Raw genomic sequence first — 72,089 nt, 5'->3', positions numbered from 1 at the left:
AGGAGTTAAGGGAAGATAGTTGTTCTTGAGCCACAGGAGTTTATTGACATTGGACTGAGACATGCTTAAGTCTCACTGTGGGGTTGAACTAGCCCATTACCAACAATAACCCCAAGATACTTGACAGCGGATTGTGCCAAGTGACTTTTTTTGGTTTCGCGGTGAGCCCGGCTTTTTTCAAGGCTTTGGTAACTACCAGAGTATGCCAGACTTGGAGTTCCTGTATGACGATTGGAAGAGGGAGCAGTACCCCGATTCCTTTCTTACTGACTTTATTTTCAGAGGTGCCTATGGTGGTGCCCAATGACAACATTTCCCGGATGGTTCTTGCTGTTTTCGTGTTCATCTTGGGCGCTTATCCTGCGCTGTTGGGGAGAACTACTGACATTCATCTTTTCCTGCAAGATCCTAAGAGTGGTCCAATTGTGAGGAGATTGCTTGCAGCATTCATCAAACAGATCCTTCAGCTTCCTGAGTTCAGTGGGGGAAACACAAATGCCCCTGTCACCGGATAATGCACATAGACAGGTCAGTTTGGTATTCTACCACTTGATTGAAGAATGTCAACATCTTGTTGGAAGATAAACTGATGTCAGAACTTTCCTGAGAGACCCAAGAAACAACGCAGCGCTCAATCAAATATTGAGAGATATTATATTTCAAGTGAATGGGTACTTCGAGAGAACGCTGAGAAGAGGATGAGACTTTCTAGGGAGAAGATCAAAAAGTCTATTGACTGAGGAACATTTGTTGCATGCTGAAAGAAAATCATCATGTCATCTGGTGAGAGGCTAATTCGTGGCATCCATTGGGAATTTGTGTTCATCATCGAATAAATCAGCCAGCTAAAGCTGATCGAGGAACTTTTTGAGTCAATTCAGCAGATTCCAGAAATAGTGCATGACGTTGCCCCATTAAAGATTATTTTTTCCTTCCTTAAAAGAAAACATGGGCAGCATCAGCAACAACTTCATCATGGCAGATCATGAGAGACGTCCACGATGTGCAAAAAGCATTTGCAGCAAGTGGTCGTATATCTGCGTCATCTACACTTGCATTGTGTTCATAGTGTTATTGCTCTCATTTACAATATGCACTGCTTATTATGTGGAGACACATGAAGTAAAGATTCCTCGTTATCCTCCTATACAAGAGAAGGGTACAGACGTGGCAACTACTTGGCAGCTGAGACCTTATGTAATTGTCCATACTCTAGAAATACACATGAGACCACCTATTCCTATGATAAATGAACCGAGGTTACCTTTTGGAGGGAGGTCACACATGGAGGTTAAAGTAGATTCTCTATGGCCATCATTTGCTGCTGCTAGAAAAAGACAGTTGGATATGATGAAACGTCTAGAACTTTCTCGAACGGATAAAGGCAATTATATAAGGCATCAATAAGGTATCAAAGATAGAAAACATTTTGGGATCAAGATGAAGAAGCTTCTGCTATAAAATAGATGAAGATATTAAGCTGTTTTACACGTATACAGATGCAAAGAAACGCAAGCAGACGAAGTACTAATGAGGCTAGCTTTATAGTGAATAGATTGTGGCATGCGCCAACATGTATAAATTGATATATTGGAGTCAGTAAAGAATGGATGTTTCCACTACGTACAATAGCAGAGTTGAGCAAAAGAAGAAGGGCCTCTTTTCCAGTATGTCGCAGTTAGAAAACAAGTGAATTACAGGCAAATATCAGAAAGGCAGGGCTGGATGAGCCAAGAAGCCAAGGCTGTATCAGGCTGGGGTGAGCTAATATTGGATACACATTGTGTGAAAGAAGGAAGCACCTGTTCAGGAGGCATGGACAAAAACAAGAAGATGTCAGAGGTTTATTAGAAAATAGTATTTTAATACATTAGAAGCTCGATTTTGTGTTCTTCAGTGACGTGGGGAGAAGAAGTTGGACAAGCATGTTGGTCACACCTACTGCGCACGAGGGCAGAATGTGCCTTCACTCCTCTAAATTCTCCAGAGCAAGGAACATTTCCAAGGCCAAGTTCAAAGTCCTAATTGACAGTAGACCACTGAGGTGATGATGGATGGATATGTTAATTGGTGGGAAGCTATGGTTAAAACGAGCTCACCAGCACCTGGACGCCCAGCCTGCGTGCTGCTATACGTAGATGGGAAGGTACTGATGAAGGTTACGAAGGTTAGAAGCCAACCAATGATAGGGGACTACATGATTAAGGGTCCTATAGCTGTGTAGCCAATGCAACGTTGTGTATTTAGTGACGTGCATAGTGACATGTTTAAGGGAAGGGCTTAGTTGCCCACCTGATGTTAAGAAGCCTATTACATTAGTCCACTTCCCTAGACAAGTATGGATTCTATACTTAGATGTTAGACCCTATCGTACTTGCCACTAGGTATTTGTAGTTTGCCATGTAGGATGACGTTAGTAGTACGTGCGTTAACGTCATCTATGACGATTTTCTGTTATATAAGCAAGCTTTTTTATGAAATGCATTGAATGACAAGATCGAGCGGATTTCCGATGACATCCGTTGTACTCCCTGTTTTAGATCATTGATATTAAAACAGTTATCATTTTTCCAACTACCTGAGTCATTTCAATTATTGATGTTTGAATAACTTCTGCATCACCCATCCATCTCTAGGGTATTGCTACCTCATGTTAAAGGGCTGGGAACTCCATTTGTTAATGGTCAACTGTTGCCTCAAAGCAGAGAGAGCAACATTGCTTTGATCACATCCCGCATTATTGTTTAATCCCATCCCACTTATAATCAGTACTCAAACAGGAAGTAACCTCTGCTCTTAAACTGTACCAGAGACGTAAAGTGCTCCACCATCCCCCCAAAAAATCCACAACTGCTGTCACCACTTGATTGCACATTTGTTTATACTGCAACTGTAAATACTATCATTACTGAATCTGTACTTAATGGCAGCGGTATGCTGGCCCCATTTACTGTTTTCAAAACCTTCTTCTGTGTGATCCGGTTTAATATGTTACCATCTACATTACAATCTGAATAGCCAAAGCACCCAGACATCCATACACCCTTTTGTACAGTGCTTCTTAGACAAGCAATTTCCATGTTTAATAAACATTAAAAAATACAAATGCCAGTTTTGAGTAGCTCATGCCGTGCTGGGTTTTTCTTTACATTCTGGGACTTAGAGTCCCTCCTTCATATCTAAAAGGCAAAACTAGAAGTATCAAAAACACCATGAGAAAATCGGGCCTAGAAGGACAACTCATGCCTGACATGATGCAACTTGAGCTTTCAGAGACCAACATATTGTGCAATTTCTCGTTGAAAATCAGGGGCAGCTTGTCCATAATGGGCTACCACCCATTCTGGACAAGCCTTCCTGAGCCAGGCCTCTGAAAACATGGAGGGAGCTCTCCTGGGCTGGCTATCATTGTCAAAGGGAAACACTGGTTCTCTCTGTAAGTTTCTGTTCTCCAGTGCGCATGTCCAATGGAGCATGCAAGGACGGTGACATTTTGCTTCGGTATTGCCCCAGGGGTTGCTGGGGTGTCCCCCGCACAGTTGTTCATTACAGTGGTACTGGGGGTTGCGGCGGCGTGCCCTGCTTTCTGTACAACAAAGTTGTGAGAAAAAAAAGAGGACCCTGCGACGCCGGTTCCCATCCACGTAAGTGAAGGGAACCAACGTTGCAGGCAGATGGGGAGTTGGTGGCACACAACGAGGTGTGCCACCAATAGGTAAGTACGGGACGGGTAGGGGATCGGGTTAGGGGATGCGCCAGAAATCATGCATTATTTCACTGCAGCACGCATTTTCAGTCTGGGGAACTGCACTTCTGAATGTGCATAAGGGCGCTTCTGTACCTCTCCGGACATAGGTCTGGCCTTGGCCATTGTGGACAGTGCACTTGAGCTCCTCCATGCATGTGCAGAAACGAGGAAGTGCTCTGTGCTTCCTGGTTCATGTTCTTGCGCATGGGATGCAGAGGGCCTTCGTCATGGGATGCAGCAGGGATGAGAATTACAGACAGGGGTTGAAGGTAAGAACAGAACATTTTGTGTATGAATGTATGTTGTTATGTATGATGTATTCTTGTGTGAATGAGCCAGTGTATGATATATGGGTGGCTATGTGTGCACGTGAATGAGCAAGTCAATGCATTTGTGAAGAAGTGAAAGTGTGTGTTCTTGTCTTTGTGCCGAGTCAGGGGCACTGATTTGGAGGTGGGGGGAGAGTGGGTGTGAGGTGGATAGATATTAATATGACAAGGCATTTTGACCTGAGCATCTACGATAAAGCAAGCAAGGCAAGTGTTATTACGTGGCGAAACTGGCATGTTCTGGTGCAGCCAGACTAGGTATAATGTCTTACAGTCGCATGGCCTTTTTGCAGTGCATCTATGATGAACATGATAACTGTTATTATGTGTCCAGACTGGCCTACATTTGTGCAGCCAGTTTGGACATGTTTTCGTGTTGTGGCATTGCATTTTTAATGGAAAAAAACAACAGAAGTATGTTTTTACGTGGGGATTCTGGCATATATTGGTAGAGCTATCTAGGACAAGTTCTCTTATAATATCATTACTGGAATTATGTGCAAAGCAAATATGGCATATATGGGTGCAGCCAGCATGGAAATGTATGTGCACAGCCAGCTTGAAAATATGTTTTATGCTGGCATATATTGTGGGGAAAGGCGCATCATGAAAATGCCTTGGGAAATGCTCCTGTGCACTGTTGTTGACTTACAACTATTGGATTTTTTCATGGGGTGCCCTACTAAACCGATTGCAAACTGTCCGTTGTTTTGCACAGAAGGTGTGCTGGATAATGCTGCAGTTTATCTAATTAATCAAACAAAGTAATCCTTGGTTCGTTCAGGCTCTCTCGCTACACTCAGTTGCTCTCGTATATATTTGTGGGAAATATGTACACACATCCAATAAAAAAAATGTGCTAGGCTCCACTCAGGATATTGTTCGTTTCTATTGAATTGCTCTAAGCTTATCGGTCGACACGTGCTTATTGAAACACCCCTTAGGGTAGGCCTGTGCATCGTGCCTGGTAAGCTTCCAGGGAGGTGGGCTAACAAAGGCCTTTTGTGCTGAACTGTGAGTTGCCAAACCACAGCTATGTGCCCGCCTACTCACTTCTCCAGTGATAGGGTCTAAACCCAGCACTACCTTGCAGATCAAACAGTGCCCCTACAGTCTGAAACGTGTTTGTTTACACAACAGGAAAACTTGCCAGCTTGATCACCACTCATGACTGCAAAGTTACTGTGCGGTCAGACTACATGTTCATGGGAGAAAAGCTGGTTAAGCTTTCTTTGCCAGTTTTGGCTTATCAAACAAACCGTGTACTTGCTCCTCGACAATCTCTCCCATCTGCACGGTGACCCAAAGCGCCAGCCGTTTCTTTGGGAGGCATGGCACTCAATGATGCTCTGACACTCATTTTAGGTTTTGGCAAAAGACACTTTATGTCAAGGAAGGTCTGTTTTGCATACATCAATTCCTTGCCATATTGCTTTACAGCTTACGAAGTCCCTGTCCAATTCTGCCACAATTATATTCTCATTCCTTCCTCCCCCCTATACAAACCATCCCCCAAATACATTGCCTCCTCCTGTTTCCCTGAACGTCTCTCCAGCCTTGGCCTTTCTTTAGTCATTGGCTCTTCCTTCCCTAGGCCAATCTTTCTTCCCTTTCCTCCGCTCCTTCTACAGCATAGATACCCCTACTTCCCCCCATTGTTGCCCTAACTTAACAATCCCCAAACTTTACTTAACATTTTTATCCACAACTATGTTCTTGAGTTTTCCTTTTGGCACTTGCTACGACCCTCCCCAGGTGGCGTCTTGCTGCTCATCCACAGCTACCATTTCTTCATGAACTCAGACACCATACCACATCCATTAAGTGAATTCTTCCTATCCAGGAATTACAAATGGACGCCAATCTCCCATCTCCCCCCCCAAAGTGTATAAACACGGTGTCTGCACACTTCCTCTTGCCGCCAAGTTCGAAAATCTCTGGCAACAACTTCCCCCATCTCATTCCTCCAATCACAGATAACCACCCCCCTCCCCTTCTGCCGCTCTATAGAAACACCCCAAAGTCTCCCATAAATCCTTGTTTGCCATCTGGATTTCAGACGATTTCACAATCAAGTGTCCACATATCCAGATCTGCTTCCGGTAGTCCTGACAACCAACACAATTACAATTAACACCCCATAGACCTTTATTTACATGCCACCTGTCTCACATACCCCGGTACCTGGCAGACCGCCACATGCCCAGTGCTTTCAACTCTCCACCGTTCATGCCCAATATAGCACCTTCAGAGACCACCCCAATGCGAAACCAGTGTGTCCTGGCCACTGTTGCCAGACACTTTCACAAAACTGCCAACACTTGTCTCCACATCACATCGGATCCATCTTCAGGGAGGAAAAACTGCCCAGCACCTCTTTTCCCAATTCCCCCCAAAAAACGACAATGATGTTACTTAGTAAATTCGGGTCCCACCTGACACCCCCCCACCCCGCCCCGTCCCCTCTTTACCGCAGCAGAATTAGTGCTTTCAGTAAATGTACAAAAATACCAACAGAGTCCTATTGACCTCAATTGTAATCCTGCAGTAAATATCCAGGAACAAGTGGCAGAAATGGTAAACTCGTAATGAGGTCCTTTGCCTTTTCACACATGTCCTTTACTTTAAGCAATGCTTTAGTAAATCATGCTTAGGAAGGCACCTCAATCATGACTAATAGAGGGTGGGAGTGGCCCTATTCTCTGACCTTGTAGTGTATTATTTATTTATTTATTTAGACTGCGCCGAAAGCCCGGAGGCATCTGGGCGCACATATACACAAAAGGACAACAAGCAGCACATGAAAAAAAGGAGGTTAGGACAGAATGTTAAAGGTAGTTAGTTAAAAAGTACAGTCTTTAAGTTCTTACTGAAGCTCAGGAGATTCTTTTCCAGTCTCAGCTTCTCCATAAGGGAGTTCCACGGCTCGGACGCCCGGACTGGGAATGATGTACGTATGACTCTTGTCCATTTAAAACCGGGACAGGAAGGTAGGGCCATTGAGCATGGGCATCTTCCTGGGCACAGTGGGTTATTGCTGATTTCATATAGAAGGGGGCATTAAGTGCTAATGACTGGAATTCAGCACTGACATCGAGACATATGCATTTCAAAGCCCCAGATTGTCTTTAAAATCTGTTTCCGCAAGCAAAATTGAATCACAAAGTAAATATCTTTTTGAAACTTTGGAATCCTGTCCAGACAATGATAACAAGCAAGTCACTATCACACAGGCTCTTCTGGGGTGGGTCTTTGTATCTTAAAAGTAGAATAAAGCATAGGGTAGTTGACAGCAATCTCAAGTTATCCCATTTCAGGTGTGAAATAGTCACTATTGTCATTTTTAAAAAAAACCTAAAAACTTTGAGTACTGAATAAAAATACAAACGGCCATATGCTTAAAGTAGCAAAGCCTGCTGAATGAGCCATGTTAACTTTTCTGCAAGGTGTTTCATCACCATCTGCTTCCCTCTAGTGATGTTAAGTGAGAAAAGTGGGTAGCGGTTTATTTGAATTGTGCTGTGTCAAAATTGAATAATTAAGTTGGCCCCATCAAATATGGTAGTGAAAGAGAGTACTTAATCAAAACAGTATGCTGATGTTTGTGAACACGCCTACGGTGTAATCACTCAGGTCAATCACACAGACAACTTGTCCTGTTTGCCCCCCTAAAATTGGGGGCTCGCGATGCACCTGTCAGCAATCAAGACAATACAAGAGCATGCCAGCTTCAGAAGAATTGTTTGGAAGGCAATATCTGCCATGCCTCTGAGATATGGTTGTTCATCCACCAAAATGGGTTGTTCTAACAAGAGCAGATAAAGAGGCACACATTCATTCAAGTAGCTGCCAACAGATGTTTGGATATGCAGCACAGTCACGGGGGATTTCGCCTTTACAGAGCTTGATGCAGATGTCCTATATTGTAACTTTGACAGGTAGTGCAATGCACAGCCATTTTAGTTACATTTTCCTGTATGTTGGGGACAAACCAGTGCTCCTGTATGTCTGCTGTAATGTGCTGTTTGGAAACGTATGCTGGATGGTGTAACTGGTTGAATGCGACCACTAGTAGCTCATGTGGCATAACTGCTTTCCCAGATATCTCTTGCCTCCACAACAAGTTGGTTGGGGACTGTTTACATCCCCTTTTCACCCAAAGCTGCTTTTCTTCTTGTGGTGCTCGTCCTTATAACTCAATTAGCTGTGCAATTGGTAATGCATTGTACGGCGTTGCCAATTGTTTGATGTTTTGTGTGAACACTGGACCTGTGGCACTGGGAGATATGCTGCTGTTTTTGCTGCCGCATCCATGGCAGCGTTACCGAGTGAGATCTTGTCTGTGTTGTTAGTATGGGGGGAGCATTTCATGACTGCCACTACAGATGGTTGGGATAGTGTGTAAATAAGTTTGTCTAATAATGCGGCATGTTGAACCGGAGACCCATCAGCTCTCCTGAATCTTCTCCTCTTCCACCTTGCAAGGCCTGCATGCACTGTGGTAGTAACATAGGCTAAGTCTGAATAAATGGTCATGTGGCACCCCTGGGACGCTTGAAGCGATTCAATAAGTGCTATGGGTTTGGCTGCTTGAACTGAAAAATGCATTGGTAAGGTCTTCTGTACTAGTGTCCCATACCCCACCAGCCGAAACACTGCTGCACCAGTGTGCCGTAAACCAGTGTTCCAATCAATCATGGCTAACCTGGCACCGAAGAGGACCCCCCCCAAAGTGATTTATAATAGGCCTTTGGAATGTCATCTTCCTCTTCCTTAAAAGTCACACAGCGATTGTTGGCCAAGTCTTCGTCAGAGCCATTTCTTTAAAAAATGTGGCAGGGTTGACGGTTTTGCATTGCACCGTGTGGATGTTTGCGCTAACCTTGTACGCAGATGCTTGCTGCGTGGTCAGTGTGGACATAAAACACTGTAAAATGGCAAACACTGCATTCTCGACGTACAACGTTACAGAGCATCCCAAAACAATACTAGAGCTTTTCTCAATGGCAAACGCTGCAGCAGCATGTTCTTCTTCACATCCAAACTGGCCCTGCATTCCTGCAGCTAGCATACCACTGTAATAGGCCAATGGCTTGTGGCCCATAGTGCTCTTTTGTGTCAACACCACAGTCATCAGTTGCACTGGTGAGGTGGATATGTCCTCATTGAGGTCATTGAAATTGGTGGGCATGTCCTCTGTCCATACTATTTTGTTGTTATCTTTCTCTGCTGCCTTGAGGCCCTGTAAGAGAGGCCTGCTGCATGCTGCATAGTCAAGTATCCATGCCCTACAGTAATTGCATAGCCCCAAGGACTTTTGCATTTCCTTCATTGTTTTGGGCTGACCGGTGGCACGCTTAGAGGCGGCTTGATCAGGAATATTCTTTTGCCATTTACAGAGATCAATTGATCCAAAAAGAGTCACTTCTGGGGGCAGTACTGTAATTTAGCCTTGTCAACCTTGTATCCTTGTGGTCCAAGAGCCTTAGGAGCATTATATAGTCCTTCCTGCATTGGTGTTCGCTGACACTGCATACCAGCAAATCATCAACATATTGAATAATAGAACCAAGGTTTCTGCTACACAATCACCGTTCAGCAGAGTACCAAGAGCCCAATGAACCCTCCCCCAGTAAATAACAGAGAACTCAGCCACGGGAAAGTTAGAACTGTCCTTTATTTTCCAGAACAGACAGGGATCATACAGGAAACAATTCTCCAGCAATCGCACCTCCTAAACCCATGTCAGGAGTTTTTGTTAGCAAATGTAGTCATGGCCAAGAGCTCTTCCCCAAAAACCTAAGAGCTCACACTATTGGGTGGCTGGGGTGGTGGTGCCTATAGACAGCACCTACAGAGGTTAGCTGACTAGTACTTGCATGTCACCTGAGACGTCCTCAAAATCTTCTATTACATTGTTGCAGGGTTGCAAGACTACCATTGGCCCTTGCCCTTTACCATCCACCCCTGTATTTGTTTTGCCTGATAAGGTGGAGCAGGTCTCCTCAGGCCTGGGATCCAGCTCTGTTCTCAGGGCTCTGTGTACCTTCACAAGGTGAGGAGAAAGACTATGGGCCTCAATAGGAGTTTGCCGGTCTGGAAACAAGGGTGCCGGTAAGCTCACCAGCATCCTTGTTTCTGGATTGGCAAACTCTGAGTCTGCCTGTCATGGCCGCTGTGCCCGAAAGGCCTGACCTTGCCGGGCGCAGCAACCACAGTAGGCAGACCAGTGACAGAAGCACCGGCACCAACTTCAATGTGTTCACTCCCATATGGGAATGGGGAGTTGCAATTTACCAGGGCCTGACATCCGGGGCCGCCAGAGTTGTAATCTCTCGGGGTTCGAGGAAATCAAGGGCCGGTAATATATTACGGGTCTGGCAGCAACCCGCCGGTAGCACAGGTAGGGTTACCGCCGGACCCGTAATGAAGCCCTATGTGTCCCCATTGTTGCCACTAGTATATCCACCTAGCCTGAGAGAGTGCCTTCAGGTTGCAACGTTGTTAGACAACACATGTATCAATCTTGTCTTCTTTGCTGGGAACTGCTCCTCTTCCCACCATGGGTAACTGGTTATTGTTTGGCTTGGCCGGATCACATAGGAGAAGATCTCAAAATTGAGCTCTTCGGCCTGCTTTTAGTGAGGATTTATTCTGCTATTTTGCAGGTGTCTCCCTGTCCCTGGAGCTAGGAATGTTATGCCCGCCTCTGACCTTGGCTGCGAGCACCAGTTCTGAGCAGCATGCTGTCAAATCTGCTTTCCTTGATACCTTAGTTTGAGGCCTGTGGCCTGTGGCTACTTCAGTTATGCTATGATTGCTATATGTCTATATTGTACTATTTTCCTTATGGGTTAGTGGTAATTGTCTCTTGCAGGTTCCTTTTTCGATCCTGTAGTTGTTACGCTCACCTGGATTCCACAGGGGCGCCGAACGAAGCTGGACTGCAACGGTCTCCACCAGCGTGACTCGTAGTGAAGTGATGAGCGACTGCACCTGCCCACTTAGTTTCGTCTGTCTGGCACGTAGGAAGATTTTCCTAGAGTGGCGAAAATGGCAAATTAGCTGACTGATAGGAGAAGGTTTAACATCTGCTTCCGTAACCACCTTGTGTTCTCTTTACTGTGTCTCACCTTATTGTTAAGAAGGATGGACTCTCCATCCTGCATCTGAATGCAGGGGCGCGTTGAGACTTGGGTATCCAGTTAACTTCACTGATCCCGTAATCTTATGGCAGAGTTCCAGACAGCAATGACTCGGAGGTAAGTCTTATGCCAATCCGAAGTAGCATGCAAGGCTTTAGAGTTCTAGTTGTCTTATAGTCCACTCTTGTACCATTTCTTTAAAGTTTTGTTTTCCTTGCCAGAATTGCCGAAGACAGATGTCTCTTCTTCGAGAGAAACAAAGTAAATGCCAAGGTAAGATTCAGTATTTGCACCAAGCGAAGAAAAAAGGTCTTAGCATGCAGTATTGTTAATTCGTGTGATTAATCAATTGTCCTCTCTTTATTCTGCAGGTGCAGCTTTTCCCTGGAGCAAAGTACATGTGATGGTGATTCGTGAGACCACGAGTGAATATTGCCTCGGATAAGTATCTTGCAGCGTGAGATTGAATGTCTTTAAGCGAGGCGCAGCTCACCTGTTATCTTTTCTTGTCTTTTGCAGATGCGGCTGTTTCGGGCGGCGATCACGTTAAAATGCCTCGCTGGATCGCATGGATGGACAGAGCATCGGTGAGTATCATGCGGCGCTTATGCTATCTTGTACAGGGTGGGTAACTGGTGTTCCTTTTCTTGCAGGTGTGGCGACTCCCCGATGATAGCGATGGAGAATGGTAAGGCTCTTGTTCTAATCTGGTTGTCCTTTCCTTCCTCTGGAGGTTCGGATCAAGAAGAACAGGACGGGCGTGGCTGAAGATTGGACTGGAGCTGCAGGCACGGTGAGCGTTACGCTGCAGGAGTGCAGAATAACGCGAAGCGTGTTCTGTTCTCCGGGTGTGGTTTAAATAGCCTCCCAGAAGTAGTTCCCAGGTAAAGTAGTCCCTGTACCACACCCAATGAAATAGTCCCTTAAATAAAGTAATCCCTCCAAACAGCCCCAAGGTGGCCTGTGCATGGTTTCACCACTTGATGACTTGATTTGCCTGAAGAGGCAATATGAGCATGGCACCAACGGGGCCAGGACTGAGTCCAGATAGCATTTAGGCAATCCTTTGGGGCCTTACAGGTGTAACGCTCACCTGATTCCCGCAGAGGCGCCGGTCTTGACTGGGTGAATGCCGTATCTTCAAAGGTGATGTGTAACACACGGTTGGCTCTTTGGGCTGGACCTCTGTGCACTGTATGTCTGACTCGAAGAGTAAGATGTCTGCAGATAGAAAATATGGGATTAATGAACTGGGGTTATTGGGTGCCTCTCTCCTCTTCCCTTTCTCTTCTCCTGTAGAACCCCAAAGGTTAACGCCCTTACCTTAGGTAAGTGAACGCCGAGCTCTCCATCTGCCTCGGGGCGGGGTGCCGTAACCAGTTTCTTCACTGGATAAGGGTGCAGGCCTCTTGACCTCAGAGGACTGCTGTCCGTCGTTAACTGCACGAACGGTAAGTTCTGGGCACTTCAAATGTCTTAAAAGTCTTTTGTAATGATATCTCTTGTTTTGCAGGGTTCCGGCGATGGCGGATGGCGGGCTGATGAGAGTTGAGGATCGAACCCGCGTGAGGAATAGAAGCGCCTGGAAGCACGTAAGTAAGCGCTTGTAGCCTGCTTCACGATGCGCACTAACTGTCCCTTTTATCTTGCAGGTACAAGTTCGGAGCTTTAGAGAAGCTGAAGGGTGCTGGAATAACCACTGGATTCGGCGTGGGAAGGAGTAATGGCACGTGAGTAATACAGTTGCCCAATGTCTTTAAACGCACCTTCTTTTGTCTTTCAGATGCGGGATGCAGCGCCGAAGGCCTCCGGAGCGTGCGAAGAGCTGGTAAGCTTTTGTCTTTCAGATGCCGGAATGCAGTGCGAAGACCTCCGGAGCATGCGAAGAGTAGATAAGCCTTTGTCTTTCAGATGCCGGAATGCAGCGCGAGGCGTTGGTGACAGCCGATGGACCAGGTAAGAGATGCGCTGCCACTGAAGACCGTAGTGCTAACCTGTTCTTTCTTTGTCTTTACAGGTGCTGCTGAAGACTGGATTCCAGGATGGTAAGCCTTTGTTCCCTTAGGCCCAGGATCAGAAGCAGAAGACACGATGAGCGTTCTGCTGCAGAGAATGCAGAATAACGCAAAGCAAGATTCATCCATCGGGTGTGGTTTAAATAGCCTCCTGTAGTGCTTAGGTGTCTCCTTCCACAGCCACGCCTAGGTAAGAAAAGAGTTCCTGCTTTCCAGAAGAGTTCCAGTGTTCTGAACCTAGGGAGTGGCTCCTGCCCCACCCAACAGGAAAAGTAGTCCCAAACAGAAGAGGATCAGGGGTTCAACTGGCAGGTAAGTAAGCAGCATGGTCTGCTGCAGGTAAGTCCACCCAAGCATTAAGAGCCCGGCGCTTCCAGCGCTGGGACTGGGCATCTTTATGAGCCTGGTGCCACTGGCGCCAGGACAGGGTCCAAAAGGTCCCAATTGGGACTGGCTGGCACTCGGAACCGGGGTTATGGGTCTGCTTCCAAGGGAGTCGGGCAAGTCCTGATCTTTTGGAAGCAGAGATCATGACAACAGGTCCCTATAAGTGCCAGTGCTCTGGGCAGACTGGTTTGCTCCTGATGTCTGGGGGCCGGCATCGTGACAGCACTCCCCCCCCAAGGCCCCTCCTAAGGTGGTTCTTCTCGCTGGTCCAGGCTTGTCCGGAAAGTTCTGGTGGAACCGTTTTACCAGCCGTGGTGCATGAATATAGTCACTTGGTTCCCATGATCTTTCTTGTGGACCATAGCCTTTCCAGTCAACAAGATAAAAGAGTCTCGATTTGACTAACTTTGAGTCCAAAATGTTTTTTACTTCGAATTCTGGTTCACCATCTACTAGGATGGGACTTGGTGGTTTTGTTATCCTTGTTCCTGGTTGTACTGGTTTCAAAAGCGAAACATGAAATACCGGATGGACTCGCATGTTCGGAGGTGATTCCAATTTAACTGCCACTGGATTGATGATGTCTTTAATGGTGTAGGGTCCCAAATATCTGGGATTAAATGTGTGGGTCCCTTTTAGCTGTATGTGTCTTGAGGCTAGCCAAACCTGGTCTCCTATCTGGTATTTTGAGGCTTCACTCCGAAGTTGATCGGCGGTTTTCTTGTACCTTTCTTTTGCTTGTTTTAAATGTTCAGCTGCCTTTTTGAAGGCCTGTGTTATAGTAGCGTGTAAACTGCTTACAGTGGGCATCTCCAAGTGTTGAGGTGGGTCGAGTTCAGAGGTCTGAGGATGTCTTCCATATATGGTGTAGAATGGGCTTTGTCCAGTGCTGGAGTGTAAAGAATTGTTGTATGCATATTCGGTTATCCATAAAATGTCTTTCCAGTAGCCTTCTGTTTGGTGTAACATGCACCGTAGATATTGCTCTAATGTTTAGTTGGTCCTCTCGGTTTGACCATCGGTTTGCGGATGGTGGCTGGTTGAAAGTCTTACATCAATTTGGGCCAATTGGCAACATTTTTTCCAAAATTGTGAGATAAACTGACTGCCCCGATCGGAAACTAGGACTGAGGGGAATCCGTGTATTCGGACAATGTGTTTGAGGAATTCTTTGGCCAGGGTTGAGGCCGAGGGTAAGCCTTTTAATGGAATGAAGTGGGCCATTTTGGAATATAGGTCCAGTATTACTAAAATAGTGTTGAACCCATTACAGGGGGGAAGATCCGTGATAAAATCAAGAGATAATGTATGCCAAGGTGTAGGTGGAATGTCTAAGGGTTGTAATAAACACACTGGTTTCTTCTTTTGAGCCTTGTTTTGAGCACAAATGCCACAAGATAGCACAAATTGCTTAATGTCTTTTCGCCAAGTAGGTCACCAGAAATGTCTCTTGATTTTAGCTTCGGTTTTTGCGATTTCAGGATGGTCTTCTACCAAGGACTCATGATAATTGGAAATAACCTGTTTTTGCAGTTCTTTACTAGGTAGATAAAGACGTCCTTGGTAGTATGGTAAATTATCAATGACTGAATGCTTTTTGCTTTTGTTTGACCAATCTTGTAAAGCTGTAGAATCAAGAATATGCTGAATCTTCTCATGGATGTCGTCTAGAGTTAACAAGGTAGTTATTCCTAGGATTCTTCTTCCCAGAATTATGGGCACCGGTTCTGGATTTGAATATGCTTCTTCCATTCCTATGCGGGATAGAGCATCTGCTTTGCCATTTCGACAACCAGGTCGGTAAGTAATCAGGAAATCGTATTCCGCAAAAAATAAAGCCCTTCTAAGTTGACGAGATGATTGGGCCTTGGCCTTGACCGTCTTTAGGAATTGTACGTTTCTATGATCCGTAATTACTGTGATGGTGTGTCGGGCTCCGAGGAGATAGTGCCGCCAAGCCTTGAATGCTGACGTGATGGCTAGAAGTTCTTTGCGGTGACGGCATAATTTAGTTGGATGGAGTTGACCTGTCTCCGGATCTTTTTGAGAAAGGACCGCCCCTATAGCCAGACTGCATGCATCAGTTTCTACCATGTACGGAAGCTCTGGGCGTGGATGCTTCAAAACTGGAGCTGAATTGAATTTTTGTTTTAGATCTTGGAAGGCCTTTTGTGCTTCCTCTGACCACTGGAAGTGTTTATTCTTCCGTAATAGTGATGTGATGGGGTGTACCAAATGTGAAAAGTCCGGAATGAACCTGCGGTAGAAGTTTGCATATCCAAGCATACTCTGTACCCCTTTTACGGAAGTGGGTGAGGGCCACTTGAGGATGGCATCTACTTTCCGTGAATCCATTCGAACTCCATTTGGGATCAGGACAAACCCAAGAAACTCGACCTCGGTAGTGTGAAAGAAAATGTTTTCCAATTTTGCGTACAATTTATGTTGACGTAATTTTTCTAGTACAGCACGAACATGTTTCACATGGTCTTGTTCAGAAGACGAGTACACCAAGAAATCGTCAATATACACGACGACACAGACATCAATTAGTTCATGAAGGACATCGTTCATATAATACTGAAACGCTGCCAGGGCGTTACAAAGCCCAAAGGGCATCACTGTCACACCCTTCCGAAAACGTTGGTCCTTTTTGCATCGTTGGTCCCATGGACGGGTAGCATCCATTTTTACTTCCAAGATGGCGGCCGTTTCTGAAAGCATGGGTCTAGTGGATGCCGTCTCGAGGGTGGAGCAGGCCACGCCCTCTTGGTTGGATTCCGGCATATCAGCCTCTGAAACCAACGTGCGGACGCGTTGCTACTCCATGTTTACAGCGCTCCGTGAGTTCAAATAGATTACGTTTCTTCGATACTTCCCTTATTTACTCTACATTCCTTTTCCTAACTATATTTCCATGTATGCTTGTCTAGACTCTGTCTCTAAGGAAGAATCCTACACTGTGCAGGCGGCGCAGTCCCTTTTCCCAACACACGCACACACACAACCTTCTGTCGGGAGTGTATTAAGCGCCACTCTCCGGGAGCCAGGTACAAAGGAACAGAATTTAGTGGGATACTTTTTCGACAGACGCCAGGGTCGAAACAGTCAGTTGACAGAGTTTTCTTTCTTATTGACACGTAGAAGGGAACTGACGGACCTACAGCCTTATCCCTCCATTCTGCCGACAAGACCGCTTTAAGCCTCCCGTGGTCATTACTTTCCACATTCTCAGGTAAAGATCCTGTCTCCCTTAATTTACCTGAATTCTATTATTTACACTATTCTAAAAAGATCTTCACATATTCAGGAAGGCGCCAGAGATCCCCCTTCTAAAACAAAGACCACTCACGTCCTTTATAAGGGTAATTATACATCCTTCCCATTTGTTTGTTTCCTTGCTTTCTTCATTACAACTTACTTACCGCGTTCTCTTTCTTTCTCACCGTCTGATCAAACGCATTTCTACAATCAACAACACGACCGTTTGCTTTGCTTCCCATCTGAAGACTTCAGTCCAGCAGACGACAACACAGGGTTTTCTTCCCCAGAGGGTTTCCCTGAAGTCCTTCTTCTCTTCTTAGCCTTTGCTATAGGAAATAGAGGAAGGAACTCGGGGATGCTCTTACTTTCTACTTACCCTTTGGGAAACTTTCCACGAACGACCCAAGAAGTAGTATGGTGAGTCTTTGTGGTTATCTCTTAGTTTTCTCGAAGTATAAGTAAAAGTGTTACAATCACCTGGTATTCAAATAATCCGTACTTGGTACGGAAGGCGATCTTCCACTCGTCGCCCTTTTTCATGCGTACAAGATGATACGCCCCTCCGAGATCAAACTTAGTGTAAATACGAGCATCTTTTACTTGGTCCAATAATTCCGGAATTAGGGGCAAGGGGTACCGTTTTTTTACAGTTACTTGGTTTAACGCGCGATAGTCAATAGAAGTTCTTAGGTCTCCTTCCTTTTTAGGGACGAAGAACAAAGGGGAGGCCACCGGGGACTTTGACAGGCGAATGAAGCCGTTAGCCAGGTACTGATCTAAGTATTGCCTTAAGTGAAGATTCTCGGGTTCAGTAAGGGCGTAAATTCTAGTGCATTGAACTTGTGTGCCAGGTATGAGATCGATTTGACAATCATATGGTCTATGAGGTGGTAAAGTGTTGGCTTGGTCTTTCTGAAATACATCCTAAAAATCCTGGTACTCCTGGAGTAGCAGATTGGTTGGGCTCATGACCGTGGCTAACTTCTTGGTCGGGGGTTCTTCCAGATAACAAGTATGCACACATTCCGAGAAGGTCACTCTCTTTTCACACCTGTTTATGCAAGGATTATGCGTTTCTAACCATGGCATTCCCAGAATTATTTGGAACTGTGGAGCCTTGATTAAATCAAACACAATGTTATCTCAATGCCCATCTTGGCCCAACAGTGTCATCTCCGTCGTTGAATGAGTTACTGGGCCAGAAGCTATTTCTGTTCCATCGACAGTGGCGACCAAATCAATTGTGGTCTTTTCGCAAAGAGAAAGATTCATCCTTGTAGCCAATTCTTGATCCATATAGTTACCTATGGCTCCACTATCGATTTATGCTCTAACCGCAAGCATACAAGATGGTTGCTGGTGACCAATGAGGATCATTGGTAAAGTTAGGTGTAAGGTCTGAGAGTCGTCCTTCTTGCTCGACAAGTGGACCTCTACGCTCAGATTCAGTACTGATCTTGTCGGTGGCTCCTACTGCCTTCTTAGGCGGTTTCACCGGACAGTCTCGCAAAAAATGCCCTGATGTTCCGCAATATAAACACAATTGCTGCTGCCTCCTTTTGTCTCTTTCTGTTTTGGACAACGGCCCTCTAACTCATCCAATTTGCATGGGTTCAGATACATCCGTACTTTTGGAGGTGTCCTTTGGTCTCACCAGTACCCGATTCTTGAATCTAGCTCGATCAACTTTCCGGTTCTGAAGTCTGTGGTCCAACTGAACCACCAGGACTATATATTCAGCACATTCTTGAGGTGGGTTTACTACTTGTGCTAACACGTCTTTTAGTTCGCCTCTCAACCCACGATGGAATAGCGTAGTTCTTTTGTCTTGGGGCCACCCGGTTTCTACTACCAACCTATTGAAAGTTGCGATGTAAGTTAGCAGGTCCTGGTTCCCTTGACGTAAAGACAAAAGTTCATTGTCTAACGCTTGACCCTGAGAATGACGGGCAAATAATTTCTCCATGTTTTGTTGAAATCCCTGGAAATCCCAGAGAAGAGGGTCATCTTGGTTAGCTAGTGGAATAGACCAATCCGCTGCACAGCTGCTTAGGTATGACAGTACGAAGGCCACTTTGATTGATCATTTGGGAAGGCTCCAGGCCTAAATAGAAAGTGTAGGCGGCACTGGTTCATAAAAACTGCAAACCTTTTAGGGTCCCCCGCAAAGCGTTCTGGTGGAGCTAAAGGTATAACCTCCGGTAGTACCACTTGTACTGGGCTGCTTGACTGAGTTGGGACTGACGCTCCCCCAATTCTTCAAAACTATAACTGTGAAGTGGGTAGCTTCCGTGGGAATGCTACACAAAATTGTTGCTGGATTCGTAAGCAAAGGAAACTCGGCTTCGACAATATGGTTCAGAGGGTGCAAGTCCTGTATAAAACACCATGACCTTTTTGACAGGGTACACAGCCGTGTTGCACAGTGATTCTGATGGTATTAGGATGCCTTGCTTCACTAGTGCTGCAATTGTCTCATAAATACCCTTGTCTGCCTCCCTCGACGGGGGATATTGCCTAGCTCGTGGTAAAATGGCTCCAGGCTTCAATTTTATTTTCACTGCCCCTATCCCTTTCAGGAGCCACACTTCATAGAGACTTGTGGTCCATAAGACGCTGGGGACCTTTGCCAAGTCTTCCTGGGAAAATGTTGGCAGTGCTGGTAGCATCATCACCATTCTCTGTGGTGCTTCCCTAAAGTGTATTTACACCCAAAATGTAATGCTAATGTCAAACACTACATCATGATCCAAGAGGTTGTCTTTGAACATTTCTTTGTCTGTCATGGTAGGTAGCCTATAGCCCTCTTCTACTGCGATCACTGACCTCCATCTTCGTCCTGTATCATCTGTCCAATGTACTGTTATTCTGTCATCTCCCACTATTACTGCCTCTAATTCTATTGGTACCATCTTTCCTTCCTTCTCGTCTAGTAGTAGTGCTGGCCTGAACATGCATTCATTTGGAGGGTGCTACATTTTCCCCTGAATCCTGGGGAGCCATGCAAATTTCACTTCTAAGTTGCATATCGAAATAGCTCCTCATATGTTGGCACCCCCTGTGTTCTGTGTACTGTGCGTCTACAATTAGCTTGAATAATTTCCCTCACATTTAGAAGGTGTATTGTCAGCAAGTGAGATGGTCATGTTAAGTTTGCTCATGATGTCCCTCCTGTGAGAAACCAGAACGTGTCTCACCCACTAGTCCCTGCAGATCTCTCTCTCAGATGGCCAGGACACGGCCATCGCCTTTCTATCCATACCCTCGGGTGGACCAGGGCAGGAGGATCACCTGGGTGAGGGGTCTTTGGGAAGTGGGATGCCGGATGGTGAGACACGGTATCCCTCTCTTTGCTGTACCACCTTTAACCTATCCTATCAGATGGTCTATGTAAGAAAACCCACCCCCTTTTCCTGCACAAACACTTTCACATGGACAGCCTGCTCTGGGAGAAAACAGACTAACACCTGAGCAGTATATCTGACATTTCCCAACACAATGGTCAGGCGAGGTCAGGCAATTACTGACCATCACTCACACCTGACTTCCATTAATCTTCCCCACATGGATAAAAGGTAGAGCACAAAAGCTCACTGTGAGCGAGGCAAAGCACCTGAGGAAACATCAGTTTCGAGACGGCAGCTGAACAAGAGAAGAAAGACGGCAAAACAGGAGAGGATCGCAAGGAGGGAAGTTCCATTGACCTTTCTGACAAGAAAACGTTACAGGCTAAAAAATCCTGTATTATGTGTCGGCGATACCCGTGGCCCTCCCGCATCACTGATCAAGGCAGGGTAAAGCAGCAGCCGCCGTGGCACCGTACTTGGCTCCAAGAACAATGCAGCATTAGTGAAATCAACACAGCTGGTGAGTTGGGGAGACAGATACAAGACCGGTCTATGTTGAAGCAAAGGTTGCAAGCAACAACATTGTATAGCGTGCGCTGGAATGAGCATTGTTAAAAATGCATGTGATAAAAGATGCAAGTAAAAGCTGAACTGCTGATGAGAGTTTGAACTTTGAAAAGCAAGATACGGTACATTTGACAAGAGTGGTCTGGCACCGCGTGGGTGCTCAAAGGTCTCTGTAAGGTATCCAGCTGAAAAGTGGCAGAAGTGAAAGTAAAAGGGTTGTATTAAGAAGAGAACAAAGACTTGTGAATCGAAGTGGTCCTGCGACGGGTCAAGCAAAATCCTGCGCACAGTCGAAAGTCTTCAATTTTGATATAGTAAAGAAAGTTTGGAAAATTAGATAAATTTGGTCCGAGCCCGGCAGAGAAAGACCAATTGAAGGCTTTGTTTTAAGGGTCTGAGCCTGGCGGAAGGGTACTAGAGGTTAATAGTGAATCACTAGAGAAGTTGTGAATATGAAGGTTTTGTGTTAAATCACCAGAGAATTTGTGCATATGAGAATCCTGAGGAGAAAGGAACTTTGAATGTTTGTTTGTCACATCAGGCCCTCTGAAATAAGAGACTTTGAATGGCAAAGAGACTTTGGCACAGAAGGTCCTGATAGTGAAATTTTGAACTGCATCCCCATACTAAGAAAGGCCAGATTATGTGCTAAAATCGAGTGTGCTGCCTTGTCCCGTGCTGAAAACATGGGGAAGGGAAGCTAATGGCTCAACTATTCTGACATATCATTTCTTGAACACCTTTCTTTTTGTATAACATTGTTTTCCACACCATTTGTGTTTAGAAGTAAGGATTGGCAGTAGGTTTATTAGCATAGGCCCCCTTGAAGTTCAATAAATACCCTTGAACTATGGTCACTTTTGTCTGTCTTACTGTTTGATACCATGCTTTCCTTACACTCCCCATTATGTTTACCAGTGTCTTTCGGGAATACAGTAAGGGTAGAGCTAGATCATGCTCTCCTATAGAAAGTGCAATTTTGTCTGTAAAAGGAACCAATTCCATTGCCCCAGAAAATCCCTGAGCTTTCATGCGTCACCTGACATTCTATACTTGCCCTCCCGGATGCAGGATCTAGTCACCTTCGTGTCTACAAGAAAGGATAAAGTTTTGTCACCTATCTTCACCCCTATGTGTGTTTCCGCTGCCAGGTTGGGTGTAATCGATAGGATGGAACACATCAGGTCCGTATGTGGGCTGTTCTATTGAGGGTATAATGACATTCTGTTTCCTGCAAATGGGCTGCCCCCCACCACAGAAGCCCCCCCCAATTTCCTAATGGGAGTCATTCCTATTGAGTCTGTACTTGCCACCATACCATCATTTTGCTGTACTGTGTATGATTGCTGCATGTTATTTTGCATCTGTAGTATCTGTGGTGCCTGTGAATACTGTTGCGCTGGTGCCTGTGTTTGGGTGTCTGTATCTTGGGCTGGTGTGTCTGTCCTTGTTGTTGCGTCTGGTCTTGGGCATAGTATTCAGTCTGCTCCCCTTGATATGTTGGCTGATATTGCTTTCCCCCATTCTGCTGCATCCCCCCTCTGCTCCTGCACAAACTAGAGATGTGCCCTACCTGTCTGCACACCCAGCACTTGGGTGGTTCCCTCATTTGCCTTGGATACCCCCCAGCAAATCCTTCTTGACTTTGCTGTACAGGTTGCTGATATCCACGATACCCTCCCAAAAACCCCTCCTGGCTTTGTTGCATTTGGTGCCCATACCTGCATCCCCTAGATGTCCTCCCCTCCCTCGGAACTCATGCTGAACATCCCCATGCCCCATGAACCCTCCTCCCACAGGCAGCGGTGCATTCTGTCTATGTGGTACTTTTTGTCCTCCCATGCTCGTGAACACTGCTCCATCCATGGTGTATTTAGACAGTGTCTTCTACACTAACTTCGCCTCCTCCTTCTTTCTTTCCTTGCGCTTCTTCCTCGTGCTTTCTTGTATTAACCTGCATTAATGACCTATTGTAAATTGAATTTCTAACCACAGTTTTTCCTCCATTACCACCAACTTCTTTAGTGGTCTTTGGACCTGTTCTGGCAACCCATGACATAGTATATGATAAAATAATGCCACTGTTTTGTCCCACATTTCTTGCATTTCAACTCTCCATAACTCTTGAACAGTCTAAATATATTGTAGGGGTTTTTCATTTTCCCCCATTCTGTGTGGCATGATCCCGCTAATATCTGACATGTCTGGGTACTGTGCCCGTAAAGCTTGCTATACAGCCGCTCAGCAGTTATCAAACGATGAACTATTGTGCTTCATATTCTGGGTGGTTACTCCTGGGTACCCAGCCCTTTTCCATACCTCATCGGCAGCCTCTCTGAGGTCGCCACTAATGAACCTTTTATGTCCCCTACCGCTAACTTCTGCCCTGCTGTCATCCTCTCCATTTCGTATATCCAGTTCCCTGCACCCGCGGTCAATGATGGTAGCCCACACCTCAAGTTTTCCTTGTTGATAAGTTTCCATGGTATGTATTGAGGTTTCTCTGCTCCTTTTTCCAGTAAGGGGAACTGTCCCAACCGAATCTCTCTGTCCAACCTCCCTGCTAACCCAATCTCCCCATCCAATCTCCCGGTGTCTCTGGTGGCAGTGAATGCCCTTGGTAATGCTCCCCTTCTTTGTGCTGGGAGGTCTCTAAGTCTTTGTGTATATGGAGTTACGTTATCCATGCTGCACAATGTAACCCTAGACCAGAGGTCTTCAAAGATTTTTTTTTTTAAGTTTGCAGGATTTGGGCAGGGGCGGCTAACATGGTTGGATTGGACCATAAAACAGCTCAGGCACCAATGAAAAAGTGTCCAACAGTTGCAAATGGCTATTCATTCCTTTAGGCATGGAATGCTTGAATAGTACCCAAGGGGGTGATTTTTGTTGAAATGTAAGCTAATTCTGAAATTAAAGAATATTTATTCAGCAACAATAGTCAAAACTACTAGCTGTGTAGTGAAGTAACTCATTTGGCCCACATTGGCCAAAACGAGTGACCCATTTTGACTGGCCTACACTAGCATTTTGCGTTTTTGATACAGGCCTTGCCCTATTACCCTATAGGCCAGTCCGAGCCTGGCGGCTCATCTACAATGGGCTAGGGGGCATCCACCCAGTAGCTCCCTCACCCATTATGGAGGAGCCGAGGACCTGAGAAGCGAGCCCAGTGAAACACAGAGTACTCCCTCAGCTGCTTTTTCCAGGTGAGGGAGTGCTCCTGGGCTGGCTAAACTGTCAAAGGGAAACACTGTTTCTCTTTGACAGTTCAGTACCCCAGCCGTACATGCTCACTGAGCTATGCAAGGCTGGGGGTGTTTTGCTTCGCCAGCCTTACATAGCTCATTGGAAATGCTGGCTGGGGCACTGCATGTCTGTATGTGTGAGGGGGAGCTCCTGCACCTCCTCGCACATATGGACAGAGCAACCTGGAGTGGGGCATTTCAGCACCCATGCGCAGGTCCCTGCAGAAGGTTCGCTTATGTTAATTATTTTTTTAATTTAAATATGTGTATGGATGCATGCATGCTTGTGTTATGAGTGAGTGTATGGTGATGGGTGCTCGTATTTATTTATTTTATTTATTTATTTGCATTTTTAAAGTGCGCAACTTCCCTCGGGCTTCGTGGCACTGCTACATGAAACTTACTTGACATGGGTATAATATGAGGACAACAATAGGCGAATGGTTACAGACACTGCTCGTGTTCCAGGGTTACATGGGAACAGTGGCATAGGTACAGTATGTGGACATAGTAAAAGATTGGTTACAGACATTATTTGTGTTTCAAGTAGTGGGTTAGGTACATATTTACTTGAATAAGATGAATGAATGATAGTGATTACTGTGTGAAGGTGTGTGTTTCTTTTGGTCTGTTCAGCTGATTTTGGCGAGTGGGGGGTAAAGTGGGAATGAGGGTTGTACAACAAAGGCATTTTAAAAATGCCTTTGTTGCATAATGCCCCTACCTACCTGCCAAAATCAGCTCTCCTTCTGAGGCGCTGTGGAGCCCAGGGGACAGGGATGGTATTATTTGTATCTATCATAGATGTCCAGTCAAAAATACCTTTCCCCCTTGGGCCCCCAGCGCCAATTGTAAACTGCTTGGCTTTTTACCCATTTATTTTTTAAACATATGCTAAATATTCAGCATTTGAACCATTTTTTAAAAAAGTTCACGGGGGAAAACCCCCCCGAACTCCAATTGATTGGTTTGGGCTCCCTCACTGCGCTTGGTCGCTAGGCATTTTTGGGGGAAATATTTATTCCCCTCAACTTAAAAAATTCACCAGCTCCCACTGGCCGTCAGACTGTGTTGGGAACGGGGTTGGGGGGAGCACAGGGATAGTGGTGGGAGCAGGGTGAGGGGAGACCAGGGTCTGTGATGGGGTGGAGAGAGCCCAGGGAATGGGTAGGAGTGGGATGAGGGAGCCCAGTGACTGTGAAAGGAGCAGGTGGGGGAGCCCAGGTACTATACTGGGAGTAGGGTGCGGTGACAGCGCAAAATAGTTCATAGCCATTTGTACATACTGTACATTTGGCATTTTTGGGCGGGCCTGGCCTGCTTATATTTTGCTCAGGGTGGGGCTCAGGCCAAAAAGGTTTGAAGACCACTGCCCTAGACCGACATGGTCTCTCATCCTTGTTGCCGGCAATCCCCCTGTGTCTCCGTCTGCTCCCCGTGTCGAGATTCGATCGATGCACTTCCCTGTCGACCGACGGACAAGTCGCCCTACTCCCTATTCCTCACTCCCTACCAAGTCATCGTCTGACTCAGTTTCTCCCAAGTCACTGTTGATATCATACTGGAAGCTTAGTCTCTTCAGTACTGTTGCTCCATGTGGTTCCCCATCTATGCAAATTAAGTTCTTGCAGTCCCCCCTCATAGAGGACCCGGCATTGGGTTTGCCTAGCAGCGTAGCTGCCTTATCGCTTTTCCTACCTTGAGTTCACCCTACTTGCTCATCTCTGCCTTTGTTGTCGTTAAAATGTGCTAATCCCAATCTCAGTCATATCTCTCACTGCACGTTCCTCTTTCTCCTTGTGTTTGTGCTCTCTTATGTGTTGCTCTATTTCTAACTTCCTCCTCTCCCTCTTTAACAAAACCTGCTTTTCTTACTCTCCTTCCTCCCATTTCCTTGCTATCTACTTGACCTCTCTTCCTCCTCATCTCCCACTGCTCTAGCTCTCCATCTTCTGCCTTTTGCTTTTCTCTTCGCACTCTCTTGTGTTCCTCCTTTTCCTGTTTTTCTTGCCTCTCCACCTCTTCCATTATCTCTGCCCATTCTCAGGCTTCACTATTCTCCTGGCAACCCGCTACTTCCTTACTTGCCCCTCCTGTTTCTCCTGCTGTCTTCCTGTCTAATTTCAGTAATATTTGTCCTCCCAACCACTTGTTTAATCCTATATTATCCAGCCCCTCCCTTCTTTCCTCTGTTCCCAGGTCACATCCCTTGTACTTGCCTGTGTCTCGCTGTGCACCCCTTTTCCACCTCCCGCACCTTTCTGCCCCTCCTCCTTGCTATATGCTGGAGGTGCGAATGTTGGGTTTATGTACCACTCCACTGCTCTTAATTCTCGTATACAGTATAATACCTGGGCTTCTGCTATCGCCCCTCCAGTCTCATGTTCAGGAGCAGGATGAGGATGGGGGCCGAGGGCTTTTTGCCAGAGTCTCCTGTTGGCTCAGCATCCATTAATGCCGCGCCACATCCCCTCATGGTCCTGGAACATCTTTTGGAACTCGAATATTGCCATATGATTGCTCAACTTTTTCCCCTTATAAACCTCTTGTATGTGTGTGTGTAACGGTTGCTGCACCTATTTGGAGAAGCTCCCGCCCTTTGGCGTTTAGCCATGGCTTAGACAATTTACCTTCTGTGCTTCGTGTCCATTTCACATCATATTTACAAATGTTGTCCTTATATTGCAGAAAGGGCCCTGCATAGATGTTGTAGGGGCATGTCCCCTGCACCCTTGCCACAATACATTGCTTTTTAATACTTACTTGACCTCAAGTCAAGGTTTTCGACACTTGTACTGTTATTCGCACCCAAAAATAAAGTTTATCTTATTTTTCTTCAATTTCACAGATATCAGTTCTTTTCACAACATCACAAGCCTCTCTGGCTCCCAACCAACTTCCGAGGCGGGCTCCACTCTGCAACTCTCTGCCTCCTCAGGCACACCGACCAATCTCGCGCATGTTCTTTCCATGCACCGCCACAGAACAGACTACGCTGTCACTAATTCACCACCTCCTCGTGCCCTCCTAGTCCTATACACAGGCCTTACTATTACATTGTTGCAGGGTCGCAGGACTAGCATTGACCCTTGCACTTTGCCAGCCACCCCTGAATTTGTGTCACCTGATTGTCTGGAGCGGGTCTCCTCAGGCCTGGGACCCAGCTCTGTACTCAGCCCTCAGTGTACCTTCTCAAGGTGATAAGAAAGACTATGTGTGCCCATTGTTGCCAGTAAGATATCCACCTAGCCTGTGAGAGTGCCTGCAGGTTGCAATGTTGTTAGACAACACATGTATCAGTTTGTGTCTTCTTCGCTGGGAACTGCTCCTCTTCCCACTGCGGGTAAATGGCTATTGTTCAGTTTGGCCGGATCACGTGGGTGAAGACTGCAAAATTGAGCATTTGGGCCTGCTTTTAGTGAGGATTTATTCTGCTATTTTGCAGTGGCTCCCTGTCCCTGGAGCTAGGAATGTTCTGCTCGCCTCTGATCTTGGCTGCGAGCATGTGTTCTGAGCAGCGTGCTGTCAAATCTGTTTCCCTTCGTCCCTTAGTATGAGGCATGTGGCTTCATGTAACTCTACTATAGGTAAGCTATGATTTCTAAATGTCTATATTGTACTATTATTCTTATGGGTTAGTGCTACTTGGTTCCTTATATAATCCTGTAGTTCCCTATGGTTAGTTGCAATAAGCGGCTGCAAGCTTGCTCTGCATCTCTTGCTTTCTTGCGTTTCTGCATTTGGCTAATGAAAGAAAATAAGAAAGGATTCCGATAGTATGTATATGTATCGGTCCTCTATCTACAGAACTGTGTAAGCATGCTCTTCGTGTGTGTCCGTGTAACTTTGTGTAGGAATGCAAGTTTGCTTCGTGGCTAACGTTACTATGTTGTGGTGTCTCTAATGACATGAGCACAGCTGGATATTTATCATTAGTCAACAAGGTCCAGTGTTGAGGCACCTGTATCCATGAAGACTTTGGCTGGATTAGGTTTAAATGGTTATCCAAGAGAATATCTGTTTGCATATGTAGAAGTCACTGGCGCTCCTGGGGGCTGGCCAAAATGTAACTGGCATCTTGCGTTTCAGAGGACCATTCCAGGGACCCTCTCTTCACAGTATTCTGTTAAAAAGGCTGGGGGACTTGCAGTACCCTTGAGGCAGTCTTCTGTGTTTAAAGCACATCCCGCCATGCGTAAACACATTGAGGTATTGTGAGTCGGGATTCAAGGAGACGGTAAAGAAGGTGTTCTTAAGATCTACCACAGTAAAGTGGGTCTCCTCTTCAAGGATGTTACAAAGTATTGTCGCAGGGTTCGGGACCACTGGAAATTATTCCTGTACAATGTCATTAAGAGGGTGCATATCCTGAATCACTCTCCAGCTCCCCTCTTTGCCTTTTTTATATAGCTGTGTTGCATGGGGAGGTAGATGGTACCATTATCCCCTGTAGAAGTGTCCCGTATCTCCTCCTCTGCCTCCCTTGATAGAGGATATTGCTTCACCAGGGCAACACTACGCCTGGTTTGAGTGTTATTCAAACATGGGTAACCCCTTGTAAGAAACCCACAATATGGGCATTTGTTGTCCAGAACCACTCAGGGACTTGCTCTAAGCCTGTCTCAGTGAAGGGGGCGGTGCTTAGAGAGCCATCAGAGGACATCGCACCGTTCGATAATGCACCATGATGTCACAAAGAATAGAAACCGTTTGCACAATCTCGCCATCATCTGGTCGATCCTCAAACAAGTCTGCATCAGTCACTTCTCTAAGAGGCATGGTAGGGTCAATACACAACACTGTGCACCACTCGCACCCCTCTGAGTTGGTCCCAATTACAACAATCCTTAGCTGACACCACCATACCCTGAAAATCTAGACAGTATTGTTCCTGCCACTAATTCAGGGGTTACCACAGGCCTGAAAATGAAGTCAGATGGCACTCGCCAAGAGGCCTTACCAATTTGGGGAACCGCCTTGAGAAGCACTGTTATGCCATATACAAACATATCCAGGTCCACACCAATACTGCAAACCACTGCCTCTCCACTCCTTGCATGTATTGTGACCATTGATCTTATGGCACACATGTCCAGGGTGGCACACACTATTCCTTGGTCTGTGAAGGAGATGGTCATCTTGAATTTGCTTAACAGGTCTCGGCCCAAATAATTTATCGGGGAACTCAGAATACAACAGGGGTGCATGTAGCACTTTTCCTCCTATTTTGATATCCACTTCTTTTGTGTAGGGAACTGTGGTGGCAGCCCCAGAGAAGCCCTGCCTGTCAAGAGTTTCAAGTTGTCAAGAAGCCCTGCCCGTCCCTGATACTGGGACGTTTCCCACACTGATGCATGATTTAGTTGCACCTGTGTCAACCATGAAGATGAGTTGCTTGTTACCTATCTCAGCGCCCACCTAAGGTTCCTCGTCAAGGTGGACTGTCATGGACAGGATTGGGCATGCAAGAGCTCTCTGTGGGATGTCCTAGTCAGGGTATGTGTTGGTGCCAAGGAACGTGAAAGGGTTGCTCCCCACCATACTCCCTCCCTGATAGCTTACAACAGTGCTGTTTGGTACTGCATCATTTGTTTGCAACTTACTTCCATACATGGTGTTGTGCTGGGGCATCAGTGGTTGTGTCACTTGAGGATTCTGTACTTGCGCACCTGGGGGTTGTGGTGGCAGTTGAGTGTAGGCCTGATGTACCTCATAGGGTATGGAGGTTGTCCTCAGGAGTTGTGCCTGTAATTGTGGCTTGGGCGGTGGGAAATAGTTGCTATTTGGGTTGTATCCCACCCTCTGCCTGCTCCTACACTCTCTTGCAAAATGCCCCCACTTCACAGCCCCAGCATTGTGAGGGTCCCATACCTACTCCCTGAGGTCCATACCCACAAATCCCTCTCTTCCCCCTCTGAACACACCCCTTACACGTTGCTGACCTTGTTGCTGCCACTCTGGGTAGGGGTACTGAGGTCTACCACCCCACTGTCCTTGTCCTCCTCCTTGACCAAAATGTTGCTATTCTCACATCTGGTGGTGCTGATGTCTACTCCACTACATCTGTTTGTGCATTTCATGGCCCTGCCCCTTCAACTGCTATTTTAGCAAGCTTTTTCTGTACTAGTTTTGCTTCCTCAGCCTGCAGCCTTTGAGCCGTTTCCTTTTCTCGTTCCTTTAGTCTCTTATAATGATGTATAATTAAAGTTTGAATCTTAGCCCACCCTTTTGCCTCGATGCCCACTATTTTGTCAAGCGCTTTCTGAACTTCCTTGGGAAACCCCTTTTAATAACAACCGGTCCCACTTGTCCCCCGTCTCCGTACGCCACTTTGCCTGAACCTTAAAAAAGTATTGCGCTGGTTCTTCATCATCCCCCATGATATACTGCATGATCAACTGCAGGTATGGCGTGTCCGGGTATATTCGCTGCAGCGCGTCCCATACCTGTGCTCTAATATTGTTAAGGGGCGTGCCATTGCGTGCGTCATCGTCTAACTTTACTCCTGGATACCCTGCTTTAACCCACACATCTCGAGGCTGATCTCCCACCATCGCAACAAGTAGGCTTTTTATACCCCCCACGGCCAAGGGGATCCCCGCCGTCTGTTTCTAAAATGCATAAATCCATTTCCCAGCTTTGCCAGTAAGGGGTGGGAGCAGCTTAATTAAGTTATTCTGATCCATTTACGCACAGGGAACATAGTGCGTCCTGCCTAAACCTTTATGCAACAACGGCATCTGGTTGCCTCTACTACTCCGTTCCTTACATCCAACACTCCCCTTTTTCCTTGCTACTGCCACCCAGCCAAACCTATTTCTTGACCGTGGTCCCCGCAATCTGCATCACCTTCATCGTCCTCAATCTCGTCCACAATATCCCATTCGTCTTCCCTTAGCTCTCTATCTGCATCCCTGTCAGACCTCACTGTCCCCCTCCTTCTCAATGTGCACATCTTTTATAGCTGTACCATCTAACCTGAACAAAATGTCTCCCGCCCTCCATTCATCCAACCAATTCCCCTTCTTTCCTCCCACTTCCTGGGTCACCCTCAGTTCGGCCAATTCTACCAATGTAGCCTCCAGTGCCTCTTCTAATTACTTCCAAACCTTATTTTCCTGGGGCGGGATTGCACTCAGTGTTGGTCTGTAGGGAGGTGGGGCAGTAGCCAGTGTTGGCACATAGGTTGGGTTCCCCGGTGGCAGGGCGAGTGGCGAGTGGGTAAAGTCCTGTATGTGAGAGCGCACCCCTGTACTGCTGTGTTGTCACAGGCACTGCATCTAGGGCGACTCCTTCAATGTTTTGTATCCCCCTCCATCAGGGTCCTCCACTTCCTCTATCATCTGCCACAGCTCTAATATCTCCTTCCTCTTCTGAAGTTGTTTACCTTTATATTTAGCAGCTAAGAATGTGCTCATGTTCTCTAATATCCATATACAATGGGTGCCCTGCTCTGACCAGGAGCAGGGCATCCCTCTTGTGTCTCTACTACCCATTGTTTGCAATACTTTTCTGTCTTGTTTCTGTACAGTGGCAATGCAGTATAGATATACTCAAATGGCGTTCCACCTCCCATCTTTGCAGTTTGTGCGCTCAAAACCCCAACCTTTACAGTGATGTGCTGCAAACATTTGTATCACTAAAGGCACTGCTGGTCCACCATCCCCGCCTCCCTGTCGCCCCCTGTCAGTACTCCTGTTTACCCCCTCTCCACACAGACACACACACTATCACATTACACACTTTCAATACAGGCTGTCAGCACTGGCCCACCTCTGGCTTCTACTGTTTGCACACAAATAATCGTAATACACTAAACATAACAAGCTAAAATAACAATCTAAAACGACAACCACTACTTCGACCGAGACCACTAATTATGCAGAGCTCCTATTTTTTATCTCATCACAAATGAAATGACGCCATCATCTTCCCTCACTCAAAAACTTTCCCAGGCTGTTTTTCCTCTGTATAATCCTCTTAAATTATCAATACAAATTTTAAATAAAACTAAATCTTGCCACGTGCCCTTACCACACTTCTCCTTCACTCATGCACACCACTCTCCCCCACACACTAAACCCTTTGTTACTATCCCTTGCAAGGGGGTACTCATGTCTGTGCGTTCACCCAAACTCCTCCATCACGGGATCTCAATGACGACCTGCACTCTCCCAGGAGCCGTGCCCATTCCAAAGAGCAGACAGGAATTCAGTGAAAATGGGTCCTGCACACCTCTGTGGGTTGCACACTTGGGACTGGTCACTGCAGATGGGTGTGGCCCATTCAGAGATGCGGCCTAGAAGCCTCCATCATCGCGGGGGTCACTGGGATCACGTTGGGGTCACCAAATGTGGGAATGCCCCTGAACGCTCACACCAGAAAAATACAACCTGCTAGGGAAAAAGGTCCACAATATCTCTTGCAAGTATTACAAGCATATTATTGCTAAACAATGGAAGTGCATCAGCAAAGAGCTCTGCTGCCGCCGAACTTTCTGTAAATATCTGCACGAGCAGCACATTAAGAAGGTACATAGCGTCATCAGTGACATCATTACAGACAATAGAAAAACCCATGCGGCTGGTTTGTGATACCATATACATAGGCCACCTACTCCATAGGGGAGGCCAGGTCATTGATCCGAGCCCCTTCTGGCCATCTTCTTCCATGTGGATGATGCTGCATTCGTCATCGGTCATGAGGTGGTGGCTAATTAGCAATTATGTACAAAATAAACAATACATCTCTATGAGGGGAAAGCCAAGGTCATACTAACTCACAGTATTCACCGGATTCCAGACAGGCCGGCACCTCTCCAAGATCTTCCACCCTCGTTCTGGACTATAATCTTAACACTCCCTGCACTTCGCAGCACAAATCACATGACCCAGAAGAGAATGTAAGAAAACCCTGCTTTCTAATCTTTCTTGATCGATCAGGGGTGTAACAGGTGGATGATCAGTGGCATGGGGCTTCCTGGTACCTTGGAATTCAGGGGTCTTAAGGCTGGGGCATTTGGGTGCTACACTTAGATTTGGGACTGGTGGGGGTTGGAGGCCCGTGCCCTCCTTTTCGTGGGATTGTATCATACAGAGACGCTTAGCACTCCTCTCGTGGCCTTGCAATGCACATTCTTCCCAGTGCACCAACTTTTAAGACAATGGGCCTCATTACAAGTTTGCCGGTCCGGAAACAACGGTACCGGTAAGCTTGCCGGTAGTGTTGTTTCCGGACCGGCAAACTACGAGTTCTGCGAGCGGGTCCGGCACCTGCTCACAGACCTTGACGGATGCACCAGCACCATTCATGAATGGTGCCGGTGCATCCGTCCTCCCCATTCCCATTGAGTCCAATTGGACTCAATGGGAATGGGGAGTAATATTTTCTGGCGCCCGGGAATGGGCAATTACTGAGTCTGCCAGGGTTGTAATGCTCTGGTTGCCCATTCCCCAGCGCTGGAAAATTCATGACTGTGGCGGCAGCCATGCCGGCATTTACCGGCACGGCTACCGCCAACCTCGTAATGATCCCCAATGTAGGATTTATGGATCTCTGCAGCTCTGGCCTTTCTCATCCATGCCTGGGATGCAACCTATTCCTTTTCCCCATGTTCGAGACCTGTGATGCTTGTTGCTGTGCTGCATTTAGGCCTTACGTTTCAATATGGCTGCTTATATCTAAGATGGCGTTTGTTCCTGCATGTGCACTACATCTACAAAGCAAGCAATAATGTGATCATGTGAAAGACATTTAAGAGCACCCCCCTTCCCCCTGGTCTCTTATATTACATCTCACAGCCTTTGCCTTATTCTGAACCGCTTGGGGTGTGGGATGGTTGTCTCCCCTTCCCAACACTACCAACAGGAGCTTTCCACAGTATCAAAGGAAGTAGAAAATGAAGCTGAAGAACAAATGGATCCAACGAATTACAGACAAGACGACAAAACAGACATTGGAAGAAGAGATGAAAGGCAAAGAAAACAATTTTCCCAAGAATTGGAGATGATGTAGCATCTACCCTTTGACACCATACAGTTGTTCCCAGTGCATTCCCTCCCTTCAGCTTCCCATACTGTTCCTGGCAATCTAACTGCACATAAAAGAACAGTCATGCGCATAATTCCAGCACGGACAGAGGAGAGCAGAGAAAGACGGAAGATGGGCATCCCTTTCTCTTGCGCACACTTGTCAAATACTGAAGGTACATCTCCAATTGTGCAATTTAAATAAATGCTGCACCAACAACATCATTCTGCAATGGACAGCTATTCATTGGGGGTGAAGTTCCTGACCTCTTGAATTACCACAACCATCTCTTTACTTGAACGTTCTCTCCCTTCAACATATCTTCCTCTACTTCTTTAAGAGCTTGGGCACCACCAGGATATGTCTTCCCTTTCAAATCTGGCACTGATCGTTTCACCCTCAAATAATTCCAGTCATTGCCTTTACCCTGAAAGTTGCCGCTAGTGTCGAAATCAGTACTCTGACGCTTCCTCTGGGTCCTAAATGCCTGATGCACAACAAGGCACTGTCCCTCTTCGAAAGAGGAGACAATCTCCTTTTCTTAAGGAGCCGCATATGGTCAATGAGGCACTTAGAACGTTGACTGGTCCTTTCTGAGCTGGTGACTGGAGACGATTCTGCGCATATCCATGCAGTCGTGTTGCTATCGTGAAGGAGCCAACATTCAAGCGACGCAATGTTTGAGGCATACCCTCTGTCCTTTGGGCCCAGGTACCTGCTCACCCTGCCACCCTCCTGCACTGCCTCCGGGCCACCCCTTGCACTGGGGTTTGTATCTGTACCCATACCCATTAGCCGGTCAAGTGGCACAGCGAGTAGAGCGCTCGCTTTGACACCCGTGCAGAGCCTGTTAACGCAGGTTCGAATCCCGGCGGGGCCAAACTCAGCCTTTCATCCTTCCGAGGTCGATAAATGAGCACCACACACCGTGGGTAATAATAAGCAGCGCTCGGATACCTGAGGGTTTGTAGCGCTATATAAAAGCCTAATTATTATACAGTCCCCCACCCACTTTTCTTCTGCACTTATCAGATATACCCTATCTGCTTAATCTAGCACTTGCCACTTGCTGGCTGCACTACCACCATTATTTATTTATTTATTTATTTATTCTGTTCTCTCCTCTGTTCCGCACTTTCCACCCCTCCCCCCTTCCATGCACTTTCCCCCTTTTCCCTTTCCCATGCACATGCGTGTTCTCAATGTCACTGGACCTAGTAAGATCATTGTTTTTGTTCTTCACTGTTCCCCTCCCTTTGCCTGGTCACGCTCTGAAACACTTGTGTACGAGCGCAATAGAAATAAAATATATCATTTCATTTCATACTTCTCAACTCACACACTTATGTCATGTGCCACCTGCCAATGAATCCGTTCACTCACCCCCCAAGAACCTAATCCGTCCATGCAATTCAATGGGCTCTCTCCCAAAAAAGGAAATCATGTGTTTTCACATGCGGGACAGAAATGGTTGAGTGGTATGTTGAGGCGGATATTGCATCATGCACTACGCTACACTGAATGTTCTGGTGAAAGCATGCCATTCGCACCTGGGAAAGGCAGATTGACCAATCACAAAGCCTGCGGTGGGAGAAAAAAAAAGGTTAAAAAAAAAATGGCCAACACCACTGATATAGAAAAGGGACTAGGTCCCTTTAATGATGGCGGCAGCCTTTCTGGAATATGTTTTCCATGGCAGCCGTCAATCAAAAATGGACCTAATCCCTTTTCTATTTTTATGGCGGCGGGCATTTTTTGGGTCATTTTCTTTTTCTCTGACGGGAGCTGAGCTCATCTCCCGTCGGAACGGAAAAAAAAGAAAACTATTCGCACCCCAACAGTTTTCACACCCCGGCAGCGGTCGGACATGGGATTAATGGCCTGCAGCCAAGCTGAGGCCCTCGACAAAGCTCGGGCTGGTGGGCTGTTAAATCCCATGTCTGCCCCGCTGCGGGGGCATGAAAGCTCCCTTATAAGACCTTTTGGCTTACTGCACAAAAACCCAGACTCATTTAAAAGTGGAAAAGGTCGCTTTAATGTGACAGGCCAAAGCTTACAATTAAACGCTTACCTGGCTCCATGGCCTTACAGACTAATGAAATATTTAACCAACCAATTAACTAATTACACATTTTTCATTTTCCCCCAAGAATTAAATAATTAAATAAAGCCATTTACTCCCTAACTGTCCCTTGGACCCTACCGTCTCCTTACCCCTTTTCCAGGCATCCCGCTTTCTCCCTGGGGCCATGCCCCTCCAGGCTCAATACCTGTTCCCCCGCGGTGGCCTGCTTGTGCAAACAGCACCACCCCATCCTTTCCCGTGTCATTCCCCCATTGTGCTTCCCTCCCCCCACATCAAAAGGGGCCATGCCCCCGGCACCAGAAAAACCCTCCCCCGAGGTGTTCTTTCTGCCCCATCTCCCCCCACCACTTTACTTTACTTCCAACTCTTTAACCAATCTCCCAGCCAAGAGCCCAGGTCCGCCAGATAATGATTGTTCCCATAAATCGACAAGTGTAAACCATCCTCCCTAAAGATCATGAAACCTTCATACACTATTTCCTTATGTTCCATCACCTGCACCGCCACAGAGGCACAAAACTTAACCATCTCTCTGTTGATCCCTTTTCTAGCCCGCTCTATCGCTCCCTCGCTTCTCGCTCCCCTCCACACTCTCCGCGGCAACAACTTAGTCCACAACACCTCTACTTGAGGCCACATTTCCCGCACCCAGACTAAATTCCTTTTCATTTTCCTTAGCAGAGCCACCCCCGTATCTCTTACCAGGTCATTCTCTCCAGCATGAATAATCAACACCTCCGGAGCCCCGTAGCGTTCCCGCAACCCTGCCAACATAGGAAGCAACTGGTCCCAGCGCAGACCCCCTAACCCGTGCCATCTTACCACCACATCCTTATATCTACACCCCAGTTGCCTGCCCATAACACTTTTCTCCGCTTCTTTCCCAGCCCATTTAACAATTGAATAGCCGACAATCCACACTTGCGCCAACTCCCCCTCCTTTCGCACAGCATCTGAAAAAGAAATTACAAAATTACTACCATAATACATTCTCCCAACACGCTGTTGTCAACCAAAACTTCTGCCACCTTCCTTCAAAATTCCCCTTTATGAAACTCCCTGACATACCCCTTGTATCTCCCAGACCTCCAACGCCCCAAACTTTTCACCTTATCCTCCGAGAAACCCAACCTATTACCCTCCGATGCTGCGCCCATCCTGAATGAATGTGTACCAAAATCCCCTGCCTTTTCTCCTACCACTACCAGAGCCTTCCGCAATACCCCCCAAGTCCTTGCTCCCCTGACCCAACAAAACCCAAGAACCCTTTCCCTTTTGGTCCGTTTTAGACTTATTAATCTTGATGTCCAAACCCAATTCTGTAATTTGCACATCCTCCCACTGCAATCCCCCAGACCCCCCTTTTCCCCCCACCAACTCCGAAACCCGAAAAGCCCCGAAGAATAACCAAGTAAAACAGGGCGCAAACAGCTCCCCCTCCCATACCGACCAGCAAACTCCCCCCACTGCCTTAACCAACCTCTGCAGCAATTCCGCCGATATCGGCCTCCTCTTGTCCTTGTCCCTCTTACTCTCCCTTGCCCATCCTTCCAACATCCTACTCACCATTTCCCCTCACTCGGCTGACAACCCCAGAACCATTTCCCGTAGAAAGCCATCCCTGCTAGCTTCCCTGCTATAGTTGCTCTTGACCAGCCCCTGTCCATGCACCTCAGGAGGAAGTTCATGACATCATCCCTCCTCTGCTCTTCCGCATCCCATCTACCCTTCCAACTACACGCTCCCCCTCCAATTAAATCCTCCCAGGCCCTCCTGTATGACTCCTTAGACGCCCCGGCCAATGAACCCTCCACCAAAGCCAGCGCTCTCATCTTCCTATCTTCCACAGCTCCTCCGGAATCTGCTGCCCCTCCTGATCCGCATCTGGAGCCAATCCACGGAATCTCTGCCATTGAAAACGAGATAATGCATCAGCGATGCCATTATCCTTCCCTGGCACATGTGTTGCCTTAAACACCACATTCCATTCCATGCAGCGCAGCACAAACTCTCTCATGAGTCTTGCCACCCTCTGATCCCTTGCTGACTGCCTGTTTACCACATAGACCACGCATTCATTGTCAACATTGAAATTCACTTTCCTATCCTGCAAATCCTTCCCCCACAACTCCAATGCCACCAGCAATGGGAAAAATTCAAGGAATACTATACTCCTTCCCTCCTTCAACCACAGATCTGGCCATTTCTCCGCACACCATTTTCCCCCCCAAAATACTCCGAAACCTCCTGCTCCTGCTGCGTCAGAAAATATCTGTACTTCCCATGTCACCGGGTCTCCCTGCAACCACATTGACACCCTGTTAAAATTCTCCAAAAAACGCAGCCAAATTCTGCAGTCCTCCCTCACTGCCCCTGATACTCTTATCCGATGATGTGGGCACTTTGCTCCCGCCATAGCCCTCGCCATGTTCCTACAAAACGTCCCTCCTGGGGCCACCACCTTGCATGCAAAATTCAAATGCCCTACCAATCTCTGCATGTCAACCAGCGTCATTTTCTTGGCCTCTACCGCTCTCTCCAGCAGCACCACCAGTTTGCTCACCTTGTCGTGCGGCAAGCGTGAGGTCATGGCCACTGAATCCAGTTCAATTCCCAGAAATGTCAACACCACTGCAGGCCCTTCTGTTTTGTCTTCCGCTAACGGCACACCCAACTCCTCCATTAGCTCCTGAAACAACTTTAGCATTCCCTTGCACTCCCCCTCTCTTTCTGCCCCGCTAATGAACAGAAAATCATCCAGATAGTGCAGCACACTCTCCCAACCCGAGTTAAGTGAAAAACCCCACTGTAAGAAGGAGCTGAATCGTTCAAACAGCGCGCAGGAAATTGCGCACCCCATTGGCAAGGCTTTGTCTATGTATATGCGGTCCTCAAACTGCAAACCTAACAACCAAAAATCCTCTGGGTGCACCGGCAATAACCTGAAAGCCGCCTTGATGTCAAACTTGGCCATGAAGGCCCCTTGCCCTTCTTTCCTTACCAGCTCCACTGCCTGGTCAACACTTGCATATACAACCCCACATTCTTCCGGGGCAATGAAATCATTGACTGACATGCCCTCCGGCCATGACAAATGGTGTATTAATCTAAACTCCCCCGGAGCTTTCTTGGGCACCACCCCCAGTGGGGATATAACTAAGTCACCCGGCAGGTCATCAAATGGCCCGACAATCCTTCCCACCGCTATTTCTTTGCTCAATTTTTGTCTTACCACTTCAACATTTTCTTTGGCTGACTTCAGATTTTCAGCCCACCGGCACAACCTTGGGCCCTGGTACCCCAATCTGAAACCTTGACTAAACCCCTCACTCAAAATGTTCGCCCCTTCCCTGTCTGGATAAAATTGCAACCATTTCTGCAGCACCCCCACTTTAATTGGCGTAGAAGCTTTTCCCCACAACCCCTCTGCCTGAACCTCTCCCCCTCCCCCTGTCTCCCTGTTGGAAACACTGAGTAAGAGGGTGCTTTCCTCCACACTTGCTACACTCATGCCTGAACCTACACAGGGTCCTTGTCCAGCCGTCCTTATTAAACGCCCAACATGCTGCTGAGGACTGCCCTCTGCCTCCTCCCTCCATCCCCTCATGGGCGGGGCGACCAAGAAAGGGCCGGAAAGGCACCGGCAGCCCACTTGCTGTGTGCAATGTCGGGGCAGGCCTCGTTGGGGCCATCCATTGCAGCCAAAGATCCATGTCTATCTCCCCCAGACCGCCTGACTGTCCTCTGCCATTCTCGCTCTGAATTCCTCATCATACCTTACCCAGGCAAAGCCCCCAAAACTTGTGAAAGCCTTCCTAATTACGTCCATATATTTCAGCAGGGCCATACAACGCTCCGGGAATTTTTCACAATAAACACTGGCATAAATGATAAATGCCGACATCCAATTCTCAATAGTCACCGGGACCCTTGGGCGCGAAGCCAGTTCCCTCTCTTCTTCTTTAGACCCCTCCTTAGCTCTCACTTCCCTATGGAGCAATTTAAAAACATCTACAAATTCCCCCGCCTGAATCTTCTCCCTGGTTGCTGCATCATGTGCGCCCCCAACTGTTTTGTTATCCCCATGTATGGCAGTTCTTTCTCTTTTCCTTTCACTTCCAACTCCTTTTCTTTCCCAGCTTGCCCCTCGAGCACCAATGGCTCCACCACCTTGTCCGTTTGGACCTCCACTGAGCAAATGCCCTTCTCAAACCCAAAGGCTCCAATGGCCTGTACCCCGTCTTTCCTTATCCCTTGCAATCCAGACCCTTCATTTCCCGTCCCCCCTCTTGTGACCCCTCTCTGCCATGCAGATGACCATTCCCTTTCCCGCTCACCTCTTTCCATGCCTGCCGTCTGCGGTCTGGCGTCCACACCGATGCTCCTCATCTCTTTCCTTAGAGGGCTCCTACTGCGGGGACAAAACATGTCAGCAGACTCACCCAGCCAACAGTTCCTCCGCCCTCTTGCCCCCCGACCACCCTGCACCTGCCTTTCCAGATCCCACCACCAACTTCTTCTCTCCTCCCCCCTTTCCCCTACCGCCCTATAACCTTCCACCTCCCATTGCCCCACATAATCCTCCAAACCAACTTCATCCCCCCTCAAATACCATTGTTGATGCAAGCTCGTGCCCCAGTCGAGTTGATCTTCCTCTTGCGAGCCCGGGGCGTCCGCCCCCCCACTCCTTTGATGTCTTCTCGGCGGGGCCACGGAAACCCCTGCCTGGTCCTCTTCTCTCGGGCGAGGCGTTCCGACCTCCACCCTGGAGTCCTCATTGCTAGGGGCCGTGCTGCACCCTCTAGGCTCTCCATGCGCTGACCGAGGAGGGGCTGCTCTCAAACCCTCTACCTCCACCTGACCAGCGGGTGCTGCACAGCGCCCGCCGCCCTCTCTCCTCCTACCCTGGGGGGCCGTTCCGCACCCCACCCTAACCTCCTCCATTGATGGGGACCTCTCCCTCCTTCTCCCACCTGCACTCTTCTGCAGGTATTTACCCCCTCTTCCCCTCTGCCCTGCCACCCCCTTCTGCGCCCCATCACTGGCCCCGCTGTGGTTCCCTTGAGCCACCTCCTTTTGAGCACTCCCAGCTTCCCTAGGGCTATCATTCACTCCCTCCCTCAATGGCTGCCCACCCGAAATCATTTCTCCCCCGGACGCCCTCCTGTCTATCTCCCTCCTCATCTTCCTGCCCCTGGATTCCCACACCTCCCCTCTCCCCGCCGCGGGGGTGCAAGCCACCACTGCCGCGAGAGCCCCATCAGCTGCAGCTCTGCGGCCTACCCCCACTTATCTCCCCCTCACCCGTGACCTCTCCACCAGTGACCTCCCCCACTGCCCCCTCCAACTGGGCCCTAGATGCCCTGCTAATTATTTCCAAGGCCTCCCTCAGAGCCTTAGCATCAACCATACCCTTCTTGCTGGCTCCCTGCCCCACCATTGTGCACCACTAATCTGGATTGTGCACTAAACTTATGCCCCTGCCGCTAACTAGCAAAGCCCCCGAGCCAGAAACTACCCGTGGACAAAATCCTAGAAAATTGGTACACCCAGGACAAAGAACTGCCCCCTAGACCAAAACTAATCTCCTTGATAAACAAAAAATACCTATACACCCAAGGTATAAGATTAATAAATAACTAATCCCTTGACAAAGCACAATTTTTTTTTTTAAATGAACCCCCTACCTATTAAATCACCACTTTTACCCTAAACAGCCCCTTACAGCACCTAAACTGCTGTGGGAGAAAATTACACCTTAAAACCCCAAGCTAATGGCCCAAACTAACTTAATGACACTGCCCCCTGGAGGATTGAAAGCCTCACTGCACTTGGTGCCAAAAATCTATTTAATTCCCCTAAAAACTCACCTGCCCTGTGGACCCCTTCATTAATTCAAATTGTCCCCCAACAGCGCTAAGGATCCCGCACTGCCCCCTCTGTCAGGAGACAGCCACCGTGCCCTCACGCTAGTAACGCTCGCAGGCACATGGAGGGAAAGCTCCACTTCCTCCCACCCTAGATCCCGTTAAAACACTGGGGGACCCTGCAATGCCCGCCCTGCCCACTCTTCCCAAAAATTAAACACGGGCACGCAAAGCGGTAAAACGGAATCTCCCACCCGCAGAAGCGAGGACCCGGGACTGAGAAGGGCTCCTGCTCCACACAACTACTGCCCCCCGAACTCGCTAAAGAGGACAGCAAAAAACCCTGCACCCCCAGACGGGCTACCCCAATGAAGAAAAGACAAAAAACACTGGTAAGGGGGGGGTACCTTATGTACGGTACCCCGGCTAAGATCCCTTATTTAAACAAGAAAATAAAATGCAAAATGTCACAATTTCCTAACGTGCTATGCCTAACCTCCCCCCACTACTACTAACCAATCCATCTCACCTATGCTACCTCAAAGCACCAAACAGCTAACAGGGAAGGCTCGGGAGCAGGCAACAGGACTTGACAATCGCAATCGCCAAGTCCAACCGTCACCTGCCTCCCGAACCTTCCCTGGCCCCTTAAATACCCCGGGAGGCGCTCTGCCCCCCCACTGCCACTCGCTGGCCTTGTGCAGCGCCAAAAACCTCCCCGGGGGGGAAACGCTTTGCGTTCCCCCAGGGGCCCCCCTTCTGTTTCTTTGGAATAACTGCTTTAATCTAAGAGATAAATTACGCTTTATGACCATGTCATAGCTTCAAATGGGGTGTCACATCTTTTCCAGGAAAGCAAATTCTGACTTGTACGAGCCTCAATCGAACATTTTTTGAAGATAAATATGGTAATCCTAGTTAGCACTCATCGTTTATTTTAGAAAAAAAAAGTTCCTACACTTAGTGCTTCACTATTAATTGGTTTAGTTAAACTACGTTTGATTTAGGAAATGTGACATAGCAGGCACCTGCAAAAGAACAGTTGGTTGTCAGTGTTCCACGGGGCCCCTGGCCCAAAAATAAGTCTTATGAATGTCGAACCTTGGAACATTTTTTTACTGAGTGGACAGTTTTTGGCTCTCATCAAGGTTTCCGCCTACTGCCAGGCTACTGCCAGCTCAACAAGTGCGCCTGTGTGCAAACTTGGTGCTGAGCCAGACACTCGTTTTGTTTTAGCTTCGCTCCGTGTCCTTTTCTCCGATTGCTGAGACTCACATAAACAAAGGGTCTTTTCCTGGAGGCTTGGAAGTCTTTTGATGACGTCACGCCCCTCCCATAACGCGGCGAATGGACGGCCAGTGTACACATTCCATCTATGCCTCTTTTGGAAGAACCGCCTCTGGCTGCTCTTAACACAATCCATGCTAGTTGTTTCCCAGAGTAAAACAAAAAAAAAGTTGTAAAACTCTGGTCCAGTGCTGTCATTGACGTAGGCACATATGAGATGGCCTGTGCTTTCCTTGGTAATTATTCTTATCGTTTGTTGAAACTGCTGCTTGTTGTCTTTACAATGCTTTTTTTGATCGTGTAACACATCTCTTGGGAAATGTTTCTGAGAATGTGAGATTTTTTTAAAAGCTCTTGAATTAACTATGCTACGCGACGAGGGGCAAAGCGCTTCTCGGAATACATCGAAAGCAATCCCAGGGCCCTTTAATGAACACGACCATGAAATACGGACAATAGAATAAATGACTATGCGTTTAATAGAAAAGCACTGAAAGAAAGACTCGTAAAAGGGCTTGCTTTAGGAGATTGGCTGAAATGTACTTCAGTGATGGAGCTGTGGCAAGAGGAGAAATATCAAAAGAAACATTTGTTGTGAAGGGAAAAACGAACCTGTTCATTAGGACTCTTTGCAACATAGGGGTATTTCTGCCTTCACCTGTATATGTAGTTAATCACGATGTATGATTTCCTAAAACAGGAGACATGGCTCTGGTCTTGGCCCCATAAACCCATATTGAGGAGAGTGACCATGCCACCAACCATTGAAAGACTCGTCTTTAACAGGATGTCCTCTTATATGTACACTAACAACCTCCGGGACCTTCTTCAAACTGTATTTCCCCAGCCTTCATTCTACATATCCCTACTCCGCTCTCCGTTGTAAAATGGAGGCTTACTATAACTACACTGTTGTTTGGCAAAAGGAGCCCCACTACCCTTACCAGTGTCCTTATGACTGATATTTTTTGGTGGACCTGTTTGGGATGATGATTTTCACCCAAACCTTCTTTTCGCTTCTTTATCTCCTCATACATATGAGAAGCCCCTTTGTCCACGTGGGGTATCCTCGGGACACCCACAAGAAGCCAGCTACTGATAACGTCTTTGGATAAATCTCCTTGGAGTCAGCCAAGTGTGGCTTCTACTCATTGGCAACAGCATCAAACCTATGTTCTACTGTGAATAACTGTATCACGCACAAGAGCGCTTTCAGTCGGTGATCCTTAATCCATCAATCTAGGCTTTTAAGGGAGTCATTCACCCAGTTCACCCTTGTCACACCATCCTCCTTCTTATGATCACAACATTTCCTTCAGGTGTCTTCACAAACTGAAGATTGAGGGCATCTTTCATCTTTAATGATCTTGCTTCCTCACGCCCACTTCTAAAATAGCATTACATCCCCTCTGGGGAAGCCTAGGAAGTAACCATGGCACTGATCAGAATCGCTCCCCTTATGCACCCTGCATGCTAGCTCAAAAGCATGCAACCAGCCTCTGCATCATATATCTTAAGCAGATTCAGAGCCATTACCGTTACTCGACACTCAACTAATGCAACCCGTAGAATTAGCCATTTCAGCCTCTGTTGTTTAACCACACCTGTCAAGCCCCCTCTGCTTTCTGATGAAATTGAAACACGGGCTGGTTGTTGGCATGGTTCCTTTAAGAACGTATCCAACCCAAAACTGTATTTTCTTAACTTAAGAGAAACCAGGAAAAACCTGCTTGTGACATATGTTGTATCATTGCTCAGCATCCCTACAGTGTTTATCCCAAGGGGCAGGATTCTGGTGGCCCAAATCCACTGCCACGTGACTTGGACTGAGGGAGAGTGACCCGAGGGTCTTCCCTGCACAACCCCGGGTCAATCATCCACGTACTCCAGGAGGCATCTGAGCCCCTGGGTCTCTCTTCCTGCGGTTCACATCGCCAGGCGGATTACTTTGTCACAGTTCATATTTCACATTACACATTACCAATAGACATGCACTCTGAGAGCTCTGTTTTTCTAGAAAACAAGGCTACGTGCATATGTTTGTGCTGAGTCAGAATTGCCTATCTTTAGGTGTATTTTCATACGTGCATTTTTTATGTTACGCATTACGAATACAGATACCCAACGAGAGTTGCGATGTTCTACAATATAAAGCGACGTATCTTTTTGTTTGTGTTGAGTCAGAATTAACTATTTTTAGATGAGTTTTCATACATATATTCGTATTTCAAATTACACATTTCCAGTACACATAACCTCGGAAAGTTCCAATGTTCTACGATACAAAAGCTGCAAACTTTTGTTTTTCCTGAAACATGCAATCCTCATCACGAGTTTGGCAGTTACTCTGTGACTTTTCCCTGAATTTGGAGGTGACGACGAAAGCATGGAGGAGGGGCCCAAATAACAGGGCAGCGTCCTCGCCTCCCTCCCCCCTGGTTAAGGGAGAGAAGTTTAGGCAAGCCCGGGAAGCCGAGGGGCTGAAAGCCTGCCAAACGGGTGAAAATGCCAGCGAAAGTGGACAAAGGAAAGGGACGGGCCAGGAAGCTTATAAGCCGACTGGTTTTTGCTTCCAGGAACATCACCTTACAGCAGAAGGACACTGCTCATGAAGGAGGACCAGTTTTCATTCTGTTTTCCTCCCACCCACCCTGTTAATAGGACGGTGGAATTGCAAGGCCTGGCCGTTGCTGTCGCATAACGGCGAGGCAGTGTTTTGCGAACAGTGGCAAGATACAGACTACTAACGAGCCGTGGAAAAGCGGGAAAGGTTTTCACTCTTCTCGCGACAAGCACCCCTTGGTGGCCTAAGCGGAAAGGGCGCTGGAGGTATCGATGAGGGCTCGGCTCCCCCCGACAAAATGCCCCCCCCCTATCCCAGGAACACCTGCAAGGGCAGGCGGGGCTCAGGCAAGAATGGTTGGGGGAGCTTTGGCCTACAGTGGACTCGGTTGGGGAAAGAGGGAAGCAAGGATTGGACACGGATCAGTCGGCTGGTCGCCGCACCTTCAGAGCTATTTTCACAAAGTTTGGTTTGCAGTGTTTTGAATTTGGTAGTTATAAACAATGTTGTGAAAATGAATCTGCAGCCTTTTACGCTAACAAAGAAAGAATGTCTCATTCGACACCTTTTTCCTTGGTGGGGGTAGCAAGAGTGGCAATTGGAATGAGCAAACATTTTGGTACACACATGGACAAATGCCCAGGTTATGCCACAAACCCATATTTAGCGATAACACCACTTGTTTTGGTGGAGTTTCCACCAGACTATGGGTGGTGGTAAATTGGTGTTAATTCCCATGTTTGGAATCAATAACACTCCATGGGAATTCTTTAGGATTTACTGGAAGCAGTAACTCTGCCAGAGTAAATCCATTGACTTTTGAAGGTGAAGTTGAGGATTTACTTCTAGCAATTTTTGCTGGAGGTGAGTCCTCCACTTCGCCTCCAAACTCGGAGTTTGGTGGTGCGGGACAGCAGCAGTAAAGTGGCAGTAATTACGTCACCACAGACGTGAGTGGGCACCACTTATTGTTCGTAAATGTTATATCTGATTCAGCTCTCTCACACTTCGAGAGCAACAACTAGTGAAGTAAGGGCCTGTAAAATGTGTCCAGCTTCTGGGTGAACCTAAGTGGTACTATCTGTTACATAGACAAATTCGAAATGATAAAAGATATAGATAATAAACATTCAAATTATCAATAAAACATTTACAACATCTCAACTAGATGCACACTTTGTGATAATCTTCATTTAATTGTGGAAACAGACACACATCCAAATACAATACATTTCAGATATTCAATCATTCACTAGGGAAAACATCTGAAAATTATTGCAGAATTCTATTAAAGTAGCTCCCTAGGGGTGTGGCCAAGATGGTGGCGTGAGAGGCTGCATCTTCTTGTCCTGATTCTGTGCTTGGTGCTCTCCCAGGTCACTCTCTTGGTGTTTCTTCCCGACCCTCGCTATGGACTAAGGGGAATCCCAACTGCCTGACTCTGGCCCAGGGTGCGCCTGAAGCGCTGTTAAATGTCTGCGTTTATTTGGTTAAGTGATCCAACATGGCAGATTGTCTGGCTGCACAGGTGGGCGTGCCGGGGGCACTGATTTCCCGCCACTGGGACTGTCAGGGACGCCACAGGAACTGTTCCATCAAAGAAATATTAACCCAGCTGTAGTGGTGGTGGCAGCTCACTCTTCTGCATGGTCTGCATCCTGGGTGGCTCATGGCTGACTGCGAGGCAGTGCCGCTCCACCCGGGCGTGAGAGGGTTGGTCCAGTGTACTGGTAAGAGAGCCTTCCCTATTGGGTACAGCGCACCCCAGGGTGGGGGGGGGGGATCTATTGACCATCCATCTCAGTTCACTGTGAAGGACCATTTAATACGGCAGGGGGCCACCCTTTATGGAGTGTGTACCAAGCGATTTACATTCACTCAAGTCACAATCCACAATAGGGGTCTCTGACGCCGATCGGACATTGAACCATTGACCATTGTTTAAGAGCAGTTCCATGGAAGGGGCTGCGTAGGGGAATTGGTAAAGAAGAAACTAGTGATGTCTAGAATGACCCAACTATCCTTTTGGACGCCTGCAAAGAAATCGGTGGACATAACTCACATTCCTTAGACAAGGGGCAAGTTGAGGAAGGAATCATGGTGATTTCCCCAGCGTTGTATGCGCCCCGGCCTCGGAATTCCTGGTTCATCCTTGCAAACACTTAAAGAAGAGATTAAAGAAACTCTGCTCAAAAATGCCAACCCTACATATGGAAATGTCAGAGGCAATTGGAGAAAGAAAAAAGGATATGGCAATTTTGAGTGAGCGAACAGATCAGAACGAGCAAGCCATTACACAGCTGGAGCAAGAGCTGCCAAAGGTGACTGCTTGCTTTCATTGAGTTATAACCTTATGAGGCCCTACAACTCAAATGCGAAGACCACGAGAATAGAGCTAGAATAAAAAACCCTGCATCCGATTCTTGAGCAAGAAGACAAGGATAATGATACGTGCATTCTGCAACGTTTCAAAACGGTATTGAAAGACTCCTCAAGCTCGGATATCAAAACAGACAGAGTGGGGCTTCCCCGAGACAGCCAACCAAACATAATGACTATACAACCAAGAAGGCTATATTGAATGAAGCCAAGAAAAGGAAACAGATATCAGACTTAGACAGCAGGATACAGATTTATCAAGACCTGGCACAGTCCAGGGGAAGAGCCACAAAGCCACTAACATGGGAACTGTTGGACATCCAATATGAATGGATATATCCCTTTAGTTTACAGTTTAAGTAAAATGAGAAAATACACATTATATTGGCACTTGAAACAGGCTTGAAACTCCTCCACATGGAGGCCCAAAAGACTACGTCTCCAACCACAGAGATAAGCTAGGAGAGTCTGTATAATAAACCCAGATTCCCAGGAAAGACGTAAAAAACAAGGAAAAACTTGAAGCGGGAGCTGTGACTACCATGAGAAGAAAGATATCGCGCCTTGAAACACTTGTGTACAGGTGCGTTATAAAGGCCATATCATATCACACACGAAGGAGAAACGGCTAAAGGCCCTGGCGTATTAAGAGCAACGCAATCTACACATGGGGGAAATTATCTAATTGTCAAAGTGAACAAGATCTTCATGAGACGTTACAACACATGCTCTTGATACAGTTTTTTTTAAATGTAGCTTCTGGTCTTTTGGGCGACGGGTGGGGGCGAATCTTTTTTCCCGGGATGGTTTTGGACATGAACTCAGGTTTATTTATGGGAGCTGTGCTAGGTAGCCTTCCAAATGGGTAAGTACAAGGCATGTATGGAAGGGTGAGATAGAGAGGGGGCTACTTACATACCACCCTGTTATGAAATTAATGGGAGAAAATATACATGAGGGAACAAGTCATTTAGGGGGATTCTTCAATATAGGACTACATATTTGGTACATTGAATGTTAGACGTCTCAACACAACCAACAAGAGATTCGTTATTGAGAGAGCAGAAAAGGCTGTGTTTACTAATAGTGGCACTGCCTGAAGCTCACCCAGAGAATGTAGATCTCTCTCTCTCTCTCTCTCTCTCTCTCTCTCTCTCTCTCTCTCTCTCTCTCTCTCTCACCCCCCCACCCCCCAGCACCTCCTCCCTAGGCCAGTTGTCCTTAGCTCCAGATTAGTATGCAGTGATTGCTTCTCCCTCGGTATGCCAACTGCTAAATGGACTGAGATGTTGACCCTTGGCTTTATCTCACTAAACTCCCTAAGGGACTTCCGAACTTTCACTACTCTAACCAGCTGATAGTGGTTTAAAGGGATAAGAAATGTGCTTGATTCGATTCTCTTTCGTGCTCACTCTCTCTTGTTCCATCTCCTCCTCTACTCCTTCCACTCCACTCACCTCTCTTCACTCCTCCCTCTGCTTCCTGTCCCTCTGGCCTCTCTCCCGGCTCCACCCTTTGATATTACTACCTACGCTCCGCTGTCGCTACTCTCTCCTACGCCACTAGTACTCCCTCCTCCAAACTACTGCTCCCTCCTCCCAACTACTACTCCTACCACCACACCATCACTCCTCTCCCTAACCTACTACTTCTCAATCCAAACTACTACTGTTCCCTCCACAATACAACTACTCACGCACCCGCCTTCTACTCAGTAACATATACTCCAGTCACTCCTTACACAAACTGGTCTATCATACACCACATATTTAGTGACTCACTTCAATACCATGTATGTGTTGAGTTATTGTGTGCCGTTTTAATCTATATGCATGTTAAAGGATTAGTGAAATATTCAGTAAGAACCCCATTACGGCACAACAGTCCATACGAGTAGGGCTCTCTTGTGACTTATAAGTGTTCTCAAATTGGACAAAGACATATCAAGCAGCATATTGCCAATGCCACAGTTATCTTTTAACAATTGCCACTGACAAAAACATTCTGGCAACTAGTCGCATTAAGAACTGACAACAGATTGACAAGTACATCTAGAAACGGTGGATTATTTCCATGTCACAAAAGCATGTAGGATGGGGTCTACTATGCAGAAAATACTAAGAAATGCCCACTAAGAAAACCCATTACCTTCACCACAAAATATATAGTGTATGCACTATCTTGGATCCACTAAGTACAGTTCAGAGCCAATTTACAACATTTCAGAGCAAGGACACAAAGGGCCAGATTCTCAAAGCGTAGCAGCCCAATTCACAAAAAGCATCTGCATTAGTGCACCTTAGATGCGCTCATACGCCCCCCTCATTCCCCTTTCCGCGTTTCAGGGCATTTAAAAGATCATTCCTAATTCACAAAGGGGTTGCGCTTTTCAATGCCCTGAAATAAGTGTCATCCCCTTTGGAAACAGGTGCAGGGAGAGTGGCAAATCATAACAGGGTAATTTTTAACCCTGTCATGATTCTTTTTTTAAGTGTGACATCCGTGGTTTAAACTGTGGCTGTCACACTTGCATTTCCATCTCCCTCTCCCAAACAGCGATGGAAATGCCTTTTTTAAAAATAAAAAAAGTAAGCATTTCATCGAGACAGGGCGGTCTGCGCTCCGAGCAACCATGCGGTTGCTTAGAGCCTGTCATACTTAAGTGTCGGGAGCGCGCTTACTGTGCTTACTGCGATTGCTTGGTTTTGAACATATCAACATGACACCCGAGGAAAAGCCATATCCAGAATTCTCTGCCAGTTTGAGACTACGCATAACATAAGAATGAATACGGTGCAGCCAAAAGGACATAACAAAGATGAGGATTTAAATGCCTTTGTAGTAGTGATCAGGCATTTGAACTGAAAATGCAAACATGTAAAGTGCATTCCTTTGATTGTCATGGCGGTTAGAATATAATGTCTATGAGTCATAAATATTAGCAGATGTATATTGACAGAAGATGTGAACATGGTGTTAAAAAGTCAGAAAGAGAAAAAAGATGGATCTATCATCTGTTTACTGTCATAAAAGTCATGATGAGAAATGGTTAGAATTGAGTAAAACAGTGAATGGGAGACAGGTCTAGGGGCCCAGACGGGATCCCGATTCATCTCAATAAAATGTTTAAGAAAGAATTTGCTGCCAAATTAATTCAAGAATTTAATGACACAATGTTGTCTGTCTTGCTCCCTGCATCAATGTATCCATTAAACATTGTGCTCTTTCCTAAACAGGGAAAAGAATCAGTTTTATGCTCATCACATAAGCCTGCCTCACTTGACAATGTGGTCACGAAAGTCTTTGTCAAATCCCTCGCCACTAGAATAGAAAAAGTTATTCCTGATCTCATACATCGAGATAAAATGGTTTTATTTGTGACAGTAACTCTACAGATAAGGTCAGAGGGCTTCTGAATATTATCACTAATACTGAGGCAAAGGATTATGTCATCCTATCACTGGACACTGAAAAAGGTGTTTGATTGAGTGAGGTGGACATTTCAATAGAATGTATTGGATTGATTGGGTACAAGGGCCCCATTTCAATCTTAGATTAAAGACCCTCAAATAGCAACAACAATGGCAGTATGCATTCATGGTTTGGCATTGCAAACTTTTAGATTGTACTCAGGCACTAGATAGGGGTGCCTCTTATCTCCCTTCTTACATACATTATCGATCGAGCCTTTGGAAATCTTGATTGTCAAACTTGACTAGTTAAAGGTATTACTTTTGGCAGTGTAGAGCATAAGATTTTGTTAAATGATAATGATGTCTTGATGTAGGCCTCCATCCAGAACAATCTATTCCAGCATGGTTTGATATATTACAGCAAATGGCAGATCAGAAGGAGGATACTCTTTGAGGACATTTCAGTGATGTTATTATTAAAGAATAAATGTAACGCTTAGATGTTTCTATCTCTAGGGGGTGTTACCCCCCTATTAAATGACCTAAGGTGCTTGCCAATCATCTGTGGATGTCCAAAAGAAAAGCGTCCACAGTCCAAACTAAGCCTAAAGGATCCTACCACTATTCTAACAACTAAAGATAGGAGAATGACTCCCTTCTCCTCAGCTTGCTTTTTGCCGGTTTCTTCTTCTCAGTTCTCATTAATACAATATTTTGAAGTAGTCTCTTGTGACTCCTTTAATCAGTTAATATAGTTCCTTCAAGACTGTATTACACTCCTTTCCTTTCTCAGAGATTGGCTTCTTGAACCTTTAACAACTGCTTTGCTTATATAGTGTTGCTTTCCCACTTTCCCACGGTAGTAATACCCAGTCGCTGTAATTCTCCCTCTTTATATCCTCTACTCCTTTCATTAGGTCACAGCGTTCTTTCTCTTTAGCTTCTCTGTCTATTGACAGATATTCCAGTTTTCCCTTCTCCTCAGGCCTGGCTCTCTCACTCATAGTGTGTCTTAAAGTTCCTATTGCATTCGTATTTCTCTCATTAAACACTCTGCTTGTCTACTCAGGTATTTGTTTATTAGATTCAGTGTCTCTTTCAAGGTTGATTATGTTAAGGCTTCTCGTATCATAGTTCAAATTTCTTATTCTCTCGTATATATCACTGGGATGAGTATGAACAGTGCCATAACGATTCCCCTTAGGCCTCCTGGGTCGCCCGTTTTCCCCTTTACCTGAGCTTGGCTGGGGTAATGTCACCGGGGCCTTCGTATGTTCAGGATTCGATGCTTTCCTTGTTGTCTCTGCCTCTTGCTTCTCTCTGGCGTCCCCAGCACCGCATTTTCCCTTGTTACAGATGTATGTATGTATGTATGTATGTATTTATTTATTTATTTATAGAGCACTTAAGCCCAAAGGCATCAAAGCACTATTACCTAAAGGACAGTGACATGAGCAACAAATAAAGAATAATAATCCAGTAGTCAGGAAATCAGACCCAGAAAGGGACATGTGAGGAGCCAGGAAGGAGACACAGACACAGAGAACTTATGATTGTGGTTCCAAACTTGTATTCAAAATAATAAAGGTGTTGTAAAATACCTAAATGTACCTGCTCTAGGAGGTATTTCCCTACCTCAACCAAAAAATAAAGGGTCTGTCCTGTATCAAGATGTCCAAAGCGAAATGTGCTGTGTCCGAATTCCTATCTTAGCTCTCACATTCTAAAAGTAACGCTAAGGTACTAAAGATAATGGGCCTCATTACGAGGTTGGAGGTAGCCATGGCCCTATTAGCGCCATGGCTGCCTCCAAAACCCTTCCGACTCCGGCCTGGTGAATGGAGTAATTACCGGTCCATTCCGAGGTCGGAGGGATCGGTAATTCCCCATTCACCAGGGCCTTTCCCCATTCCCATTTGAGCCCGCATAGGGCTCAATGGAAGGAGGAAGGCGCAATAACGGTACTGCAAATTGCGGTACCGTTATTCACCCCAGTGTCCCTTTGCGGGTCCCTTCCTTAACGCCTGCAAAAACCAGGCATTAAGGAAGGACCCGCAAAGGGAACTCGTAGTAGGGCGGTAAGGGATTACCGGCACCGGTGCCCTTACCGGTGCCGGTAATCCCTTACCGCCCACCTTGTAATGAGGCCCAATGTCTTTGGCCTTGAAAGTGCACACATGTTCAAGTTCAAAAGAAAGGTGTAGCTCCAACACAAAACTTCCCAATGGATAGTGTTCACAGTTCCAGGGAATGGCTCCCTTCCCCTGGTTTGTCTACACCAATATAATAGATCAACAAAATATGGTTCTTTATAGCCCCCAAAGATAACTTCCTCCTCTTGGCATTGCACTCCACTCCTAGGGAAATGTTTCCCTTCCCCAGATCTGTTCACACAATTAAAAATCCTAAGGGCAGGAGGCTTCCTTGGGATTCTTTGTTCAACAAAACTACTTGGATGCAAAAACAACTTGTATGCTGGTCCCAGCCTTGCAGGGCACCTGGTATACTCCCCTGCCAGGTTCTTTTCCACATTCAATGCAATTTGATTCACTTTTCCACATTCAATACAATTTGATTCACAAGCTAGTCTTTGCCTGGGGTACTTTCCTGCCAGGCTTTTCTCATGTGGTTCTCTTTACGCACTTGCAAACTTGACTTGGCTGGTATACCCTCCTACCAGGACTTTCTCATACAGTTCACTTTATACACTTGCAAACTTAACTTCTATTATTTTTCCCTTTGATATATCGGGTTTCAAATCTCTTTTTGTTTACTTCCCTGGCTCTCATCTGACCTTGAAAGCATTGCTCAAGTGCCCTGGTGTCCCAGCTTCCCTTCTCAGGACTCACCAGTCTTCTATGTCATTCTCCGGTCCTCTCGCGGTCAACGTGAAGCAACGCTCCGGCATCCCTTCTCTACTTCACGGGCTCACCAGTTTTGCATAGCAGCTGCCACGTCTTTCGCGGCTCCCTCTCTACTGCTGAGCCCTTCTGTGTTCTGGCAGCACTTGTGCTGCTTTTCAGTTCCTGTGGCCATCAGGAAGACTTCCCTTCTCTTCCTGTCACGGTGATGGCACAGTGAAACTGCTCCAGCAGTCCTCTTTCTGTCGTTTCATCGAGCATCCAGGCTCCGTGGTCTTCTCTGAGGCTCGGCAGTCCTTCAGTCAGCGCTGAGGGGACAAATCTTCCCCAGACAGTGTCTCCTTCCTTCATGCTGGTCGGAGATTTTAAATGTCTGGCACCTATCATACGCTCGCAACCACTAAAGTGCATCCTTGGCTTCTCGGCTTCACCGATTCCTCATTGCCCCGTTCAGTCTCATCGTCCCAGGGTTTCTATGTACATGGGAATGATAGGCAGTCCTTGGCATTCTATCCACAGAATATTGAAAGATGTTATCAGTAGGTTGGGTGGTTGAAAGGGACTGTAATTTAAAAATATGTCATCAGTAGGTTTTATTGGTCGTTGAAAGGGACTGTCACAGTATGCTATAAAGGCATGAGCAATGGAAGGGAAATCAGTAAAAGGGAAAAGGGGATATGTGTTTTCATCCGATGATGCCGGGTAATCCTCCTGTGGGTCGCCTCCCCATATGGTCATCGCTCATATAGCTTCCCCCAGGGTCAGGATCAGGTAGCGGCTGCCATCCCCTGGCCACATGAGGAGAGGATATCCTCTGGAAAAATCATCAGATTCATCACGGATATAAGAATTAAGTAAATAATTATCTAAAGATAAATGTTTCAAGTTTTTCCTAAAAGATGCTAAAATGGAATCATGCCACAAACACAGAGGTAACGTGTTCCACAAGGCTGAGGTGGAGATTTGAAAAGATCTGCCACCAGCATGGCTGCAATTAAAGCGTTTGTTGGTTCGAATTTGCTGTTAACTGGAGCAAAGACAACAGAATGGTTTATACGACTGCAGTCGAGCCTTAAAGTAAGCGTGGGCTTCACCACCATACATGGATTTATTAGAGACAATCCGAGCAGCCATGTTACCTGGAGCCTAGCAACCTCACATGCATGTGCCCCCACAAGCAATGCATTGCGATAATCCAGCTTGCTCCCAATGATAGCCTTAGCTAGAGCAGCAGTGTTAGAGTCAGATAGGAATGGTTTTATCTGATGAAGCAGCGGAGATAGTAATGACAAGAACTAACAGTGACTGAAATCTGCGCGTTCATATTCATCTCAGTATTGAGATAAATGCCAAGGGATTTAGCTTTCCTCAATATCAGGATGGTGCAGGTGTTTAAGACATTGGCCCTCATTACAACACTGGCAGTAACCCATGGTGCTTTTAGCACCATGGTTGCTGCCGGTGTTGTAACGAGTCTGCCAATGTTCAATGGGGAATTACCACCCCATTCCAAGGTTGGCAGGGCGGTAATTCCCCATTGAACATTGGCCCTTCCCCATTCCCATTTTTGCCCCATAGGGCTCAATGGGACTGGAGAAGGCGGTAATTACGGTACCGCAAATTGCGGTACCGTAATTACCTCGAAGGTCCCTTTGCGGGTCCCTACTTTAACTGCTGGTCCAGACCAGCCGTTCAGGTCGGGTCCCGCAAAGGGACCTCGTAATTAGGCGGTAAGGGGTTAACAGCGCCGCAGCCTTTTACAGCGCCGTTAACCCCTTAGCGCCAGGGTCGTAATGGCCCCCATTGTATCATAAGAATGTCCAAGTTTCTTGATGGTATTCTGAGCTGCCAGTAGTAATAGTTCTGTCATTTGGTCATTCAAACATAACCAGTTGTCCCTAATCAATAGGCTAATGACAATAAAAATGTCATTAATGTGGTTGGTATCTTTGGCTATATCGCCAGACAGCATAAACAGTTACTGTGTGTCATCAGCATAGTTTTGAAATTGGACCTCAATTCACAGAAAAGATCATGGAGAGGTTTTGTATATAGGTTGAAAAGAAGGGGAAACATACATGCTCTCTGAAGGACTCCCTGCATGATCCAGTGAATATTAGATTAATATTGTCCCAACACCACAGAAGCGGACCTACCATGCAAAAAAGAGTTGATCCAGCGAATAGCGAAGAGATCAGGGTTAATATATTGTGCACGTCGCAACAATAAGATGTCATGACCAAGCACATCAAACGCTGCTGAGAGGTCCTAGAACATCAGCAGCCCAGCTCCATGGGTAACCGGATGGTAGGCGGTCAGATTGCCTTGTGGTCTTGGCATAGATCGAGGGACTGCCGGTCCACCACGAGATGTTTTTGGTCACGCAACCAGTATTGTCTCCTCTCTTCTTCATGCTGGCTGGATGCTTGACTTCCCATACCCTGCTCTCAGCTTCCCTGCAGTTTTCAAACTCGCTGGGTTTGCCGTCTGCAAAGTCTCCTCCCCTCTCAGGTGTTGTGTTGGCCTGGGGCTTCCCTGGCTGACGTACGTGTCTCTCAGCCTCTGCTTGCTACAGCGTCTCTCTCCACTTCAGCTTCTTCGTGCAAGTTAAAAAGGAATTCCTACTTAAAGAGACACATTCGTTTCTGGTAAACAATAATGAATGGTAGTGAGTATATGTACTTCAAGTTGTCGAAGGTTCCCAGGTAGGCCATAATAGAATGTGGGAGTTCCTCAGAGAAACAGGAGTCCTTGTCCCCACAGGGGGAGTCTTTCCTGGTGAGGTCACTCTTACCTCGACCCCTTTGGAGTGTGTTACGGAGCAGGTTCACCTCCCTAGCCTGATAGGGGAGGATCCCCCTTGGGGAGAAAAGACACATTCCCTCAATTGGTCACAACCTCTACATCACAACCGAACTGTTGGATATACAATGAATTGCTCAAAATCAGAACTGTTGCTTTGGGCCCAGAGAAAAATGGATATGAACATGCAGATGTACTCCCATTTTTAGTTATGGGACGTATTAATGCTTTGCCACAAAACATGATGATAAAACTACTCTATCTACCCAAATAATGGCCATTCTTATACCATTGAAACATTTCAGTGAGTTAGAACCATGCTTCACCAGATTTATATGGAAACGGCAGAAGGCGAGGTTGAAATCAGTAACATTAAGGGCAAACAAGGTAATGGGAGTCTTGGCCCTGCCTGATTGAAAGCTGTATTGTGGAGCTGCCCAATTAGTTACGGTAATATGATGGGCAAATCAAGTAGACAGTCCAGATTCGAAAAAAAAGTGAGAAAGAATCGACTTCTCCATGGAGACCAATACAAATCCTGCTCCTTACTTGGATTCCTAACCCTGTTTATCTTAACAACCATGTTACTACAGGTTACACTCTGAAATCTTGGCCGATAATATTATAAGACTGGGGTATTCCCTTTAACCACACAATACCACAGTTAATGGCTAAACACTGGATGCATACGCAAAACCAAAAGTTGATGGCTGGAAGGTTTTGAATCAATCCTAACCACTGGCACAGCTCTTGCCACCAACGATACCATCGTTTTTCAGCCCGCCAAGTCATTACAGAAAGGGAATATCTATTTGCAAATCAGGCTTTGTACCATCCTAAAAGGGGCAGTCCAGCCAAAACTGCTAGGTCACATCTCTTCTTCACGAGACCGCAATTTTACCCAGATATGTTTCGGCTTCATCAGTGAGGAGTAGCAAGGTTCTCTAGACCCAGCAGGCTCAGGACCCACGTCTGGGCATACCCAGCCCACTCGGTGTGACATTAGCTAAAGCAAAAGGTTATGGCTGGAAGGTTTTGAACCACTCTTAACCACTGGCGCAGTTCTGAGCAACCCTCAAACCCATATTTTTTCAGCCTGCCAAGCCATTACAGAAGGTGAAAGACCATATGCAGATCAAGCTTGGTCCCACCCAAAAGGGGCAATCGAGCCCAAACCGCTAGATCAGAATGCTTTCTGCATGTGACCATAAGCCTCCCCAGGCTTTAGGCCTCATTGGGCATCATCAGTGAGGAGTACCTTGGGTCTCTAGGCCCAGCAGGCTCGGGACCCAGATACAACATTGGGTGAAGATGGGTGATCCCTAAGATTCCCAAATAGGGTGGGGACATTTTTTATCTCAGATTTCTGAGATGCAAAAACATGTGCAAATTTGGATTCTTTGTGTGCTAGAGGTATACATCCCTCAGATTGGTTTTTTTTACAGGGGTAGATCTCTGCACTAAAATTGATACAAAGGCCAAACGTCCTGGGAAGAGGTGGTTCTCGATCTGGTTACAGATTATCCCTACATCAAACCAATCTATACACATTGTTCCCAGATAACTCATCCAGACAAGCAGCTCTTGCCTTCTTATAGTCGCAAATCTTGAATATAAATATTGAAGCAGTTGAATTTTCAGCATTTTAGGACTTAAGCCAAGACACTTCGATCTCATTTAGACTTGGAGAATTCAAATTGAAATCAATACATTGGCTCCACGAGTGGGCATGGAGAAGATGGTAGCTCCCAAAAAGAGCTCCGTCCTCCCCACATCATCTCGCGCTCACCACACTTGTAACAGAGACAGGGCCACCTAGATGCAGAGAAGTTGACTCAGAGAAAGAGTGATCACCCTCCTGCAGAAGAGCGGTGGGAGACTGCTGCTGCAGCGCCGGAGGAGAGCTACACCGGGGGCCTGCACTTCGACAAGTTTACTTCTCTGGCCCATAGTGCAATGGCCGAAGCCCACAGTGCAGTGGCCCCAACTTCCAGAACAAGTAAAAGTTCTAACCTCTCCCACTTACCAAACAGTACAATTATTTCACCAGGATAATATAATTGGTGAAATGGGAAAGCTGGGATTTGAGACCAGTTTTCATGGTGTTACAGTTTGTAATTTGACAGCAGGTTACATATCCGCCCATCCCAACCCATTTCTAGTTTTAGAACAACGTAAAGAGGTGGCAAAGGTAGAGAATTCATTGTTAGAGCCAAGCCATTGATGAACTAGGGAGTCACGGTTTGCTCTCAGAGCCAAACATGAGCGTGCGTGGCAAAAGGACCCATATCTGGATTCCTGCCTACACATCCCACAACACAAAGTCCCATACCTGCACCCTTTGTACCTACCCCTAGTGCATAAAACCCTCACTTGTCATCCTGCTTCCTTACCAGTATAATCAACACAAATTGTTAAAATTGTATTTATAGACTAACACTATAGAGTGTAAACCCATTTGAGTGAGTCTTTCTCTGCAGAGAGTTAAGGAAAATAAACCACAGTGATGAAAAGTGGTTTGCTCAGGATCACATAATGTATGAAGTGTGGAAGGTGGGGACTTGGGCCCTGTCTTCCTGGTGCCACAGCTTCCTATTCAGAAAGCAGTGGAGACTTCATCTTCTCCTATTTCATCTTCAATATTAGAAAAATAAATGCTTTCTGCAACGTGGTTATTCGAGGGCTATACTAATATAGTGTTCAATAAATCTTTGAATTTTTTTTTTTATTGTAACATTTAGCTTATACCAACTTTTATTACAAATCTCAGCAAAATAACTAGCTAGACTTCCAGTCCTACCAAACATTCACTTCCACTTCCAAATCTCACATTTACTCATCATTCTCATAAACATTCTAAGAACAGAGAAGGGACGTTGATAAGTCCAACACAGCATAAACCAATCGTAAAGACTAACTCACATCATCATTCTTCATCAGAATGTTCTTTCTAATACAGTAACTTCTTTTAACAAGACTTTTTCTAAGAAGTCTATTACTGCACATGTTTGATGTACATTGTTGCTAGCAAGCATCATAAACCACCAGTCTTCGATGTTCCCACTTAAAGGTGCATATCTCTCCAGGTAAAATGATCTTTCAGTAGAGAGTTCAGAGCATTTAATGATCAGATGTTTGGTCGATTCTACTGCCTTTTTACAGAATTTGCAGAGATTGTCATTTGTTTCTGTGTCATGCTTAATCCACAGCATCTCTTTTGTTATATGCATTCAGCCTAAGCCTCAAAAACTGGCTTCAGTGATGTCTTGAGGGAAATTGTTTGAGATATTTCGTAGCTAACCCAGACTATTTGCTGCTACTCCTGTATACAGGGAAGTTGTCAACACACTACGTTTATCGTTATTTTGTATCCAATTCCACAGTGTCACATTTTTCTTTGCTAATTATACCAGCACAATCTAGAATGTTCTTTATTTTATTTGCCCAATTCAACAAGATACCAGAATGAGGATTTAAGGTAGTCTGTACCAGAATGCGGTATGATGGAGAAGGGTCGGTCATATGCATTTTCCTTAGAGCGGAAATTGATCTCCATAGCACAGTGCCATATAATGAGTCAAGACCAAGTTTGTGTCTTATAGCTGTTATTGAAATGTTAATTGGTAGTCTGAGAACCCATCTCCAAAACAGCCCTTCTAAAGCTGACCAAGTATGGTAGTTCAAGTTCCATCCTGCCTCTGCTCCGAAAGTAATCGAGGGTACCACTTTCTGCTTAAAATGTCAGAATGGGAATTAATGTAAATTTGCCACATTCGGCATGTAGCTTAGCTCCCTGCAACAAAAAGGTTGTCATTCGTTGTTTGAAATCAATCACCCAGTCCCACTCTCTAATTGATTTGTTGAATGATACATCTAGATAACGAATGGCTGAAACTCTTCAAATCTGTTTTTTTTAATTAACTTGATTTTCCATTTTTAACAAAAGAGAAACATATTACATGCAGAATAATGTTAACTAGATCGTCAGAAAAACCACAAAGCACATCATATAAGAAACATCAATCAAAGAAATCAGTCAGTAAAAATCTATAAAAACATATTAACCCCAACACATTACCACACATTTCATAAAATAACCGTAATCTACGAACCCACATTCACAACCACAATAGACCACATAAAACAAGACAATAAAACACAAACACCCACCCCCTAAAAAATATGTAATAGACTAGATGCAAACCTAAAAAATTATATCGAATTAACCAAAATTCATCCATAAAGATCAATGAAATTCCCCCATTGTTTATCATAGCGTATTTCTTTGTGCAGCTTATAAAACATAGTCTTCTCGTATTTAGAAAGAACTTGCACATCAGAAATCCAGTCCTCCACTATTGGTTTCTTTCTCGTCTTCCAGACCTTCAATACCTGTTTAGTAGCTACTAACAAAACTTTAGTAATCCAACACAATGTTACCCACTCAATTTTATAATCATTGCTCAGTAATTGCAAAATAATTGCAGATGGATTCCTAGGATATGTAATGTCCCAAACCTGATCAATCCTATCAACCACATCTCTCCAAAAGCTCTTCACTCTCTCACAACTCCACAACATGTGAAGCAAAGTACCTCTGTCTTTCCCACAACCCCAACAACTATCACAATCAATCATACCCAAGGTACACATACGAGCTGGAGTCCAATAGATTTTACCCAAAATCCTCTGATGAGTGTAGCGTAGTTTCAAATCCGCTTTAGCCCTAACTGGGACTCTCCATACCTTTTCCCATTCAACTAGAGCCAGTTCTCTACCCAGCTCCTCTGTCCATGCCAACCTCAATTTTTCCCATGAATCAGTCCACTGTACATTCAACTGCATAATTTTCAATATACTCTACACTTTTTGTGATCCACAGGCCAATAGCTTGTGGACCTCAGGTTCCCGCAATAGTCGAGCATCCATCATTCGAATCCTCTCAGATATCAAACCCACCAACTCACCAAACCTTCTTAACTCTCTGCTTTGTAATCCAAATGTTTCTACTAGCCTTCCAAAGGAGACCATTCCATCTTCACCCAAAATATCACCAACTTTTAAAATACCTCTACCAATCCAGCTTCTCCAATTCAAAGGTCTACTATTAATCTGTAGACCAGGGTTGTGCCAAGGGGAGGCCTCTTTATATATAAATAATCCCTGCCCATTTCCCACTTTTAGTGACGTCAATGCCTCATTCGTTGCCAAGATTGTTCTTAAGAGTCGTATTTTCCCAGGTAATTTTCCAAATTAATATAAACATCTAATGTCATACGGTGAGAATTTTTGCATTTCAATCTGTACCCACCAAGGCATCTGGTTCGGATCCCCAACAGAACAGCTAGACACTTTTTTCAACAGGAAACCATTACTATAATTCTTCCGGACTGGGTATCCAAAACCTCCATCATTGACACTGCGGACCATAATACAAAGTGGAACTTTGGCCCTTTTCCCCATCCCCAAAGAAAATCTTGAAATAATCTATCTAACCGCTGCAACACCTTCCTTGTGAAAAGTAAAGGCAATGATTTAATAACATACAGGACTTTCGGCAACAAAAGAATTTTGATTGCATTAACTTTAGCCCAAACGGTCAACGTGAAACGTTCCCACCTTCTAATATCTCTTTGAAGGACCTCTATAATCCTATCTACATTATAAATAACCAATTTTCTTATATCACGAATAATGTAAATACCTAAGTATTTTACACATACATTTTCCCATTTACAATCCCAACCTAACAGTTTCTCTTGCCTTGGTGAGCTTCTTACTGGAACACCTCCATTTTTCCCCAATTAATCCGGTAACCTGACAACTTACCTACTTCTTCAAAAATAGTCTCCAATAAAACACCCCCCTCAGTAGGATTACCCAATATAACTACAACATTGTCTGCATAAGCCAGCCCCTTAATTTCTCCGTCCCCCACACACAAACCCCTAATCTCCCTATGTTGCGGAATATACGACAATAAAGGCTCTAATACAAAATTAAATAACAGGAGGGACAAAGGACAACCTTGCTGCGTGCCTTTAAACAACTGTAACGATCTCGAAAAACCATTATTCACCCATACCTTAGCCATTATCTCAGTTTGCAAAGTCTTAACAAAGGCCCAAATCCCAATTTCGACAGTGTCTAGTTTAAGAACCTCCAGTTAACCCTATCTAATGCTTTTTCAGCATCCAAAAAAAAAAGTAAAACATCTTTCATCTCAGAATCTGGTAAATTCAAAACATCTAACAACGTTCTGATATTGTCATAACCACATCGATGCTTCATAAATCCTGTTTGAGATCGCTCTATCAATTCCCCCATATATTTATTAAGTCGAACAGTCAGAATCTTAGTAAAAATTTTCATGTCAACATTAAGTAAGCAAATAGGTCTATAATTACAGCAATTAGTAGCATCTTTCCATGGTTTCGGAATTATAGCCTCCCTCATTGTTGCACACAACCTCCGCTCTTTTAGAATACAATTGTACAAATTACACAAAATAGGTGCCAACACCTTCGCAAATTCCTGATAGAACTCCATTGTTAAGCCATCCATCCCCAGAGACTTTCCCTTTGTGAGCTCCCCAATTGCTGATGAAACCTCCATGATAGTAACTGGACTGTCCAGAAAATTCCTGCCTTCCTCAGAGATTACAGGAAGAGCAATTTTCTCAAAAAAAAACTATCCAATTCTTCTATCTGTGGACCACATCCTCATTATACAAGTCTGCATCGAATAAACGAAAGCATTCACCAATATCATCCCTTTTGACCAGTATATCACCATTGTCATTTACAATTTCTTGTATATACATCCTCTCCGAATAACTCTTCAGCTTATTAGCCAAAACTTTACCCCCACGATCACCCCCTTCCCAATATTTCTGTTTCACATAATACAATCCTTTTTCAGTCTGCAAATTCAACTCACATTTTAGTTTTTCTTTAACCACCGCCATCTTAACCATTATTTTCTCATCATTTGTCAACACATTTTTTTTTGCAATTTCCCAAGTTCCGCTTCCAGTTCCTTCAATTTAGCTTCCCCAACCCTTCGAACCCTAGCAGTCCAATCCATTAATTCTCCCCAAATGGAAGGCTTAAAGGAATCCCACACTACCATACTATCTGCTGACTCATTATTTTCTTGAAAAAAAAATAGGAATAAACATTCTTAATGCTACTAAAACATCCGCATTTTTCAGCACAAATGGTTTCAGCCTCCATCTATAAATACCTTTCCGTTCAGAAACAATGGGCAACCTTGCAGTTACCATAGAATGGTCTGAAAGGTGCCGTTCCCCTATCCTTGCCTCCTGAACCGTCCCAGCTAATTTATCTGACATAAGAATATAGTTAAGCCTTGAATACGAGTCGTGCACTGGTGAGTAAAACGAGAATTCCCTATCCTTCCAATGTAAATTCCTCCAAACATCAACCAGGTCAAAGAGTCCCATAAAATCACGGATCTCCCTACTTGATGACTGACTAGTGAAACTACATGACGATGACCTATACAAAGTAGGATCTATTACACAATTAAAATCACCTCCAATGATGACTGACTCCCCTACCATGTCACGCAACATCTCCTTCAAAGACTCAAAGAACCTCCTCTCTACTGCACATGGACCATAAACAGACCCAATAGTTAACAATTTGCCCTCGAACTTTAAATCAATCAAGATAAAAATCCTTCGGGGTCCATACTTACCTTATCAATACATCCATTAAAACCTTTTCTCAGCATAATCCCTACCCCTCTAGAATTAGATGTGTAGCAATTCAATAATACCTTTGCATATTTAGCATTGGTCAATAAGTTTCCAGTACCATCTATTAAGTGTGTTTCCTGTAATAGAACTATGTCAATTTTTTCCTGCCATAGCTTAGATAACACTTTTTTCCTTTTCCTCAAGCAATTTAACCCTTTCACATTCCAGCTACAGACTGAAAACAAGTTCATCTCAATCATAAACCAGCAACATGTATATGAATTCCAACAGTACACCACTAGTCTTCATTCATCCCTACAACACATCCAGTCTCTTCAAAATACAAATTCAAGCCCTTCCTTCTCCGACACCCAGACAAAAAAAGACAACACATAAACAGAAAGCATGAACATTGCGCTAGGTTAGGCTACTGTAACGTACTCTTTCTAGGAACCTCCAATAAAAACTTAGAGAGATTACAAGTAATACAGAACAATGCTCTCCGGGCAGCCCAATGCATTGCTAAAAGAGAACACATCTCTGAGGCCAGAAAACTAGCCCACTGGCTCCCAATAAAGGAAAGGATCGTATTCAAAGCCCTAACACTGACCCACAAGTGCATTCACCTCACTGCTCCTGCATAACTCTCACAAAGGATCCATCCCGTCTCCAATACCAGGCCAACTAGATCACTGTACACCAACATGCTCTCTGTGCCACTAGTAAATAGAGTAAAAGCGGGCGGATCCAGCTTCCCTTATCTCGCGCCCACTGACTGGAATGCCCTACCACCCACTACCCGAGGTGAGGCCTCCCTCACCACCTTCCGCAAAACGCTGAAAACTACCCTCTTCACATAAGGCCAGACACATCAGCACGAATACTTTTCATGTATCTTTTATTATATGACCAAATGCAATATCTGTAACAACAGTATGATGTCTTGTTGTATTCATAATGTGTCAACAATCGCTACCATGCCTGTACCATGTAACTAAGTTATTGCAAGTAACAGCGCCTCAATGCCCCTGGGCTTCTTGCGCGCTATATAAATATAAATATAATTAAATAAATAAATTGATTGAACGAAACCCAAAGCACCATGGACTTCAACAAAGCAACATTATATACATAACTTAACCTTATCGAACCATCTCCCAGAATCCTATACCTAGCTATACATATTATTGCAACCTTACCTACATAATTTGCACAGGTTTCATAAAAGGCCTAACTAAGACAGTCTAATTAGACTACACATTCAAAGTAACCTTTCCTTAAAAATACAACAAAGCTAAACACTCCTAATTATTGTATCATATCTTACCCGAAATAACCAAAATCTATGTCAATAATGCCATCTCCCCCAGGCTATAAGAAGAATAGGAGCATCAACAAAAAAACGACGCCCCCATCCATTAATAATCCCCTGAATAGGACTAATCTCCACTCAAATATGCCCAGCAACATGCCCAGCAAAACATTAGCAATCCCTACTAAACCCGACTGTTCCAAACATTACTGAAATGTAGAGTTCTGCTACTATTAGAACTGCCTCTAACCATATTGTTCAAATATTAAGAGTCTAGCATGACCATTACAACACATCATCTACAAGGGAGAAGCCTATTAAATGTCTGTATCCTGAGGCAAATACATCTGAGAAACAGACTAAAATTATAATTATAATCAGTGGCTGTGAGGAATCAGAGGTGATCATCCCAAAGACCCTGGCCTGGGACCCTTCTCATGTGGCCAGGGTAAGGCAGCCGCTACCCGATCCTGACCCTGGGAGGGGGTGGGAGGTTGTTCTGCATGACTCAGGTCAAGAGAAATGGGAGAACTCTCTAATCACCTTTCCTAATGATCCCACAGTCTTAATGGCCTATTGTAAGATTGAAGATTTTGATTTTAAAATGAATAAAAGCATTTGGGACTTCATGTCCCATAATGGTCTTAGTACTGCAACGAGAAAAGGGGCTCAGAGTTGCAGAACTGTAGTGTGCAGTCTAGTTGTTATAATGACCCACACCTGAGCCCTTTCAGGTGCTGGGCATTAGAATGAAGCAGTGGAAGCAGAAGAAGGAAGAAGACGCTGGCGCCGCCGCTGTATTGTTAGCGGGACGCAGTGCCAAGAGAGTCGCAGAAGTCGGGAACCCTGAATGCAGAGAACAAGCAGCAGTGCTGAGACTAGCTGTCTCATAGGATAGAAGCTCTCCTGGTTTCGCGTTCTACTCTGGTGGGTGGCGTTCACCGGAGTATGCGAGGAGCAAAGAAGCCTCCATTTCCACAAGGCACAAGCAACAGGAGTGTTAATGGAGCTGTCAGATGCCCAAACAGTCCCGTTAAAAGAAAAAGTTAAAGCCGCAGCGGGTCCAACAGAAGTATAACCATCATTGCCAAAGCAAAGAGGGGACAATATTTGAACTAAATTAATGTAATCTACAAAAAGGGAGGTTACATGAAAGTGAAGATAATAACCAGCATTGCCTAAGCCAAAGAGCACAATTATAAATAAAAGGGGATACAGCTTTCTTAATGAGGGATACCTGAAAAGGTAACATTACCAGCAGCTAATTGGTGGTGTAGAAGAAACCCAAAGGTGGCAGGAGAGAAGCCCTCCTTGTATAAATCATCAAGGGGGCGAGGAATATAACCTGCATTGTATGTGGGAAACAAATCAGTGGGGAAAAACAGTGTCAATGTGTACTGTACCCTTTTGGAAGAAGTTGTGAATCCCGGTCTTGTTGTTTCAAGTCAAGGACTTTTCCAAGATGCAGTTTTCTTTAATTAACTTTCCACACTGAGGATCTAAGTGTGCAAAGTTTGAAGTAAGCCCCACCACAGAGTACTTGTAGTAGTGGTAGGAGTTTTATCCTGGTAGGCAAGTAAAACAGGAAAGGCACTATTTGTGGTTAGTTCTGGCAGGTTATTGGACCAGGAAGAAGATAAAGTACTGCAGTGTGGGAAAAAGGTTGTGGTGGAAAGAAAGTGGCAAGTCCACTAATGTGTCATGATAAACTGTGGTAAAACCATCCTGACAAAACTTTATTGTTTATGAAGAAGAAATGTGAAAGTGGTTATTCTTTAAAGAAGAGAAATTATATTGAATACTGACGGAAGTGTAAAGACAAAGGGGGTCATTCTGAGGTTGGAGGTAAGGGAAAAACGATGCCGGTAAAGGATTACCAGCATCGCTTACCGCTCCGGGCTATTCTGACCTGCCAACCCGCTATTAGCGGCACCGTAAATAATAGCGGCATGGGCGTGGGCACGCGGCTCATCATACCAGCAATAGCGGCATGCCGCTAAAGGGAGTAAATCACAAGTCAGGCGGACAAGCAAATACCGGCATCATGGAGGCGCAAATAGTGGATACTGACATGCCGTAAATACCGGCATCGAGAACCAACCATAAAATGCTATTTGCAGTGTTCCCAACTGCCACAGATGCACACTATCAGCACAGGTGGATCCAATGGAGTCTGGGCCTGTACAAAAGGAGCACACCCACACACCACACCTCGTCCCACACAAGATGATTCCAATAGTAGTAGCAATACTGGAGCTGGAGGACATGCTTGCATTGCAACACCAGTAACAACAACAACAGCAATAGCAGGCACCACAGAGGAGACGCAGCAGGAGAAGGAGGGTGAGACAGCCCCAGCATGCCCCACCAGTGCAGCCAGCATAACCACGCAGGCAGCCCCCAATCCCTCGCATCAGAGCCAGTCCTTTCAACCTAACCCCTGAACAGATCCATACCCTGTACCGTCTGGACCGGGACACCATCACCACCATCAGCACCATTGTGGACATGATACACGACGACATAGTCAGCCTCAATGAAATACGCACCGCTATCCCCCCCTCTTCTGAAGGTAGTGTCTGTGCTCCACTTCCTTTCCACAGGCAACTACCAGCACACAGTGGGGGACATGCATGGCATATCACAAACCTTATTTTCTCGCATTCTGAAGCAAGTGCTGGATGCCCTCCTCAAGCACACAAGGGACTAAACATCCCTACCATGGACTTCCCAGGAGAGTTTCGAAAGAAAAGTTGGCTTCCATGCACTGGCAGGCATGCCAAATTGTATAGGTGCCCTCGACTACACCCACGTGGAGTTGGTGGTCCTGCATGCCATGGAGGTGGTGTACCGCAACCGCAAGCAATACCACTCCATCAAAATGCAGATGGTATGCAACGCCAGCAAGATCATCACACATTGTTGTGCCCGATATCCCGGATGAACCCGTGACTCAATGGTCCTGCGGAACGCCATGCTATCACGCTTCTCGGAGCGACATGCTGTACGACGTGCCTGGCTGCTTGGTAAGCTGCATTATAGGCACATGGCAGTGAAATGGGGGAAGAGATGCACACACCACCATGGTGCCAATGTTTATGTTTAACACACAAAACAGAAATCGGAGAACAGCTTCTCTCGAGCTAGTTAATTACTAAGCCATCAATGCATAGTCCTTACACTCTCCTTAGTCGGAAAAAATATCCTGTCCCTTCGTGGTGCTGCTGGCCCTAGAGAGCGCTGTGGCACCGGCTATCTGAAAGAGATAGAAGAAGAGAAACTCCCCCTATTCTTTACATATAGTGAAGTAACTTACAGGCAAAATATTACCAAGGAAGTCTTTATCAAAACCCTAATTTGAACACAAAGTGATTATAAAATTGCAGTTTAGGAATACATATCCCCTATCTGCACACTGTGGTCCGTCGGACAGTTCACGTGGGACTGTAAACGAAAGTGCACTAACACTCCACCACCCTCACCCCCCACCATCTCCCCCCACAACTCCCCACACACCCTCCCCGCCTCCCCTCCCCCACAACTCCCCCACACACCCTCACCCACATCCCCCTCCCCCCCACACAGGTCCCAACAAGTGTCTAATGCCTTCATCAGACTGGCCAATCTACTTTTTTGCACTCCTTGGACCTGGTGGCGGCATGTCCGGCCGGTGCCGGGTGCGCGACGACCTGTGGAGAGGGCTGGTCTGGGTTGAGCTGGAGGATGATGGTGTGGCCACCTGGGGTGCCGAACGTTCTGCCTCCATAGCATCGGTGATGTGGCTGATGACCTGCCGCAGGGCGGATACCTCCTCACACAGTCAGCTTGTATTGTCTGCAAAGAATTTTGCCCAGGGAGGCAGTGTTATCAGCAATTGTCTTGCCCACAGAGGCGATGTTTTCACGCCACTCCTGCCTTGCCTGGGCATTGTCAGTCACAAACTGACGCACAAGGGCAGTCAGCTTCTCATGACGCTGCAGCCCCGCCGGTACACCTGTGGAGGTGGAGGGTGCTTGGGTGTCATGTTGGACTTGGATGGGCTCTACTATGGGACTCATCGCCCCTTGGTAATACTCCCCTCCAGACTGCTCAGGGGTGGTGGCATGGTTGTCATGATTCCTGCCCCTCATGTCCCCAACCCTCCAAGATGTCAGGCTGGAGCCAGGCCACGATCACCTACATGGCCCTCAAGGGCCTCTCCATCCCTCCAAAGACCCACTTGGAGTCAGACTTGGCTCTTGTGGCACCAGACTCACTCACTCCCATAGGATAACATTGGGGATTGGACTTGTAGTGCATTGATGGGGACAAGATGGATGCCCCCACATATTTTGGTTTCCAGAACTGCATGTGCAGTCTAGTTTTTTGGGTGTGGTTCAGCCCAGAGACACCTGGGATACCCAAAGACTATTTAAGCCACACCCAGGCTGGGAAACATGCTTTGTGTTTTCTGCACCTGCAGCATGACACTCATCGTGTTCGGATCGGTCTCCAGAAGGCTTGCATCTTTCTTCTGCGCTCAGCTCCTGCAAGAACAAGAACACCGTTAGGAACAGCCTTACCTTGCGGCGCTTCTGCCAATCATTCATCGCTCCTTCTGTTCTGCGGGCATCTTCGGCGGTGTCATTCCCATCCCGGCACGCCGTTTCCTAAGGAAAAGGGAAAAGAACAGAAAAAAGGCATTAGTAAGCTTTCAGCATATCTTCGCTTATTTTTAACTGGCATCCACGCTGAAAACATTGCGGCACCTAAAAGACACAGAAAAAGAACTCAGTTCAATACAAATACGAAAGGGTTGCATCGTGCTCTCACTCATCTTCAGCGCTACTCATCTTAGCAGCACGTCGCCATCCCCGGATGCCGGCCATCATCTAAGGAAGGAAAGGAACTCATTATACTTACCTGTCGGACTCTTGCCAGTGAAGTAACTAGGCAGCAACGAGCCTGCATCAATCAACGCGCCCCTGCGCTGAAAGCAGGACGGAGAGCACACTTTCCAAGAAAACAAAGTGAGCTGTGGATCAAAGGGAAGGGTTGGACCCCGGGGACGAAGGGGTTCAAGCACACATAGACAATAGGGAGTTAAACTCTACCAATCCTGTGTTTCAGGCCCAGTCTCCAGTCGAGTAGACTCCAGGGAAGAATTCAAGGTCGTAAGAGGTCAGAACAGGCTGAGTGATGTCCCCATGGATACCAAGTGAGCGTTACAGTGGTCTGACTCCAAAGATGTGATCTGGGGGGATGGTGCTGGACTTGGTGTGCAGAGCTGTTCTGAGGATTCGTCCTCCACAGGCACCCACACCTCTTTCTGCGCCTCCTCCTGAGCCAGGGGTGCTGTGGCTGCCACCTCCCCGACTGAGCTGGACTCTGCTGAATGTGGAGCATCAGCTGGGTCCTGTGGCAGTGGGACAGGGGTTGCGGCTTCCATCTTGACTGCCCTTGGAAGCGCCAGTGCCGTGGCATCTGTAGGTGGTTTCCTTGGTGGTGCCTGGCGGGCCTTGGGTTGGGCCTTTGAGGTGGGAAGCCTGTTGGCCTCATTCCGGGCCCTCTTCCGGGGGGGTGGTTGGCTGTGGGGCTGAGTCCCGCACTTCGCTGTCATGGTCTGAGCCTGTGGGAGTCGAAGAGAGGGACGGCATGAGTGATGGTTTGAGAAGCATCATGCATACATTTGTATAATTGCTTATCTACACATTAAAGGGTAATAGGCAGTTGAGTTT

This window comes from Ambystoma mexicanum, chromosome 4p, assembly GCF_040938575.1.
Source record: "Ambystoma mexicanum isolate Mex_15411 chromosome 4p, UKY_AmexF1_1, whole genome shotgun sequence".
Lineage (NCBI taxonomy): Eukaryota > Metazoa > Chordata > Amphibia > Caudata > Ambystomatidae > Ambystoma > Ambystoma mexicanum.
Note: the sequence above shows the minus strand (reverse complement) of the source record.